General features: G+C 41.0%; 4 protein-coding genes across 5 annotated transcripts; 1 reads left to right on the plus strand and 3 right to left on the minus strand.

Moving 5' to 3' along the window:
• Positions 1–17,875: 17,875 nt before the first annotated feature.
• Positions 17,876–30,345, minus strand: trmt11 (tRNA methyltransferase 11 homolog). The gene is made up of 13 exons (XM_034127202.1): positions 30,238–30,345; positions 29,820–29,885; positions 29,634–29,707; positions 29,395–29,476; positions 29,200–29,292; positions 28,977–29,111; positions 28,731–28,887; positions 28,539–28,619; positions 27,943–28,107; positions 27,722–27,794; positions 27,327–27,461; positions 21,076–21,196; positions 17,876–18,212 (listed from the first exon to the last, which is right to left on the minus strand). The coding sequence occupies exons 1-13, from the start codon at positions 30,313–30,315 to the stop codon at positions 18,072–18,074; spliced, it is 1,401 nt and encodes a 466-aa protein (XP_033983093.1). The 5' UTR covers positions 30,316–30,345; the 3' UTR covers positions 17,876–18,071.
• A 482-nt stretch (positions 30,346–30,827) lies between these two features.
• On the plus strand, positions 30,828–32,841 carry LOC117480449 (actin-binding Rho-activating protein). 2 transcript variants are annotated; one of them, XM_034127777.1, is made up of 3 exons: positions 30,828–30,956; positions 31,171–31,216; positions 31,354–32,841. In XM_034127777.1, the coding sequence occupies exon 3, from the start codon at positions 31,362–31,364 to the stop codon at positions 31,896–31,898; it is 537 nt and encodes a 178-aa protein (XP_033983668.1). In that variant the 5' UTR covers positions 30,828–30,956; positions 31,171–31,216; positions 31,354–31,361; the 3' UTR covers positions 31,899–32,841. The 2 variants fall into 2 exon arrangements, with proteins under 2 accessions (XP_033983668.1, XP_033983669.1); XM_034127778.1 differs by having other exon boundaries at positions 30,839–30,870.
• A 72-nt stretch (positions 32,842–32,913) lies between these two features.
• On the minus strand, positions 32,914–37,118 carry hint3 (histidine triad nucleotide binding protein 3). Its single transcript, XM_034127779.1, has 5 exons — positions 36,144–37,118; positions 35,542–35,659; positions 35,250–35,319; positions 33,874–34,000; positions 32,914–33,784 (listed from the first exon to the last, which is right to left on the minus strand). The coding sequence occupies exons 1-5, from the start codon at positions 36,279–36,281 to the stop codon at positions 33,737–33,739; spliced, it is 501 nt and encodes a 166-aa protein (XP_033983670.1). The 5' UTR covers positions 36,282–37,118; the 3' UTR covers positions 32,914–33,736.
• Positions 37,119–37,180: 62 nt separating this feature from the next.
• Positions 37,181–40,780, minus strand: LOC117480448 (nuclear receptor coactivator 7). Its single transcript, XM_034127776.1, has 6 exons — positions 40,580–40,780; positions 40,056–40,202; positions 39,795–39,947; positions 39,589–39,684; positions 38,587–38,660; positions 37,181–38,436 (listed from the first exon to the last, which is right to left on the minus strand). The coding sequence occupies exons 1-6, from the start codon at positions 40,721–40,723 to the stop codon at positions 38,298–38,300; spliced, it is 753 nt and encodes a 250-aa protein (XP_033983667.1). The 5' UTR covers positions 40,724–40,780; the 3' UTR covers positions 37,181–38,297.
• Between the last annotated feature and the right edge of the window lie 31,309 nt (positions 40,781–72,089).

Here is a 72,089-nt window from a genome sequence, read left to right on the forward strand (position 1 = left end):
AGTTCTAAAATAAAGTGGAATAGTGCAGTACGAGTCTATATACAAGTTATTGGAATGATATATATTAGATAGTAGATATATATTACTAAGTAGCAGATGAATGAACAAGAACAATATCTGCTGGCATAATATTTTAATATATACCAATGCATTTAGCTGCTCTTGTAATGGTAAACTCTATGAACCTGAAGGAAGTGTTCAATCCAAATAAATAATAATTGCAAGGCAAAAAGAACAGTGCTGACCTTAATTTGAAAATGAGCCAAGTAGATGACATTTTATCTTAATGTGATAATTTTTCATGTGCTTCTTTCTGGCCTTTAAAGACAGTAAATCATAACAATGCTTACCGTGCTTGAAAAGGCACAGAGCCTGTGCGCTTTTTAGAGATCAATATGTCAGAGAGATTGAGTGATACAGGTCAGATGTGTTTATGTGCCAATGAAAACAAACCAAGCCTCAGTCCACTTTCCCAAAAGCAGCTCAGAGCTGACATTAGGCTTGTTCTATTTTAGCTTTTTCCGTACTATATTATAAAGTTCAACCCAATGAACTTTTTATAACAGCCATCGTCTTCAAAGTCCTGTACAGAAGGGTACAAATAACCAGCACGAGTTGAATCTATAATCATTGTCAAACATCTGTACAAAAAGGAAATCAAAACTAAATATGCAGCAAATGATCCACACAAATACAGACACAAGCTTAGTTATAGTCTACCCTCCATGTCCTATGTCCCATGTATGGAGCCACTATGAGGACATGGACAAAGAAACATTTATTTTATTTTATTGTGCGCACAAGAAATGTTCAGCACGAAAACAGCACATGAAAAATCTAATAATTTATGTAATAGCGAAGTGTTTGAATGTTAATAAAAATAAAAATAAATGTTCTAACAGCAAGTAAGATTTGAGGCCTTCTACTACTCCTACAAAAAAAGTCTGGTTTGTCTTTTTTAATAAGTATTGCTGCTTGTTATGTTGTGAAACACTGAAAGCTGAGGTAATGTTTTCCACTCGGTCGTAGAGCAGAGACAGAGTTTGGCTCATTCAAGTCAGATCCTCATCTGATCCAACGTCTGCTTTAGATTCAGAGACACTACCTGTGACAGGGTCAGCTCTAAGATATGCATTTACAAAGACAAGAGCCATATTCATTCTGTGGATTCAGCCTGTAGAAGGACAATGTATATTAAAGATAAACAAAGAGCCACTAATAGTACATGTCCTTTTCAGGACTTCCATGATTGTAGCTAGTATACACACTATGCCGCGTTTCCACTACACAGCCTCGCTCGGCCCCGCTCGGCCTCCTTTGGCCGCGCCCGGCCTCGTTAGGACCAGCTCACTTTGTGGCGCGTTTCCATTACAGTTTAGGAACCGGGTCAGTATCTATAGTAACAGTGTAGGCGGAGCGACGCTGCTTAAAACTGCCGTGACGTCATCTTCAATGCGACACAACAATGGAGATGTGAAAGCGATCGTTTGCTTGTTTTTTGCTGTGTGGTTTATTATCACAAGAAATAGACAAGTTGTTTCGAAAGAGGCGACGTATAGCAAGACGAGGTATAGAAGAAGCTGACGCGAGAGTTCGGGCAGTCCTCCTACGCCGCAGACTACAGGACGACTCGAATCACTACTAACTACAATGCTACTTGGTAAGCTAACGTTCGCTAACTAGCAATGTGTTTAGGCTCACTCTCCCTATACGACCAAAGTATTTCAAGTATTTAATTAATTGTAGCTACCACTTTTACGTATTAAAATATGTATGCTTTTGTTTGTGTATTTCAGAAGTTACCGACCGAGCTACCGAGTGGTGGAATGTGATTGTTCCATCTTTCACACACTCAGTGGAGAACTTCAGGATGCCTGAGGAAAACCTACGTGTAATACCTAAATATTCATTGTATTGTATTGAACATAAATACATCTTTTCTTTTTCACATACATGTGTTTGTCAAATTATTTAAACCAAAAAAATGTTATCAGAATTGACTATTTAGTAAATATTTGAATTTCAAGCACAAGTACTGCCCCCATAATAATAATCTAATAAATTAAGCAAATATCAAAGCAAACTATAAACATAAATACAAAAGTGTAAAACACAACAGAACTATATTCATAAATGCAAGTGTAAAAAATTGTTAACATGGATGGAGGCTAAAGTATCCACAGCATAAAATAATATGATTATGATGGTTTTGTCTGAAAGACACAGCCTCAAGGTTCAAGGTTTTTTATTTTGTCATACGAACATAGCTAGTGTAGTTATGACAATGAACATCTTAGGTCACAGGCTCCTCCAACAGTGCAACACAATAACCCAGATCAACAGAAATATAGTGCAAGTAAATATTAAGCGCTGTGCACCGCTCTCTTTGTATAGGTGTTTTCTTTTGTTCTCTTCTCTTTGAAATATGTAAGCAATGTGTTTGAGTCTAGCACAACGAGGGTATTACAATTGAGTAATTTTTCTACATGTATTTATCATGTATTCTTAATACCATTATGTAATGTTATGTTTTAGAGGAGGACCTCAAGCTAGCAAACTCAATTTCAAACAGTATGCAGAGTTGTCCTGCTAAAGAGTTAAAATGTATTATTTAACCAAGTATTTATTCTCTTATTTGCTTTAATTGCAACAGATGATAAAGGTTTCACTGTGATAAGTATTCTCTTAAATCCATAAACCCCTGTACAGTGCTTTGTGGACGATGGTGTTTATGATATTTCTGACTGCAGAGGGACGCCTAGATGATGCCATCTTTCTGTGCGATCGCTGGTGGGTGCAATTATTTATCAACAAGCAATAAGATAAGACATGGCATTGATTCTGCTGGGCCAGTTGCCGTTCCTGCAGGGCCAGATCCTCTCCTCCTCGGTTTGTGCTGTTGATGCAGAGGACGTTGTGTCCTCCTCGCTGTTCCTCCTCGCTAGTCCCAATGTAATCATCTAGAACAGAAACATGACTTGTAAATTCCACAAACTACTGCAGCACAATACTATAAATAGCAACAACAACTATAGAAAAGACAAACTGAACGTAAACAATGGCACATATGGTGTTAGCAAACAATAGCTCTCGCTAATGCTATCTGCCTAGCTAGCCTTCGGGGCTCCATCGGGGTTGTCGAACATAAATGTAAGGATAAAATAGACTTATTTGTTAGAAGTGAGCTTTAAAACAGATAGGGACACAAAGCAGGGACACAAAGCAGGGACACAAAGCTTTCAAGCAAATAACACAGCGTTAGCAAAAACGTACCATGCAGACTCCAGTAACGCCGTTGGAGAGTCCAGTGTCTGTGTAGAGACCTCCTGAAAGACTTTGATATTGCGAGTTGTCCCGTCGAGCACCCGCTGGACCTTATCATCTGCAATATAATGGACGTCGTCACTTCCTCGACCGACCATGGTGTGCTTTTCTTTGCCATTGTTGTAGCTCCTCCGTTAACAAAAATGCTGTTTGTAAAAATGGATTATCTCGCGCGCAGATTGTGACGATTCTCTCCGACCAATCAGCAGCCGAGAGCGTTGACGTCACAAACACAGCCCGGTTGCCTCTGGCCCTGGCCCCACGATTTTATGAGGCCAGAAAAACTGAGAATTAGGACCAGCCGGCCGGTACTAGGCCAAGTGGAAACGCAACCACAAACGGGCCGCTGACGTCACAGCCCTCTTAAACCGGGCTGCGCGCTGTAGTGGAAACGCGGCATTATTTCCACTATCGTGTCCTGCTAGCGCCAAAATACATAGATTTTTAGTAATACATTCCAAATATCTGACATGAGTTGTGCTGTGGGGAAATAAAAACTGATAGTTTTTAATATAAAACACACATGCAAAACACATTTAAGAGAAACGGAAATGTCCGTTGGAAATGTGTTCTGCCATACATCATAAAAGTTGCATGAGTCAACCCTACAGTTATTGTACCCAATACTTAATACCATCAATCCCAATGCTAACACCTCTTATGATGCCACGTAGACTTGCTTTTTCTTGATGTTTCCGAAGGCACATGATGTGCAAATAAATCACAAATCACATCATTGGTGCTGATCACCCACATCTGTGTTTACTTGGCTGTCCTCAGTCTGGTTTAGGTGTAAAGGAGCTCAAGTCCCTCACAAACAAAACAACAATAATTTCTCTATTTATTTTGTATCTTGTTTCTTGGCAAGACACCTCCTTAGCCAAATAAATGATTTCATCTCTGATCTTTTTCCCCATGAAGCGTGTCACACTTAAATAACTTGACGTATATATGCATGTGCAAACACAAATGCAATATGTAGCTCAAACCAGCCCTGAGACTGTTTCACTGCAGCCCGGATCCGTCTCAACTCTCTGGTTCCCCTTAGTGACAGCAGTAGCCAGTCTTGTGGTGAGCTGAGGAAAAAACCAAGGACAGAAGCAGGAAAATATGGTGAGATAAAGTGAGACGGAAACTGACCAGACAACGCAGAGAGCAAATCTGCAATCGTCTACAAGTTGGAACATAAAATTAACAAGGGAAGTTTAGAAGTTACGGATGGATTGTAAACAAAGTGAAGCCTGTGCATATATCAACCATATACAAGCTTAAGTTTAATGGTACACGGCATAAACCACTGTAACAAAAGCTCTTACACTCTTCCAGAGAAGAGTTTGTTGCTTCTCGGATCAACCCACAGGAGCTGAAGAGAAAAAGGCCCTCACAGATTACTTACAGCACACTTCACACTCAACAAGATAAATAGTTGTTTCCAAATAAATCGTCTCTTCTTTTTCCCCCATCACCAGCGATAAAAAAAGCCCTGTCTGAGTTATATACGGTAGGATAGGATAGGATAGGATTCGATACGACATTACAAGATACAATGTTACAAGATACAATGTGATACAATACGATTCAATACGTTACAATTCGATACGATACGATTTGACACAATACGATACAATAAACTATTTTGTCCCCTTAAGGAAATTAGTTCTTGACTCAGTCCAGTGTAAGATAGAAATCATACATTCTAGATGGAAACGATTTAAGACATTAACATATTAACACTTGGCTTACGTACATATAAACAGTTTGCACATACATAAGCACACCTACTGACAATGGCGACCTATTGCAAAACCCAAATGGCCAACTTTTACATCTATAATACATTACATGTGAGTGTTGAGAAGCTTAATGGACAGGAATGAGTTATTGTAGCTGTTCAGCCCGCTCTTGGGAACAGTGAATCTTCCACTAGAAGGTGAGTTCAAGTTGTTACACAGCGATGCTGTGTATGTGGGTGTTTCAAGTGTGACCTCTCGTATAAATCCATGGGTCAGTGCTCTCTGCAGAGATAAGACAGGAATCAATGTGGCAGAATTTGAAAACAGTAAATTCCTTATGCTCGATAAATAATGTAAATGATCAAAAACCTGTCATTACTGTTGGTTAACTGGATGCTAAAATGCAACACTTTTATTGCCAGCACATGTGCTGGATCTGATTCCTTGCTAAAGAGGGTGTCAAGAAGAATTACAGCACAGTAGTCCATTACCTCGTAGCTTCAAAGCTTTTGCTGTATAATAATTGGCACAGTGTAGATTTTAGAGTGTATTTCATGCCAATTACTGAATGTATTTCAGAAAGCCAACTTTATGTATTTGCCAGATGGTTACAGGTGATAATAAGAATTCACAATAATGTTGTTTCTTTCACAGTAGCTGTTTGCGTGAGATGTATTTGATTGAACTAGGTTTATTATTTGTTTCTTCTTAAAGGTAACTCTTTTTTTAAGCGTACTGTCGTTGATCATCTGCATATTCTAGGTATTGATTATTCTGTTAAACCTACTGCTCACCTATTTAGGATTGTTCAAGGTAAAAGACAAAAAAGTACCTGTAGGACAAATAAACTTCTGTATTGCATTGATCATACAACCTAACCTAACCTGCTCTTCCACTACTGTCTACTTCACATTCCCGTCCAGCTCCTCTCAGGTTTTTATTCTCAATTTCACACCTCTTCACTATACAGGTTGTAAGCATAAACTATAATTATATACATGTCTATAATATTACGGATGGAAAATGTGTAATGTATTTTTTTCGTAGTTTTGGTTTATGAATAGATAGATTAATTTTGTGCCAGTTTAATTACCCAAAAAATATGAATATGACTATTGAAACAAAAAAGGTTAACAGTGGCAATTTACTTGAGCCTCAAATGTTTAAATAGGCTTGTGAGTTAGGGTTAGTATGGGTATTTAAAAAATCAATTTGTCCAAATCTGCACCATTTTATATATTTAATGTCTACTGTATCATAATCACAAAAATCTCAGCACAAAAAGTGTTTGCTTGCAGATGTTCCACCACCACCAGTTCAGCCTCTTCTTAACTTTCTTTCCAAAGACATCTGCCTTCTGCTGGGCAACCCTTCTCAACATTTGTTTGGTGACATCTTAACAGTGGAAAAATGTGCCTCAGTTCTGGGAACATGGCAGTTGGTGGTGATGCCGTTGTGCAAGAGCATTCAGCTATTAAGAGCCAACCCAACACTGGTGCGTTTGGTTCTGCTTGCAGCCTCATAAAAGCAGAGAGCATCTAAAGCTCCCTCTCTGCATCCAAGCCTTAATTCATTCCTTATAATGTAACATTTCCCCCGCCACCCCGAGCCCCACACCACCACCTTGGGGAGTGCTGGCAGCAAATGAGACGTCACCTCCTTGCCTCCTACATGGCATGTCTGTTTTTTATTACAGGTTAAACTTTTACTCTTAATTTTTCCTTCTGAGCTTTCATTACACAAATGGTTCTTTTTTAGAAATAAGTATATGATGATAAATGACCATTGGAGGCACACACAGTGTTACACTGCGGGCACATGTACCTTTGATGAGGAGTGGAGGGAGGGAGGGATGAGAGGTATGGGGCTGTTGAGGTGGAAGAGGGATGAAGTCTTAATTTTCTTCCTTAAAAAGTAAAGGTTCCCTCAAGACCATTTCAATTATTAATCGAAAGGTAAATTGGTGTTTTTCAGATAAACTTCAAATATCTGATAACTTGAAAGACAAGAAAGAGCATGGCTCCCATCATCATTAAAATACATGTTGCCTCATCAAAGTACCAACCTTTCAGAAAGCCTTTGTGATGACCGCTCAGATCATGGTATAGCCGCCTTTAAAACAGATGCAGCCGGCCCCCAGTGTGGTGTAGACGATGCTGGGAAACACCACCAGTGGAAACACCCACCAACACCTGCCACTCATGCTCACCGTGGCTGCAGGTTGGCAAGCCTCCAGTCATCCTTACGTTAAAACAACTCTGTCTGGAAAGTTCTGATGAGGTGCTAAGTGTCTCGTAAATGGTGAGATAAAACTCCTTGAATCAGGACATGACTCCTTCCATACTTTAAAACATTTTTTTCATCATTTGCCAGGGAATGTGACAAATTCTGACTGATGGCCCAGATGGTCATTAGACCCGGTTAAATCTATTATAAGGAGTTTTTAACTAGTAAAGAAACCTTCTCAATGTAATATTAATGCCTCTACATGACCTGCATACTGCAAGCAATTGGCACCATCAGCGACAGATTGGCTATTTTATGTTTTAACTGATATTCTATCATTATTGCTAATGAACAATGAATAAGCTAGCTAGAGCGACACACTAGCAAAAACAAGAGTCAACCTTGGTCTGTAATTCAAGAGATTGAGAGATTTGTTAGCCATGTTCTTTCTAAATGGGTATATAATATGTATTATTTATCAAATAAATAAGTTGCAAGATGTGGTGTTAGATCAATATATACATTTAAGTCGAAGGTTAAAACAGAGCTAGCTAATGCTTTGGCTAACGGTAGTTTCATGTAGCTAACAGTTTGCAGGATGTATCAAGCAAAGCATACACCACACAAACAAACAAGTTGGTGGTGCTAAATGGAAATGGAGTTGGAAAAAACACTATCTACTACCAAAAACAAATAATTCATATTAAATTCCCTGTAGTTGCTTTAATTTTCTATTTCTTAAAGCAACAAAATTAACTGGCAAGTTACTACAGAAACTCTTGGAAACATTAAGTTCTGCCTCTCGATGGGTTGGTAAATAAAAAGTATGTAATAAATAGACTTTGTTCAACTGCATCATTAGAATGGTCCACCAAGTTAAACTTTGTTGTTCGCACTACTGGATCCAGTACTTATGGGACTGTATAATGGAATTAAACAACTAAATGGAAAGAATTTATAGAGAGACTTCATACACACACACATGGACGCAAACACACACACAATGAAATTGTTGAAGTTTACAGCTAAATATATATATTTTTTATCACATGATCGCTCCAAGAACCCGTCACAATGACATGCTTTCATCTGAACACCCGTCACTCGTCTTTGGACCTTTATGATATCTCTCTCAACGTCCTGCAGTGTGTTCGTTTTTACAAAATGAACAGCCTGAATTTTATCGAGCATTTATAGCCATATGGGAACATCAGACTGGTGCCTTGCCTGCCATGATTGTGAAATAAAAAAAAGATTAAGAGGAATATTCAAAGCAGATATCGAAACAAAGGCTAATATCCATGTTTCGTTTGGGTCATGTGCGGGAAGAATACATTGCAAGAATAAAGAAATGGACCATGTAATGTCAAAACTGCTTTAACTGTAACGAAAGGCATGACAAAAAAAAAAGAACGAATAATCGTGAAAGACCATATTTGAGCCATGTGCACAAGTTTTTGTTTCTATAAATCTGCTTTGCATGTGGAAAAATCCTGAACCACAAAGAATGACCATGTGACACCTTGATTTAAATCAAATCCAAATAAAACAGAGTGATGGATTTTAGGCCCCAGCCACACGAAGACGAAAACGAAAACGAACCGAGGTCGATATCAAAAAAGTCTTCCGTCCACACGGAATCGGCAAAAGAAACGTGTCCGTCCACACGAGACCGCTCTGTCACTACCCGATCGGTACACCTGCCCGATCTGTACTGCGCATGTGCGAGATGGTCCGCCATATTGGACAACTACATACGGCAACTCTAATAGGACACTTGACACAGTGGCTTTTGGCAAAGCAGAAAAAGAACTGATAGAGATGAGTTATTGTTATTACAACGTGACTTCTGTTAGACAGCTATGATACTGAATAAATATTTAGTGTGAATGTATGCAAAAATGTATGGCATATAGCTGTCTAACAGAAGTTAAATCCATTTCTCACTTATTCTGACAATGTACTTAACCCCAAATAAAAGAACCCAATAAAAAGAGTTGTTAAATAATAGTGAAGTCACGTTGTAATAACAATAACTCATCTCTATCAGTTCTTTTTCTGCTTTGCCAAAAGCCACTCTGTCAAGTGTCCTATTAGAGTTGCCGTATGTAGTTGTCCAATATGGCGGACCATCTCGCACATGCGCAGTACAGATCGGGCAGGTGGACCGATCGGGTAGTGACACGCTCGACCCGCTGGAGACGCTGTAGTACATATGCCGGGCCTGTAAGTGGCGCTGTACTTCCACCACAAAATACACCAAAAGCAGTGAATAAGACCCCCAAGCATGGTTGCCATGGTTGCCTGGTTGCCCTTCTGGTTATTCTCCACGTGGATTTAGCAGAACAACATTTTAGCAACATGTAGTTCATGTAGTTCTCCATGTCCACTTGTTGCTGATGGTTGTGGTAGAGGAGCTGTAGATTTTGCACTAACATCTGTATCATGGTCAGTAGCGTCTGGACCACGAACGCAACCCTGTGATCCGCCATTGTTGTTGTTGTTGTTGGCGAAACGCATCAGCAATGACGCAGGTGACGCTGGGGTGAGCAGGGGCGGGGCTATGATCGTTTAGGGTGTACACACTGTGCCGCAAGCGTTACGTTACCAAACCTTCTCACTTTGGGATGCGTTATCGTTTGAGGGCTCCATTTCCGCGGTTCCGGCCTCGTGATGACGAACCGTCCATACGATAAATAACTATAGCGGATACCACCCGTTTCGTGTCCGTGTGGACGGGGCCTTAGACTACCGGGGCTGGTTGCTGTTTTATGGCAAATGCTGAATCACTGCATGAGTCTGGCAGGTGGGAGGTAAAATGCATCAGAGGGGGAGGATAACAAGAAGAGTGCAGATTTCAATGGGGGCAGCTGGAAGGAAAATTAGCAAGTAAAGAGAGAGATGTCCTGGAAAGTCCCCATGTTACAAATTGTACAGATAGTCCTCCTACACACACACACACACACACACACACACACACACACACACACACACACACACACACACACACACACACACACACACACACACACACACACACACACACACACACACACACACACACACACACACACACACACACACACACACACACACACTAACATGCTTCTGCATGCACACGCAGAAACCTACACAAACACACATATTATTTAGTTAGATTCTTAAAACCTCAAAATGTTCAACAAAAGCTGTGCGAGAATGACATTTAAAATAACAACAGCAACAAACTTTTCAACATGCAATATCCACACAGAAGAAGTAAACAGATGAAACCAATTTCCCACCAGCCTCATGTTACACGCTACACATTGTAACATGCCGCCTTTTGTACATTTACTTAAGCTCACTTTTCGCTTTTCAGGTAGTGGAGTAAGGTTTGCAGTTATTCCCTGTCTTATCCACCCTCATCCACAAAGTGTGTAGAACCAGAATCTAAAGAAAAGCTAAAACAAACACATGCATTTTATGTGCACTGGATTTCCCAGCAACCGGGCAGCCCAAGAAACATGCCCTGAGCCACCAGCAGGGTCTTCTGCGGTCTGCAAATTGTTTATGGTGTTACGGCAGGAAAAGGTAGCATAGCAACATTGTTTAAAAACAGTACGAAAAGAAGAAGTACTAAAATAAACAGCATTTCTTGTGGTTCGCTTGAGAATGCTGTGTTTTTGTGTTAATCTGCCCGTAACAGTTAATTATAACAACTATTTAAAATGCCTCCAGAATCCTTGCCCTCCTGCCCTAAACACATGTTACTAAATACTACAGTTGGATTTTTATATTTAAACTTTAAAGACGATTAGTTTCCCATTATACATCTGTTTGCGAAGACAACTTAAGAGACATTTTAACAGCATTATAATGTATTATTCCTTGCTGCGATGCAATATAAAACAAGGTTGTTACAGCTCCAGGCAGCTCTGACTGCTACATGGATGAAAGTCAGTGTTGGTCCTGGCCTGTGCCAAGCCAAAAAGCTGTAACAACAAGAACAAGCACTAACTCAAATCTACAAGGTTTATTTGGTTTGAGTTCCACACTGTCAGGTACTGGCTAGGTCGTTTCTGGCCGAACAGCACAGCAGAGAGGAAAATGAACTTAGAAAAGTTCTTCATCCAAGCGCTTTTATATGCACCGGTTTATCAGAGCAGAAAGGCTGAATGGAAAAAAAATATGTACAGTATGATAGAGTTTTCCTAATACTGAAGACAAGTTTTTATATATAGATACAACCCAAATTGTTCAATGTTCAATGTTGTTATTATATATTGTGTAGTTGAACTATATGTGCATGCATTCCTTGATGTAAATCGTCTCTGTTGTCAGAAATGTGCTTTCTCTCTAATAGTTTTATTTCTTTAACCACCAGCTCTTAAGTAAATAACACACTCTTTCTTGTTTGTTTAATCTGTCATCACAAAAATAAGTCTTGTTCTAACTCCAGGAAGTCTTTGTCAAAGTAAAAAAGTAAAAAAAAACGTTATTGTCCATTTCTGTGTGTGTCTGATACAAACAGGGCGATGGAAATGCTGTTTTTCACCGTCCCCAAGAATAAGAATATATGAAGACTATATAAGTACATAGTATGTTTATGAAGCTGATATGTGGACCTGGCGATCTCTTTTTGCTGTTTCTAGTTTTTATGCTAAACTTAACTAAAATAATCTAAGCTAAGCATGTGAGCGTTGATCTTCTCATCTAAATCTCCACTTGACACCGCTTAAGCACATTTTCCAAAATGTTGAAATGTTCCTTCAGTGTCAAATTAGATGACATAAACTCTTGTGCAAGATTTTCAATATCACAGGACAGTTCAATGTAATCAGGTTTAAAGCTTAAGGATAAGTGACAGAGAAAGTGCGGTTGGACAGAAACAACACAGTATAGACACAGATAGAAAAACACTGACACAGAAACACAGCCTGCAGGTGATCTGGGCTCCGGAGAGACAGGTGTGAGTGTGTATCCAGGAGGCACCTCACAAACTCAGCCAGCAGCGATGATAGGGGTGTAAAGTCCCCGCGGGTCCCAGAGGGGGAAACATTTGAGCATGATGCGTGTATCCTGGCCCTGACTAACGCACGCCCCCATGGATATCACATTCCATTCAGCTAAACAGCCTTGTGAGCGCTCGGTGTGATCGGCAAAGCACATATCTACGCAACCTCAGACACACAACAGACTCACAGTACCCCTACACCTCAATCAGACCCTCTCCAGAGGCACTGGGGTGCATCGCTGAAACTCAAACCCAGCACACACCAGCACTCTTCACTGCTGAGAGGCAGAGCAGCTCATCCTGAAAGATATCATTTCTCAGGAAGATATGAGGGATGCAGGGACCGTGCAAAGTGGGCTCGAGGTGGGAAAGATAAAGAGGGGACTACAGGAATAAAAAAAAGAAATGGAGGAACGGGCATCTGCTGGTACTCTTGCATATTGTGGTTTTATAATGCAGAAGGGAAGTTCTACTTGCCATGAGTGCATGAAAGAGTCATTTTAAACGGCTGCAAACTAGATATATCATGTAAAGCACAGAGGATATTGATATTTCCTTTCTGTGGTGTTCTTCCTGTGTTCAGATATTTCCTTTGGCAGCTCCCATTTCCTCCCACTTTGCAAATACATAAAGTCTGGTGAGACTGAAGACTCAAATTTGCTCATTAGTGTGGATGTCAGCGTGAGGGGGTGTGTCTGTATTTGCTGGAGGACAGACCTGTCCAGGTTGTTTCCATGCCTTCAGCCCAACGTATGCTGCATTAGGCTCCCAGAATCCCCGAACAGGAAGCTAGGGAAAATGGATGAATGGATGAAAAATGGTCTCATAACAGCTACATCCTCACTGGTGTCTTATAATAAGCCGAGTTAGCGACATTAGGTCTTTATGATCATTTATGAGTAGAAAAGGAAATGTGTCACTACCACCATGTTTGCCATGTTGGATGTGTGTCTATGTTGTGTGTATGTGTGTGTGTGAGAGAGTGTGTGCCCACTTGGCATTTAAGTGTCATTAAAAAAGGGCGTAAGGGAGCCATCCAGCAGTATTTTTCATTAATGAAGAACAGCACTGCCAACCGCAAGAACTCACACACACAAACACTATAAACACTAAAATAACACACACATCCAAATACAACCATTGACTGTTTGTCTTTCGCTCCCTGCTGCTCTCTGCCACAAACACTTTTTTCCCCCTTCTTTCCGCTCGTATTAAGTGTGATGACCCTATAAATGCGTGCACACACACACAAGCATGTAATTTTACAGAATCAACAATGCATGTGTGAAGTGCTCCAGAGGACTCTGGGTTCATGAGCTAGAAACATAACAGGAAAACAAGAAGCTGCACAAACCACAAAGTGGGACCTCTGGGGATCTATTTATTCTAAGCATGAGAGGCACTAGCTTAGTTTCTTCAGGCTTTTTTACTCAGTGATAAAACCTTGCATGATGAGACAGCAGTCAAATATGGTCATAGTGTATGGGCCGTGGATAGGTGAAAGAAGGATGAGGAAGTTGTGTGACAAGCCGTTCAGTCACCCCATTTACTTCCTGGGTCAACAACCTTCACCACTTCCAGGCAAGTATCTCCAAAGAGGATGTTGTGCATCCGGAGCTGCTCTGCACTTTCTCAACCGCAGCTCTATCACTTCAAAAGCCTAACTGTTTGTTTACAAGCTGTACAGCATTGATTGTATGGCAAACAGTCTGAAGGCCCGAGTGCAGCGCACACAGGATCTCTGGGGGAATCACTTAGGGGGGATACTTTGAGCGCTTTCTCTACTCAAGTCTGTCATCTAGTGGCACTGAATTTAATACTGCTGGGGAAAAGATGCACCAAAGTTGTATCCATGATTGTAAAACAAGAGCAAACCCTATAATCTCCTCTCTTCTCTGACTGCTCCCTCTCCATTCCTCATCCTGCTCTTCTACTTACCCCTGAGCATGGTTTGAGTTTCACACAGCTGTGTGAGATGGGACTCCTGCAGTGATTTGTGGCACTATAATGGCTCTAGGTCTGCTGAGCTGCTCCTCCCAGACATTGAGATAACAGCTCTCACCTTACCTCGATCAACAACTGAGGGGCTGCAGAGGGTTTCCCGGGGTGGATGAGGGCAGCAGTGTGACCTGAGGGCGGGGGCGGCAAGGCGAGAAGGGGTGGGGGAGTTGCAGGTGTCCAAACTCCCCTCTCTGCTTAGGACAGGTGCACTGCACCTGTGCCTCATGTGTGTGTGTGTGTGTGTGTGTGTGTGTGTGTGTGTGTGTGTGTGTGTAGAAACACCTGAATACCATCTGTGCACTATGAGTCTCTCTCTCTGGACTTCACACACCACCGCCTCCTAAAAACACACACAGTCTTAACAAAAGATACAATCTCCCTGTGACAGACTCCATCAGGTGCCACACATGTGTTTCAGGTCAAGAATCACATCTTGATAAATGCTAGATACACCTCTTCCTCTGATTGCAAGTCTTTCGTGTTTTGTGCATGTGATGTCAACTTCTGCTAGTTGTTAAAGGTATAAACTGTTGAACAACCTCTTTTCAACTCTCTGCATGAGAGTTAGTTGAGAAGATGGATACAGCTTTTATGAAGCTACAGCTAGTTAGCTTAGCATTAAAGACTGCAAACAGCCTGGCTCTTTGCGAAGGTCACAAAATCCTCCTACACTCACTCAATGTGCATGTTATGGCAAATTGCGGATGAAGTCTAAAAATTATAGTTTTTGTACGTCCCTGTTGCCCCGTTGGTCTTTGTTATGCTAAGTTATGTACGCTAATTGGCTGTTGCCTTGTTTCATATCAAGCATACAGACTTCTATCTTCGATCTTCTCATCTCATTTACGGTCTCAAAGCAAATAATCTAATTACCAACTTGTTGTACTATTTCATTTTCTATTGATACCAGGTGTGGTGCGGTTTTGTATTTGTTTTTTGTTCTCATGCATGTGCATGTGTGCAATAAATAAAATCACAACAGGGAGAAATAAATAAATCGGCTGTGTGTATGTGTTGAGATTCTCGTAGTGAAGCAGCTGATACAGCATTCTGAAGGGAGTTTAATCAGGAACCATTGTTCCAAAACAGCGGCCCTCTCCTCCTACAGGGAGTTCCCCTTTGAGCAAGAGAGGTCTGTAGGTGGCAGGAGAGAGGAGGAGAGGGCAGAGGTGAGGCGGGTGAGGCGAGGAAGAGGAGGGCGGGAGAACTGGTGGAGGTAAGGTGGACAATTATTAAGGATTCGGTGTAAAGTAAGGAAGCTTAATAAATTGAGCCTCTGTTGCTAAAAACATTACTTAGTAAATGTTAAAATATGTTAACGATATTACAGTGAGTATTAAAGAAAGAGGCTATTATTTTATTTCTACCGAATTACACTGGGAAACTGCAAACATAAAACCAAGACAATTAGACCAGAACACACACACAATTTTCGCGACGTCTGGACGGCATTACATCTTGTAGAGAGGAACCCCCCCACCCCTCTCTAATTATAGTCTACTTCGCTTGACATCGAGAGCTTTAAAAATATGGGTTATCACCATATTGTTGCAGAGTGAATGCACACACGCAACACTCCTTAAACAGTAATAGAGAGACTGTGTTCAAACGACTATCCTCAACACAGAGAGGGTCTTCTGTCGCGTTACTCATTTACATGCTATGAAAATGCTAAAGGGTGAGAGGAGAGCAGTGGTGAGTAAAGAGGGGCCACGTTTCTAAATGTCTTGCTTGATGATGTTAGACAACAAAAGGGCACTGTGGGAACTGTAAACAACGCGCACCGCAAACGATGGTGAGCGGGGTATCATGTGATGGTGCCTGGAACTCACTGTCGGTGAAACAGGGTGAACGGGGAAGTGTGGTGGAAAGGCAGGGGCCCAACTGATAAACAAAGCAAAGGGGTAATGTACATAAAGGCCGGCTGCGTCGCTCTCATGAGATGAATAATGAGCCGGGCTGCATGTAAACTGTGGTCGGAAAACAACAAAAGCTGCTGACTAACTGTAGTGGTGTGTGGTGAGGGGGGGGACGCCCTGTAGTTTGGGGTCCTGCCTGAGCAGGGAGGCCTCACTCGCCTACACATGCTGCCTTTGTCTGAATAAAGCAAGACTGTGGCTCTAAATGCCGCTTTACATTCTGTTTTAGGGTATTAAAGCACTGCTACGGGGTTAGCAACCTTTGGTTTAGTTTTCAGTAATTTAAAGAAATCATTATTCGTATTACATTTTTTAGGGTGAAAGAAAATAATATTGGTCTCAGTCTCTTTGAGTATAAAATTAGATAGAACCCTTATATGGCCCCGCAAAATAAATGTTGAATACATTTTATTCAAAATGTTTCCTTAAAGGGGACCTATCATGCTAAATACACTTTTGTACGTCTTTTATACATGAATATGTGTCCCCGGTGTGTCAGGGAACTCACCAAGTGTCAGAAAACACAACCCTCTCTCTTTTCCTCCATACCCAAATCTCTAAAAACGGGGCTGCAACGGAGCTGATACAGACGTTAATTTTTCTGACGTCAGAAAAGGGGTGCTCCGCCTATATGGGCAACTCTCCACCTATCAGGGGAATGAGAGGTTGGGTCACGGCCACGGCCATTGTCGCTCGAAAGCGCTGGAGACGATGTAGTACATATGCCAGGCCTGTAAGTGGCGCTGTAGTCCTGCCACAAACGCAGCGAAGAAGACTTCCCGCGCATGGTTGCCATGGTTGCCCTTTTGTTTATTCTCCGCTGTGGACGCTCTGGCTCTTTTTCTCCCTCCCCGAGGCAAGCGTTTGCTCCTGCTGCTGTAATTCTCTCCGGTTAGTCCACCAGCAGATGACAAACACCCACCTCTCCGCCTCTTCCAAGGAATGAGGGGACCATGCGGCAGAGTTTCAGTTAGATTTTTTTTTCGCCGGTCAACATGTCCGTTAAAGTTTAAATCTTCCGGACAAAATTAGAAAAGTGCCGGTCAAAGGTATTCTTTGTTATTTATTGAGCTTTAAAACAAATGAATAACGACTCTATATAATAATAATATAAGAATAATACATGGAGGACGGAGCTTCTCTTTTCCTCCCCCTCTTCTGAGAGCCCAGCAGCTGATCAGAGCACGCTCCCCTCTCCTGCAGGGGGGCGTGGTCAGCTGCAGCTCATTTGCATTAACGGGCTACATCACAGAATCAGCCCTTTCAAAAACAGGGCTGGAAACAGCAAATAGAGCGAAATGAGGCATGGCTAAAATGCATGATCTGTTTGGTATTTTGAAAAAAAAACTTCACAGACATGTTTTATATAGGTATGGCCCTACAATATATTATTCAAATATAGCATGATAGGTCCACTTTCAATTTCCATAATAAAAAAATGGGGAGAACGACTCAGACAGAGAAAACTATGTCAGCCACGTGTTGCAGGCACAGAGGGAGTAATGATAGCCACCCTTTAGTTGCATTATGGGAAGTTTAGGATCCATTGTTTTTGTAGTTTAACCTTTATATTAGAAACGTAAAGGCACTTTATGGAAGTGCACTTCTTAACCTTAAATGTGTACCCCATATTTACAAATGAACAAGGGCTGCATTCAGGCAGTCAAATGACACTAGTATTTTAACAATTTATTTGGAAAGCAATAAGTACAGGCATAAAACATTACCATAATTAAAATCGTGAAAAAGGTTTTTAAAAATTATAAGAAATAAGCGAGGAGTTTGTTCCCATCTTTGAGTCCACTGGTGTTGACTTGTTTTCTCTAATCTATAAAAAGACACTCACACTTCATGTTGAGGAAATAGCTTCATTCACTCTCCATTGACAGCAGCTTTGTTGTCCTCCTTGCCAGACCTCTTGTTTACTCCGCTAAAATACTTCTCTCTGAAGGCGTTGTGTCCCTGGTAAGGGCTGAAGCGTGGGTCTGCGAGATAAGCCAGGCTGTCAAGTTCCTGTAAAGAGACAGACAAATGCAGGTTATTGAACCAAACTGCCCTCGTTATTAGAAAGGAAACAGAGAACTTCTCACAGAGCCACATAATATTAAGTGTGGAATACATGTATTTATTCTCATCTACAAATATATATATATTCTATTGAGATTGACAGCTTGTTAAATACTGTGATGAAAAAAAAAACGTTATATAAAAAAAAAAGGTTTTTACATTATACTATTACAAAGGTTATTTAGGGGTCAAGTTAAAAAACGTAACTTTAATGAAGCAACTTACACGAGCTCAGTATCATATTGGCATCACATGGTTTCCATACATTTCCACTGTTTGTATATGGGAACAAGACTGTGCTGGTGAATATGAACCATGTACTGTATATGAACTGTTATGAATCCCTTCAGAGAGACAGTTTGTCTTGGCTGTAAGGTAGCCGCTGGTCAGCGGAGGGATGAAGGGAGGAAGAGAGATGCTGGGAAGAGGAATAATGAGGTGAGTTGAGTTGGACGTGACGACTCCGATGCTGGGCCTGTAATTTGTCAGCAACACCTCTCTTTTGCTTGCTGATGCTGCCAAGCAACCTGGAAACAATTTCCATGACCACTCTGCGGGAAAACTCGTGGGTAACGAAACTGACAACGCAACCGTGACCCCAAATGAATAAGGACAGAGGGACAAAAGTACAAACAACTGCTAACAGTCGGAATAACCAATTAACCATACAGGTGTAGGATTACACACATTTAGTATTAAAATGGGCAAATGAGTAATTTATGGCCACCAAACACATTTTGTCACACCCTATAAATAAGGAAATGTGAGGTTTCTGAGATGTTTTTCTGCACTAGTTTAACAGGAAATGTCTTACAGCAATTAGGCGTGCCCCGCTATAGTCAAGAAACAGTGCAGACACATGCACGTTCATCGTAGGCATTCAAACACATTTAGGTGTTCACACACACCAAGCTGTGAACCCTGGTGATTGAGTGCAGAGAGGTGCAGAATGCGGATTGAAAGGGAAAACTGTGCAACCTGAGAGAGACAGCAGTCAGATAAGATCAAACAGCTGTGTGTTTGTGTGTGTGTCATACAGGGCCCTTTATGGGAGCAATTTGGGGTTTTGAAGTGGAATGGATGTCAGATCCAAAGATGGATTGTTTTCCATACGATGTGTGATTAAACCATTTAGGGTTCCAGTATAAAAGAAATGAGTCAATTACAGACAGATGGCGAGGATTTACCCCAGACAGACATAGAGACACCATCACTTCCATCGAGATGATAAAAAACACACAGATGTGCGTACTGCATACATGCACATGACACATACTTTCATGGTTGCGTATACAAATAATTATATAAAGTGCACATGAAAAAAAAACATGCATGAACTGGCCGGTTCACATGCTAGCATTTTACAGAAACTGAATCATATCTGTTCATGCTCACACAAACAAACACACAGGGTGGTACTGTGTAGATCTCCAATATTATGGAACCTCAACTTATAACAGTATAGTACATTTAAAAGCTGTGCTTCCAATTTGATGTACGAATAAAATGAGATACGAGTCAATTTTACAGCTTTAGACACATACAAATGAAAAGCACAAAATGTTTGTAATTTGGTACATTTGTGCCTTTTTTTTTACTGTAACTAAAAAAGGCTACTTTTGTGCCACTGTGCTGCCAAAAAAAAAGACAATTCCTTTAGGAAGAGTTATTAAACATATATGTTACAGTGTATGTAACTTAATCTAACAAAGTCAAACACTAGCATTCATGGAAACGGTAACACTTTACAATAAGGTACACAAAATGTGCTTAGTTACTGAGTAGTGAATAAGGAACGACTAGATAGTTAATGGTTAGTTAATGAGGAGTTCCTGAGTGACTGCGATTGAAGAACTGATGGTTAGTTACTGGTAAACAGACTGGGGGGTACTGTATTAATGAATAATTCGTTAATGGTTAGTTAATGAGGAGTTCCTGGGTGACTTTGACTGAAGCAATGGTCCGCTGCAGCAGGGCACTTTTAAACCGGCCATCTTCGGCTGGCTTGGGTCCCACACTGGATCGACTGGTGGATGTGGATCCGACTCACGTGTTACTGCTTGAGTCATCATTACTTACCTTACCATTACTTAGGCAGTTTGGGTACCGTAAACTCAAGTAACGCATACAAAAAGAGTAGTTACCCATTACCTTACCGTTCCTTAAGCAGTTTGTGTCCCCTCAAGTAAAGTAATGCATCAAAAAGAGTAGTTACCCATTACCTAATGATTACCATACCATTACTTAAGCAGTTTGTGTCCCCTCAAGTAAAGTAATGCATCAAAAAGAGTAACTCATTAACTAACCCTTAACGATCATTCATTAATACAGTACCCCCCAGTCTGTTTACCAGTAACTAACCATCAGTTCTTAAATCAGTCACTGAGGAACTCCTCATTAACTATCTAGTCGTTCCTTATTCACTACTCAGTAACTAAGCACATTTTGTGTACCTTATTGTAAAGTGTTACCATGAAAACTTGGTTGGAAATGTATGATGACCTTAATTTTGTATTATTTATTCATGATTACCAGTTATTTTTTCTATTAATTATTATGACTCAATATGTTAGGATAGTAATAATTGTATATTGTACAACAGTCCCGGCTTATTGAAAGTGCTTGTTTTTCTCTGTTGCAGGATAATCAGTTTATTGCGAAACAAAGAAAAGTAACAAATGCCTGTATAAGAGAAACTGGAACTTTCACGTTTTTTTCTTGAAAAAATAAGCAATATAGAAACTTGATTATCAAAATAGTTGCCAACTCATTGATCAACTGTTTCAGCTCAAACGCAAAAGGTACACACCTCAGGGTTCTTGATCTTCTCCATGGTGATCAGGCGGCGTGATGTATGGCTGGAGAGCGTCTGCTCACAGTTGCTGATGATCCGGAGACATGGGTTCAGAGGCACCATCTCAACACAGTACCTGGACAGGGGAAAACATACACACTCACAGTTAAACACAAGTGTCCAAAAACAAAGGACCAGAAAAAAAAATCTATTTCAATAACACCTAAAAGCTAAATGAGAGGAATGTTTAATGTGAAAACAATGAACTTCCTTTCTGTCTGGAGGCTGCTTGGATACAGACAGACTAATCCTGTCAAAATTACTACCTAACTTTGCCAACTGTCTTTGCCACCCATTCCAAGGGCTCTCCTTTCCCCCTCCGTGTCTAATTCCGTTTCTCTCCCAACAATCAAATCGCTCATTTATTGCGAAGATGAAGGTGGAAAAAGTGACTCTGGGCTGACAGGTTGACTGCTGGCTCTGTCATCACTAGCTAGGCCAGGTTAGGGCCTATTAACAGCGGATGATGTATGTGTTTGCATATTTGTGTCAGTAGCACTTTCTCCTAGCCGCCATCACAGTAGCAGCAGAGCAACTCACGGCCAGATTTGCCAGTCACTGTTTGTCTGCCCTGTTGCCATGGCCACATGTGGGCCTCTGCGGCGACGGGATGTTTGGTCGCCAGGGTGACCACCGGCAATGCAGTCAGGTGATAATTCTCCCCTGTCAATCAGGAGTCATTAGTGAAGAGCCCGACATGTTGAGCTAGTGTTAACATATAGCCGAGGCCAGGTTGTCTTTCACCTTCAGATCTTCCTTTGGAGCTGCGTGTTGGTCGCCAAATATTCCCCACCTTTTTGCAGACAGTTTGTACCCTTGGAGGCTCACATTTAGCATGGTAGGAATTTTTATTTCCGTTTGTTGTCGGAACAATACTGACCAATCAGTCTTGAGCAGACTTGAACAGGAAGCGAAAGAGGCAGAACACACTAGGTACCAATTATGTTACTTATAAGCTGAACATTAGCTTGATACCTGGCTACTTGTGAAAGAATCCAGGCATAGACATACATTATTGAACCTCTACATTCTAGAGGTTCAAGTTGCTAATCTGACTGTAAACAACAGTGGTGAACCGTCAGGGCCTTCAACGTATTCAGAGAATACCATGGAACACTCAGATAAATCATCAAACTAATTATATAAATAAAATGTAAATAAAAGGAATAAATGAGAATCGTATCTGTGTTGTTGATCTGTAATATTACAGTGTTACGTTGATTTGTTTGTCCTTCTCAGTCCATGCACTACGCATTTCAGTGGTTTTGTGTTAGAAAAAAAAGCAACCAATCAGATATTGTTCTGGGTCTCTGGGAAGAATTGTTGTTAGTACCCTTTTCAAGACGATCATTCAGTGAAAAGATGGACATTATAAAAAAAAGGCCGTCCAACACAAAGTGACTGCCTCCGTGACGTCCGTCTGACTAGAACACCCGCATTTTCGAATCCGGTTGGGTGTGTCTACAGAAGGTCCAGCTGTGATAGACACGGTTCGCCACTGGTAAACATGAACAGCGAAAAAAAGACAAGGTGCAGATGCATGCACAGCTGTGGTCGCAACTACTGTGAATTCCAGCATTACCGTTATTGTCCAGAACTCAGCTCACAGCTTTATTTGTCACACTTAATCAAACCGTATTTAACTTTTTGGCCTTGCAACTGCCTATGCTTTGTCCAATAATTTAGAGGCTATTATCCCACAGGACACATTTAAATAGTTATAGGATGTATACTGTATTTACACAACACAGATTGTTTAACATTTATCAAATTAATGTTAAATTGATATCATTTGTCCCATAGTATTTCAAAATCAAGCACATTTATGCTCTCAATTTTAACACATGCATATTCTGATAAAAAAGCAGTGGCATGCAGCCTCTATGTCCAGTATCATTAGATGAATTCAAAAACAATTCAAAAACGTCCAGACATTTATACTAAGGTGAAAAATGATGACCTAAAAATAAAAAACATGGCTCATTTAGACTCATTCACACATATCCCCTTACTCCTGACAATACAAGCACTTCATTTCTTCTCTTCACTTGTTTATGTTGTAATTAGGTCATTTTATGGCTGCGATGACTGATTTAACATCATCTGTCTTGATACTTTTTCCTCTTTCATTTATTTTTTAAAAAAGGGAGAAAGGGAAGAGAGTTTAAGGGGCCTGGCCTGGTCTAGACGACGTCGTTTGCTGACAGGACTTTGTGTCACCTGTCATCACGCACACACACAAACCTCCCCATTCTCTTGAATCAGACAGACACACACAAACCCCACTGTTTCTACCACAGCGATGGACGCAGATACACACAAATGTGGGGGTGACAGAAACACGATATCTCCCCCGTAGAGCCCCAGATTAGGCCCAGGAGACAGGCTACGTCTGGGCTTACACACTCACTCACACACAACTATACGAGAACACACACATGTGATTGTGCACAGAAACACACACACACACAGGCCAGACTGCAGAGACAGATAGTTCACATATCTGACTTGCCTGACCTCAGACGTTTATTTTGGCACGGCGCTCTGACAGGCACTGGTAGATGAGTAGCAAAGACAAATGTGTGAACATGATGACACAAATGTATGCATGGGCTCATACGCAACACCACACACACACATGTGTTCCGATGCTCACTTACAGAGACAAAGGGAAAAATATCTGCAAGGTGTGAGTAGATACAGTCTGCTTGCTTTTCCTCTCACATACTATAAAACTAGAGTATGAATGGTTATCTCATCTCCTCCTGGTCTTATAATCAGCGACCAGAAATAACTCAAGCCCAGCAGGGATTATTTTTCCTTCCCCAAACATCCGCTGTGTGTTGTGGTTTACACCTTTACAGTCAAACACCTGTACTCCGAGTCAGCACTTCACTTTGTGCTATAGTGCACAGAACATTTAACAATGCACAACTTTGTTTCAGAAGAGCCGTCTCATGGAGCCCACATACAAAGGAGCCGACAGTTGTGGTTTACTGGGAAGCAGCTGTACGAGCGGGGAAACCTCAACACACCTGTATACTTCTCTGTATAAACACCGTCATTCACACAGGTGGACGAGGTTTTATAGAAGCGGGAATGGAATATTTCTACAGCTAGAGGGGAAATGCTGGAGGGTAGAAAGTGGATAAGTGGGGTGGAAAAGTCCTTGTGTGCCAGTCTGCTGGACTGAAACTGAAACATCTACACAGCGCCAGGTCTTTAAAAGCACTAAGCAGCTCATTAACTAGTTTCTCATTATTCAACTAATTCATACATAGACATCCGTTACTGTATATGTTTAATTTACACTACCCTATAAATTAATCGTCTTTCAACTAACCATGTTTACATTATAATAAGTCTTTGTTCAAAATTGTGGGAATTAATCCGGCCAAAAAAAAGATTTTCAATGTTGTATGTTGCCCTTTCTAGAAGCCTGTTTCGTGCAGTTCTGGTTTATGCCTGCCCCCTATTGATGCAAATTAATATTTTGAGAGAGGCACCAGCAGGAGGAGTTCTCAATATAAACCAATAAGGACACAATAAACGTCCAATTTAGTAATGAAATATACAGCTACATGCACTAAAGCATTGATTTGAACAATCAACAATACATTCGTCAAAGACCCAGTTTGACTTTACTAACAGAAATGAGTACGCTTTAAAAAGTGCTGGATGGCACTGTGATAGCCAATGACAGCAAACAATAAAAAGGGCCTTATTATGCGTATTTTCACGATCATATTTGTATGTTGTGCCTCTACATGCTTTAATATTCAAAAGGTCTTTATTTTTCTCATACTGCCTGTGCTGCAGCACCTCGTTTCAACCTCTGTCTGAAATCAGAGCCCAGTCTGCTCTGATTGGTTAGCTGGCCGGCTCTGTTGTGATTGATCAACCACTTAGAGATGTCCCGCCCCTTACTCTATAACAGGGGTTTTCAAAGTGTGGGAAGGTGAGCCTCCCCTCAGAGAACATAACAGCCGCGCCCCCCCTCCCAATTATTATTGCTATTATTATTATTATTATTATTATTGTTGTTGTTGCTATAATGCAGGGGTATTCAATTGCATTTCAAAGAGGTCCAGTAAGAGAAAATGTCACTCTGTTTTCGCTGTCTACCTTCCACCATTTGAAATTACTCCGACTGTTTCTCTCCACTTGTCTCGTCTCTTTGTGTGTGTTTGAATCTATCGTGCTGACTCACTGACTGCACCGATTTGATTGGCTGAGTAGCGTCACCTCCTTAATTAAACAATAACTTTTTTAAACCTTTTTATCTTTATGTTTTAAACATATTGTATAAAACTCCCCCACTACTTGGACTATTCCTTGCACCCCTCTAGAATAAGCCCGAATGGTCTCAACCATATTGCATCAGTAACGTGCACTTGTTAGAACAAGATCGCAAGGACACTGGTAGCGATCAGACAATTGAGTGTTGTTCAGTTTGTGTATTGTGGAACATGCGTGTGCGTGCATGAAAATATACCACACACCCAATTACAATAGCATGTTCAATTCACTACCCTGGAAGTTAATAAAGTTGGAACAGCCTGTGGACAGCCGTTCTTCCTTGCATGTCAGTCGCCGACACCTTCTTACAGAGGACAGGCAAATCTAGCTGCAGCACGACCCGTATATTTTCGCACGCCGTGTTCTCAACACATATTTTTTTTAACATTTTTAACATTTTTTACATTTTCAACATCGTGGATACATCCTTATATGCTCCCGGCAACACACTGAACGTCAACTTTGCCTCCTTATTACACTCACCCCTACTTTAGTGGGAACAATGAGTCTGCGTCTTTGATGCGCACAGGAATAAACGCAGACCATCCTCTGGCTGCAGCCTCGACCGGCACTTGCTTTTGCTTTAGGTGGAGGTGAAGGGAATGAGCACTTTTACAGCCTTTTTGGCGAGGTGGGGGAACTCGGTCTCCACAGACAGCCAAAAGTGTGCAAGTGTCACTTTATTCATCCTTTTCTCTTCTTTTTTTTCTCACGCTGCGCCTCCCCTGAAGCTCTCTGGCGCCCCCCAGGGGAAAACCGCTGCTCTATAACATACGATGTGTTGGAGAGCTAGCCAATAGAAGTGCAAGTGCTACTTAGTGATGTCACTGGCTGCATCTCACTTCTCTTATTTTTCATTTCCTCACTCCTCTGTCCCACCGGAAGTTGATTTTTCTGCGCCATCTTGAGTAGCGTCCCATTGCCCTTATTTGTGCCGGAGGATCGAGGAGCGATAACGGAGGAGCAATAATCGAGGAACCACCAGACCATCCTCCGGTGAAATCCTCAGCCACTCGCCCCGCCCCCTTACTGTGTATCGCTCACTGATTGGACGATGCAGCGCATGCACTGATCTGTTGCTTCTTGACTTGAGAGCAGTTTAACAGCGGAGTGAAGAAAACACATGAAACTCACAGGACTCACTCCTCAGTTTATACTGTGTTTTGTTTCAATTAATGTATCATTTAGTTACAAATATGTGATATATCTGAACAACAAAGTGGACAATCCAATGAATGTTAATCCAACTGGTTTTGATAGATAACATATCTCTTTTTCTTCTCTCAATAATTGTCATTCTTTTGTGCACTCAAATCAATATTAATCAAACTATTGTTCGTTTATACATTTTAAGAATGGCGTTTATCTTTTTTGAGAATTAGTTGAGATCCTTGAGATCATAGATCTCTTTTTCAAGGGAGACCTGCAAATTTGGGTCTACAACAGATGATACAAATGTTTATGTCAGTAAATGTGTACTAACAGAGGCGGGGGTGTTTGAAAAAAACGGGGACAGAGCTGGCTGCTGTCAGACGATCAGCTGTGCGGCGTCATCACAAACGGATGTCGCTTCACGTGACGCTCCGGAGGAAAGGACGTCCCATTGCTCTTAAAACTAATTTCCCTGCTTCTTCTCCCTTCTCGTGGTTTTCCCAAGGAAAAGACGCAAGTGAGGGACGCAAGGATTGAAGTTAAGAGAAGTGAGATGCAGCCACTATGTCGCCGAAATCAAAGGAGTCCAATCAAGGCGTTTCAGGCGGGAGGGATGGGGTGTGTGGGAGAGAAACATCCTCTGGCGTGAACTTTGGGATTTTAGCCTTTGCAGACCATTTACATGCACAAAAACACACTACAGGAAAGGGAAACCCAATAAAGCTAAATAAGGTATTTTAAGTCTGCGTACTCACTCTGGTCTGTAGACAGGTAGCCAATAGACCAGCCTCCCGCCCAAAACCAGGTGGTGGGCGGAGAAGTTCAACAGATCTGTGAAGATGTCACTCAGGTGGTACGCCTGAGTAACAGAGACGTGAGACTCTTCATAGCTGGGCAGAAGAATCAAAGAAACACAAACAAGTTTGGACCAGGGCAAAAAAAAACACAACATCAACAAAAGATACAAAACATTTCAAAGTGTTTCCTATTTTGAAGTCCACCTAATTAGGTAATTTTACTCAGAACAAACAATAAAACCTGTCAAGGCTACCCCTGCTCTAGATTACAACAAAGTCTAACTAGAGTAAATAAGTGATACTTAATGCAGAGGAACAAATGTTGGTATGTTTTGAGCATCAAGTGAACTTACATGGCATCTTGGGGTTTGGTCACGTCTTTGTGAGAGCCCGTTCTCCTTGTGGACTCACGGATACCATACGGAGCTGAGGTCAGAAAAAAATAGTTTATCCCATTATGATACCCAATTTAATATTTTGCACTTGTGTAGCTAGAGTACATGCTTGCTGCAACTCTGCTTCAGTGAAAAAAAAGCTATTGATTTATCACAAGTTTTTAATACTAAAGACCTACGATCAGTGATGATGGCATCAAACAGAGCCGCCTCCCTCCACACATGCTTGGACGCATCAGACACCATGACGTCTACATACATGTCCTCTGTTCCATACTGCCGCAGGTTGGCTCTGATGTTCTCGTCAGGTCCTCGCCACGTCTTGTTTTTACGGCTTGACCGACCTGAAAGAGGAAGGCACTTTGAGAAATGTTGGATAGCATCAGAAATTCAGAGCAGGTTCCGGCCACTGTTGGTTGTGAACGGAGAAATGACCTGATACAATATCTCAGAATGAGAACACTTTATTTAAATATGTAATCTATAAATAAAACAGAATAATAATATTTGTATTTTATACAAACATAACAAGTTAAATTTAAATGTGGAAAAAGAAGGTAAAGGAAGCTAAGTAAAATGGTGCACATTGTACTACAACAATAAAAATGTAAAAATGTGTATAACAATAGATACAGTGGTATATTAGTCTTATAAAGATATGAATGATGAAACCCAACTATTGCGTGAATAATTGCACAGGTTTTATCTGCAAGCTTGAATTAAAACATAACCTAAGATAAAGCCAGAAAAGAAAATAAGCTCGGAGTAGATTTACCTCTACCATGAATAGTGTTGTAATCTATATCCGTTCCACAGACGTAGGCTCTAAAATGAGAACATGCTACCAACAGGCTCCCTGAAACAAAAGAAAGACAAAAGAAATATTAATTTGCAAAGATTTCTCTTAATAAGTGATTATTTATATATCTATTTATTTGAGTGAGAGTCATTGACAGGATCATCTCACCTGTGCCAACAAACGGGTCAAAGACAAGGTCATTCTTATTGACCTTGGCGTGGTTGGCCATGATGAATGATAGTCCAGCATCCATACTGGTGTTTCCTATGAAGTGTCTGTTCTTCACGCTGTGGGAGCGAATCAATTCCCGCTGTCCATCCGCTATCTGTCGCAGCAGGGTGTAAAGATGAACAGTGGTTAGTTGCAGATCACCTCTTATCAGTTGAATGCAAACAAATGTCAAATGTATCTCACCCATCGACCAAAATAGATGTAGTTAGGATGCTCGGGGATGTCGTTGGGGTCTGTGCCGTAATCTTCCAACAAACAGAAGATGTGCTGAGGGCTCTTCAGGTTCACTGTCCCTTCAAACGGAAGATAGTCCATGGACTGGCGGAAAAATACAAAACATGACATCCTGCACACACATATAAATACATGAAGGCAATCAAAGATACTAGGACATCTAAATACTCACATCAATCCTTTTGATTCTGTGCTCAAACTCCAGAGTCTTGTTGAAAGTGTACACATTGATTCTGTAAGTTGAGTCTTTGCGCATGAATGGTGACTATAAGGAGAAGAGCACAGATAGAAAATAAACATATTAGCTTACAACATGTTTGTTTTTATATCAACAGCAGGGTCTGTCCAATACCATAGCATCACAAACCATGTTCTCTGTTGGGTACTTCATGAGGGATGTTTTGAGCTCAATGTGCGTTTTTCCGTGGCCCCAAAGTTCAAAGGCAGACCTGAAAGCAAGGATAATGCACGAATTACAGCTAAATCTTGACTACTGTGGCACATGTTCAGATGGATGCCATTATATGCTGCATGTTTAGGCTGTTGCATTACTACGGGTGCAAGACCATAAAGCAAAAATAAACTAACTTAACAACTAAAACGTACTTTGCACAAACAGATCTGGCCATGACGCCGCGGACATCCTCCTCGGACAACCCATCCAGACACCAGAAAGGAGTCTTGAGAGAAGAGACAAGAAGAAACCTTCATCATAAATCATCAAAGCCAATAAATGTATCAGTTGGGTTTTGGAAAATAAAGATTTGTAATAGGTGCTTTTGATCTGCAAACCTTTTCTTGGAAGTTTCCACTAGAATGGAACGGTTTTCCTCTGAGAGCCAGCAAGGACTTAATCTCCTGCAAGATCACAAATCACAATCAATTCAATATAATCTTCATGAGTAATTATATTACTTCATGAGTAATATCAGTGGGGATTCCTGTAGAATTAACCAAATAACACAGGCGCACATATGTAGTTCCAGCTGGAAAAACAGAGTGTAAGTGTGTTATTCTTGCGTGACATCAAAGCTTAAACGTTATCACACTGATTTGACAGTTATCATCTATATACAGTGATATATGGTTAGCATGTAGCTAACGCAGCAAACCACGTGAGGAGGGACTCTTCTCTGACCGATTTTACAAACAAAGAACTATAAACATTCGTAATAGTCAGACAGAAACTGAGAGTAATTATATAAATTACCGGCAACCTGAAGTCCAGATTATCTTGGGCAAGATGTAACAAATACTTGAGGCATGATTGACGGGTGGAGGTCGCCATATTTGTTGCGGATTCAAAATACGTCCGGCTTGAAACCAGGGCTGCGAAAGAATAGTACCGATTGGGGACCAAATTACCATAAATGGAAAGGCATGTTAATTTATTTCAGTGTAACTACGTTGTATGACATTATATTGTGGAATGTGTGTGTTTTATGTGCGTATAGTATACTGTCTACAGGCGGTTAAACCAATCGTTTTACTATTGCTGCTGTACATTTGAGCTGTTTAATGAAATTGAGTAGACTGGTCGAAAATGTTACTGTAAAAAAGTTGGTTGGTTGGCGTGATTTACCAAAAGAGTAACCGTCGCGCCTATAATCATTTGTTTGTCGACATTCACTCAGTCGTATGCGCTTTATCATCTATTCCTTCCTAGGATAAACTCCCCTCAGGATGTAATCTGCTTTACTTGACACATTGTCGTTGCCGCCCTATCTGGCCAGTGATTGGCTGTTCGGAGCTTCTCAAACACGCCATTGGTTGAGACAGATGTTCATCAGAGCGGTTTTTGCCTCAAGAGAGAAAAGTATCGGCATTCTTGCTTCTGTCAGCGGTGAGTACTGCAGTATTAATACATGTGTGTTGTTTGCACTTTGGATACAATAAAACCTCATTGCAGATGAAGTGAGGATCGAGGCAGTGAGTGACATTTGAGTTGAATTATGTTTTATAATTGTTTACTCCAAACCTCTGATGGGTTGTGAAGACATAGGTTATGTAAAGCAGGTTGTATAATTCTTGATCTTAATTTTCTTTAGTTTAAATGAATTGTATCGTTGTTGTTGTTGTTGTTGTTGTTGTTGTTGTTGTTGTGGGTTAAATCTGTCAATACTTACCATAAATTGATATGCAGATCTCTACAGCTGAATCCCAGCAAACAGGACAACGTCAATAATTAGGTAAATAATTTAAGGAAGTTGATTTTTAAATAACAATTGAATGAAAACAGCAATTGGCTAATATGCATTGAGTGATAACATTGCAGTAATGTGTGTATACCATACCAGTTAAAGCTTTGTAATATTCTCTTCATTAGAGACAGTGATGGGGACGAGCAGCCAGAGCACCACCATCATAGAAACTGAAGATGACGTCCCCAATTCCAATCAGTTTTGCGATGAAGCTGCAATGTGCATTGTTTCTGTGAAAGGCTTGAAAGAGAACTGGCAGAAGTGGTCCGATGAGCACCGGGAGTATCAGAAGCTCAACCCCTTCAGTCACGGCATCAGGCCCAGTGTGATGGCCCCTCAGAGAGGCCAGGACGACTACGGGAAACCCCTGCAGGGCTCCATGACAGAGCAGAGGGGGAAGGATGCTCACACACATATAAGCAGAGAAGTTGAGGAACTGTGTGAGGTGATCAGGAACATTGGGGAGCCAGGAGACAAAGATGGGGATGGAGGAGGCGATGGAAAGGTGGTGACCGTAGAATTTAGGAAACTGTTCGAGCATTATGTGACCATCTCTAATAAACTGGTGGGGGTTCTTCTACGAGCGAGGAAGCAGAGGCTGGTTGACTTTGAGGGGGAGATGCTTTGGCAGGGGAAGGATGACCATGCAGTTATCACTCTGTTGCCGTGATCAGAACATTTATGCCTTCATTCGACTTTCATGCAGTATATTGAGTGGCAAGTATAGAGCTACTTCATGGCAGCACTCACTGTGGTATTCAGATATCAGAAAGATTGCAATATTTGTATTTAAGTTATGTAATGATGCTCCTATTAAGACAGAAATGTTTGATTTTAGTTTCTCACACAAGGAAAACACCTACATTAGTATATGAGACATATTTTCTCCTCGTGCTACAAACAATCTTCTAACAATGTAAAAAGTGCAGAAAAAGAAAACATGAAATTCTCTGGAACAAGAGTTATTCAAAATTATAAAATACAAATATAAAAAACACAAATAAAGAGAAACAGAGTGACGATGAAACAGCTAAGATATTGTTACCAAATCAACCTAATATGTATTCTAGAGTGGCTTCAAAATGTTTACGATTTTCATGTTTACACTATTTCACTTACTACATTTCTCTGTGTTGCTTTATCAAATCTTTGCCAAACAAATACCTTTCACTATATTCCCTTTGCTAGGTTTCTAATGTGGTTGATGAGCCTGAACTAAAGCCAAAGAGAACATGAGGCTGCCTGTGACAGACAATATGGTGCTATAGGATGAACTTGATCCCAGCGTGCTTGAGAGCATGAATTTATTACAAGTGTGCTTTGTAATTTAACCCTTTACAGTTTGAAACTTCGTACACCTGCACCACACTGAGATAGATGTACAATAAACTACAAATGCTGCTAAAATGAAATACACTATAAGCTATGCATTGACTGATAAATGCCATATTAAATGCTGCTTGTAAAAGTTATTTCTTAGGATAAGGCAGTAGTAGATTGTTAAATTTGCAATAACTGCTTTCGGTATTATAATAAAGAAATAAACTGAGTAGTGCCCTGTCTGTTATGCTGTTACTGTGGGTGCTTTGTGAACTGTAAGCACTGGCTGCTGTAGTTAAACTAATGACTGAAGAGAGGATTAAACGGATACCAAGGACTCACTGCATTAGGAACACACTGAGAGCTGGCAATTTATTATTTATTCTTAGTTAAATTAATTCTTAAAGTGCATACAATTTCATACAGTATATACAGTATGATGTTTATTCTTTACATTCCCTAGTATACAGCAGTTTCGTCATAGCATAAATATTCACTTCATTCACCAACAGGTTAGTTCAAATCATGTCATTTTTAAACAAACGCCTCGTTTTTTTGTTAAGCTCATTAATACTTAGCTGCTTTTGCTGTAAAGGAGCCCTACAGTACATAGTTAATGAAGATGTTACTCTGTATATCATTAAATAAATACATTAACATAGCTGAGGAACTCACAGCTGTCCAAAATGTTATATCAATATATGAATAACACTAATTAATTTTCCTTACTTATACTTTTTCTCAGTTATACATGCATCACATCTGATTTCCAAATCATTAAGCATATCAAGGTATCAAAAAAGCTTGTTATTCATATGGGCTTTATATTCTTGTACTTAACACACATTCAGTAAAAAAAAAAGAATGCTTCCTTTGGTGTTAATAGTTGAAACAGGTGAATATCACCGTTTGCTCCTTGGTCCATACAATAAATGCATTTTTATTACGTCCGATAATAAGAAAGGTTGAATGATCTTCTTCTGTAAAAACATTTGAAAAAAAAATGTGTGTCATATCTAACACATCTCAAGAAACACGATTTGGCTTCCATTACTAATATGTCACCAGTTTAAAAATACTGTCATTACAAGCCAGCAGCTAATAAATGTTAGTGTCTATCATCAAACATGGCATCTTCAAGAAGGCAGAAGTTCAAAGTCAAGAACTGTAAGTATTGAAGGTGTGTGATCAGTTTGTGTCTCCTTTAGAGTTGAGAAGCTCAATCAGCTGGTCCGCCTGCAAAATATTAAAATGTCTGATTTAATAAAAGTCTGAACTGCTGATTCCAATATTTGCAGATTCAGGTTTTTGAAGGTGGAACTTACTGTGATGAACCAATAGGAGTTGAGTCTGTAGAAGAGGCGGGACATGAAGCCCATCTGACTGGCAGGCGCCAGGACATGAAGGTGTAGGTGTGTGACAGAACAGAAGGGGGGCCAGTGGAAACCAAACCTGCAGACAAAGGAAAGAGCTGTATTGCACACATGCTCACTAGCTTAAGATATGACAAGTTTTAAAAGTTTACACAGTTTAAGTGCCCCTTTAAGATATGTTATCTATTTATTTTAGAAGATTATCCATTTCCATTGGGATACTGTTAGGGTGTACTGATAGTATAATGTTTGTTATCTTTGAGCTGTATCACTGTTGATTGTTTGCTTGTTCATTTGACAGTCACAGTGATGATTATTGTGGTGGTTGGTTGTAAAGGGAAAATAAACCTTAAAGGGGAGGTGTCATGGCCATTTCCACTGATCATAATTCCATTGTTGAGGTATACTAAAATAGATTTATACTGTGCATTTTTCCAAACTCACATTGGTTTCTCATACAGCATCTCTGTAAACTACTTTTATTCACTGAATTTCACTCTCTGCCTTTAACGGCTCGTTGTAGCTCCAAAAGCTCCAGCCCCCACCCTCCCTGTGAGCACAGTGTGCTCTGATTGGTCGGGACGTTGTGAATCGCGCTGAGCTCCGTGGAGGTGTTGTTTCCTTGTTTAGGATACACAGCGAAACACAGCCAAACTCATCCTGAGCACACACAAACTCACAGCCGAAGTAAAAACAATAAGTGTGGCTTGATATTGAGTAAGAAAAAGTTTGATAAACGCTGTGAGAATGGGTCTGCAGAGAGAATTTCGCCGCGATCCCAACTGTCTGTTATCAGCCTGCAGCCAGGGAGGAGAAATCAGCTGAGCTGCCTGCTCCCTGCACACAGATGTGTGTGTGAGGAAGTCCGTGGATTGGTCAATTTGGACCAATCAGCGGGGGCTTAACGTAACGGCTCCGCGGACGTAACGTAACGGCTCCACGGATTGGTCCATTTCGTTCGCGGTACGGGTTGACATCATGCCGTACCCGGAAGAATCAAATGGACAATGACGTATCTCCAACGAGGCGTTTTGGGGAGGTATTTTCTGTGTTAGAGTTTTACTCGCTATAGGGTGTACTTTGAGGGTTTTGACTCTGCACACCGTTTTACATGCATAAAAACCTTCATAACACACAAGGGGACGGGTAATAACCGGAAAAGCACGACACCTCTCCTTTAAATAATGCGTCAGTCACTATTTGATAACAGACATACTGACCTGGACCATGACCTGCTGATCAAGTGACAAAAGCTACATCACTGACATTTAAGGAATGTTTTCCCATAGTCCCATTGTAGCAACTAAGTACCACTGAGTCTAGCTTACCTGACATCATTGAGGTCTGTTATGTTGTTTTTCTGGAGGATCTCCTTCCCTGTCTCGACCATGCGCTTCACTGGGTATGACAACCAAAGCTTGTGTTACTTTTTGAACATAATACACTTTCCCATTAAAAATACAGCACGGCAACATATTTAATTTAGTGGCAAACACAAGTTAAAAGTTCCACTTCACATTATTAGTTAGCTATAAAGTGCAGCAGTCTGTAAATAGTTCCAAGAGCAACCCTTACACAGGCATAAGCAATAGTAGCAGTAGTAGTGTAGCTAAACCTTACCCAAAGGCACGTTTTCATTGCTGAGTGATTTACAGTTTCCTACATGTTTGGTTGGTACGATCAGATAATGGTGAGGAGCTCCAGGTTTGATGTCTCTGAAACATGAGATCTCCTCATCCTGCAGCAGAGAGAAAGAATCAAGTCATCAAATACAGATGAATGGATCAGCTTCAGGAATAGAAGGAGCGTAGTAGGGTGAAACTAAAGTGTTTACTGAAGAACCAACCTTAGTTTTTGACTACATGTCAGTTACCCGGGTAAATGTGATAACCTAATTACAGGCTCTCGTTTAAGCTTTATCTCTCCTACAGCTGTGGTTTTAAAAAAGCTCCACTGTGAGTAGACACAATTAATACATACGTTAACAATAACCGTAGGGGAAACACAAGCAGACAACTATAATCAATAGCATTAATTATATAAAATAATTGCTCAGTAACCTAAGATGGTCTCAGAGAAAATCACACTTCAACTCTAGCTATATATTCACAAAGTCACTATTTGTCACAGGCTGCTTATTAACACAAGTGTTTTGCAAAGGCAGCAGGCTAAAGCTAGCGAGCTTGACACTCAACATTATTTAATCATTGCCATATTCTCACACAGTGAAGAAGCTCCGTTCCCATTTCTTTGTTTACAATCTTGCAGAAAATACATTTCTTCTCATATCCTTCAGCTGGGCCGTTGCTACTTTTGGAAACATCAACCTGAGCCGGTTGTGCTGCTTCGATTTCTGCCATTGTTGTGAACTGTCAACAGAAAGTCCTGCACAGTCTATCCCAGAGCTCATCGAGCTCACAAGGGGAAACTAAAAGAGTGTCGATACAGATTGCAATTGTAAGGGACGAATGCTGCCACCAGAGAGCGACGTGGTTCAATATATAACGTATGGTGACTTATTTTACAGTTCTTTCTAACTTTTCGCTCCCCCTTTTTTGGAATGATGGTCCTTTTGTTTGACCTAGCATTAGCCTTTTGCTAATTATCTGAACAAATACACGCTTTTCCCCTCAGGGACAGCTCCCGTTGTCCCAGGTATGGCACATTGCTGGCCAACAGTTGTTATGTTTTATTTTTAAGGTACGGTTTTTGTTTTAAATGCTGTGCAATTGTTGTTAAATTGGCTTGTGTTGTGTTTATTTGCATGTGTTTTCTTAGTGAGCAGTGTGTGAAGCTTCCAGGGCTACCAAGGCCCCAATGAACAGTGACATTTAAGGCAGAGAACCACCTCTTTTCTTCTGAATTGTACTGTATTAATATCTTAATTTAGGTTGTTCTGTTTGTGTGCAGGTCATTGAACGGGATCATTTCCATGCAGGGTGTCCTGTAAGCTTGTGGCATTGCAGCTTTGATGGGTGAGTAGGCTTTCAGCTGCCTGAACATTTACAGCAAACATTTTGTTTGCAAGTACACACAATTGTTCCATTTATTTCTACATCTACAGTCTACCACATCCCCTTTTTAGGTTTTGTGTGATTATTTATCAGGAAAAGGCCTCTGTGGTTGTTCTCTTTATCGCAGCATCAGTTTGTGATGAGAGTCACAAAACTATGACAATTCAAATACAGTATAGTCTAATCCTGTTTTTTTGTTTTTTTTTGCATTAAAAACAGCGTAGGCTACTCAGTGGAAAAAATGATGTTGTTTTAAAGATTTATTTATAATGAACTATGAAAGCTATGAAAACATTGTTTGTTGCAAGGATAGCCAACATTGTTATGTGGTTCCACAAAATGACACATGCAGTACCAGCACCTTCTGGTTTACATACAAACAATTTAAAAACAAACAAACAAACAGCCCAAAAATGTAGCTTCCTTTTTAGATTTGACTTAAATAACATTCATATAAAAGCATGTAAAAAACGTAATATTGTCTATTTATGCAAATAGGCAGACAGGTGAGACTTTCCAAAAACGGAAGTGACAGTTAACAGTTGAGGTCTCTTCCTTTACTAACCACACACCTCACAGAAAGTAAAGAAGTTTGTCGGGCAGCTCTATCATTAACTTTTCTTAACCTGAGTGGTTCGATCTGCAGCAGTATAGTTTTCAAAAATGACAACATTAAAACAAGACCTTTTAAGATAGAAAAAAACTATTACAAACATATTCCAGAGTGCATCTGTTGAAGTGTTTTACCAGAATGTGAAAAATGTGCCCTTTAGTTTAGTTTTTTGTCTCTTTCTGTCTTCAAGTTTGTTTGTCATAATAATAAAATATGTGTACACTTATTCTTACACCAACTTTCACGCAGATAAATACTTTAAACATGCTTTTTGAAATGTCTCAAACACACATGGCTGAAAGAAAATTGGAATAGTTTTCCCTAAAATTCTGAATGTGCTTGCAGTAGTTAGACACTTTTTGTTCAACAGTGTTACTGTGAACTTTGTATTATAATGCTCCCAAAGCAAAAGGATGGCATGTAGCGCCAGTTGCTGACTGGTCTAAGCAGCAGCCAGAATAGCCTGCAGTTTAAGACAGCAGCACCCTGGATTGCAGGATTGCCTCTTGTCTTTAACAGGCACAGGTCGAGCCAGCGGAAACAGACAGCCCGAGAAGCGCTAGAACAGGCTTCTACTGTATGTGGGCTGATCTGAGCCGGCTACACCGATGATAGCAGCTACTCTAGCAGGTTTTTTACAGCAGTGGCTTAAACCACACATGCTCCTTGAAGTCTTGGCATGTTCTAACTCCAAACAGGACAGTGGCTTCTGCTTTTGTTTTAAGCTCATCTTCTAAGATGTTCTACCATCATCTCTGCACAGTCCAGACTTCGAGGTCTTGTACGATAAAGTCTTCCTTGGTGGAGAGAGACTCGTTGTTGAAGGTGGGACAGGAGAAGCTTGAGCCGTGGTACAAATCTGAATCCAGCCACAGGCCAAATCCACCCCTACAGAAGAGGAAATAATACAACTTTAATTTCAAAACCTTTTAAAGCAGATCATGTTTTATGCTCTTAGATGCTACAGTCTCAGATATCCGATAGGTAGCACTTAAAGTTACTATTATATATATTATGGTCAATAACCGCATTACTTACCCTCCTCCGCCAATCTGCAGAGATTCCAAGTTGCCGCCCACAAAGTAGGAATTCTCACCGCTCCATTTGTATGCCTGAACAAAATGAAAATACATTACACTTACATTCAATCTTGTTAAAATGTTTCAAAAGTAAAATGTAATTCTTGCTCCTCAAAAATGTTTTTTTCTGACAGATAATATTTCCTGAGAATTTGTTAAGCACCTATTATAGAGAATTACCTTACATGGTTGCAAACTTTACTGGTAATAATAATACACCAATAATCAGGCTTGCTGATAGATAAGATTCTTTAACCACACTAAGGCCCCGGCTCCACGAGGACGAAAACGGGTTGAATCCGCATATTTCTCATGCGTATAGCCCTCTAAGCTCGACGACGCCGTAAGGGAAACGTAGAAACAGACCCCGCAAACGACAACGGGTCCAAAGGTGGATAGATCTGGGAACGGAGCGCTCTGGGGGGTCCAACGGGGCCGTGGAGTCGCCTATACGGTCATTCGTTTTCATAGCCCCGCCTCTCCCCGCCTCTCCCCCGCAGGGTTGCTATCATGCTCCAGTCGCTACTGACCATGCTACAGTTCTTTGTGCAACATCTACAGGAGCTCCTCCTTGAATTCAGATTATTTATCTTTATCTCGATATGGACATAAACGCGAGTGAAGTCTAATCTGACAGGACGGAGACACGCAGCTCCTGCCGCTGTGATGCAGCGGGAGCAAAACACACACAAGTCAGATCATCACCCTTGGCTATTTTAATTACCTCTCAAACTACCTAAACTAGTTATAAATATGTTCATTTTTACTGTCGGGTCACTCATTACAGGATCAGCTGCTGCATGAGACAGACACTGACGCTGTCAGAAGAGAGGAAAAAGAGGAATCCGGTGTATATTGCGTGGGGACGGAAGGTTTTTTGCGGTTGCATTTGCGTTACTCCGATGCGTTTTGCCGTATTTATCCTCGTGGAGCCGGGGCCTAAGTGGAAGTCCACTCTTACCTGGAAGTCAGGATTGAAGCTGAACAGGAAGGTTTCTCCTGTGCCGTAGCAGTATTTACTGACTTTAAATGGATCGGAAGAAAAAGCCCCAAACACCTGCAAGGACCAAGACATCGGGTCATTAAGGAGTACTCACATATTTACTAATCAGTTTGACTACATTTATTTGAAGAACAGCCTTGTCGAGTAAAGATTAAGGTGCAAACCTTTTTGTGTGTGTCTTTGATGACCAGCAGCACAGGGCTTTCTAGACCCGCCATATTCCTGTACAGAGTTTTTAGACTGCTCCCGTGGATGGCCGTGCTGTAGACCAGCTGCCAGGGATGGACCTGGGTCCTCACTGGCATGTGAGCAGTAAGCTGTAGGAAAAATTAGATTTTAATGAAAAGGTCTCCTATGTAATTGGCGGGAATCGTTGTTAAATTGTGTACTTAGATCATTTCTAAATGAGGCCGGATATAACGTACTTTCTCCAGGTGGTGGTCTTCAAACAGCTGGCTGTCGTCGCTCAGGACAGGAAGAGCAACTTCAACTTCCTCCTGGTAATCCGGCTCCTCCGAGTACCCTGAGCTGCAAAGACTCAGGCGCCGCTTGGGGTCCTTTACTGTGATAATCTGGAGGAGGACACAAAATGAAACTAAATGAAAGCTTCCTTCACACCACATACAGAAACTTGTGAGTGATTCATTACAGACTTGAAAAGCTGAAGGGTCAACATGTTATTGCACCGGTAGTGGCACCTTAACAAACTTCATCACAAAATCATTCATAACTGGATAGCTGGATCACAACTTGTGTAAAGATGCATGGAAAAATATCTATTTACAGACATTGGCGATAACCGTGATATATAAAACATAATAATACCATTCACAAAATACATGTAGTATCAATTATGCAATAATATCAGGAACTACAAACATTTATTTTCCACCCAAAGTAAAGAAACATTTTACATTATAAATCCAGTACATCTAACAAGATTACATACCTCAACATACGGCTCCACATAGTCACTGGCAAAATAAAGCACCTTGATATTATCTGGCAGCAGCTTCATAGTTTCTGCTTTCTCTTTCAATCTCTGTGCTCTGCAAATCCACATGTCTGCTCTAAAAAAACTGCCAGTGTTCATCACTTATGTTTCCTTCGGTCTACTTTCACCCTTTGTGTCAGAAACCCTATTGGTTTGACACTGTGGTGGTGGGGCCTCTCATTGGTTGTCTCTTACATGTAACAGTTTCTTTTCTTTGGAACTGGAAAGTTAAGCAGGGTTCTGGGATTGTAGGAGGGTACTAGAGATAGGATGTCCATATATAGAGAAAGTGGATTTGCGCACAACCTCTGGGATAACGGCCAAGCACTTTAGGGCCTCACTTACTGTAAGTCAGAGATACTACACGGGAAGTTATAAACTTGTGGAGTTTATTGTCTGCCGTCAGAGAGCCACAGAGGGCTTTTGTGACATATTAACAGCATGTGTGCATTTTTGCAAATCTTACCTCCCAGTTGTTAGCAGTGGGGTCCACAGGGTCACTGAGGAGCTTGTTGATCACAGCAGCCTTCTCATTCTCCACTACAAGAAAGCCTTTCTGGTGTTTCTCTCTGAACAGGAAGCAGGGTTTGCGATGCCTCTTGTTGCCCTTAGTGTAGATTTGTGGGGACAACTGCACAAAGAAAGCATATAAATGGTCCACCCTGTAGAAGCAAAAGAAGAAAGTACAATTTTATATTGTACCTCAACAGATTAGAGTGTAGTATGCAGCCTGCTTTCGCTAAAAGCATTAGTGTTCAACTTGAAAAGCAAAGGCCTTTTATCATGAAATATTGGAGGTTACAATTACCTACTGTATCAGAAAATAAATAAACAGATAACTGTATTACATTATCTTATCTGCTATCCAGTAAGTACATCTATAGCATATTCAGATCAGTATGGTCAGATCAATCATACAGTATGTTGCTGCTTTAACTTTTGAGCAATAATGACAGTTGGCCCAACCTCTCTATTTCTCATGAGAAATAAAAGTTTAAGAATGGCACTCTTAAACCTCTATTATCTTATGAGTCATGCCTGGACATGAATAGCAGGAACGTCAAGCATGCTTTGAATGTTTTCCGGCATTAATCATGCTGGGCTGACGAAAGCTGATTACAGGAATAGGAAGGAGGAGCCCCTGTTTTGGAAAATAGAGGTTGAATTCTGTTGCCTTCTCCACAAGAGAGCAACTTCAGAGCAAAATTAGGCTGAAATCCATCCCATTGCTATTAGCAGTTACAGTACTCATTTCAGAGTAAACCTCTTCCTACCTTGGAATTACTTATTTAACTCCTGCTTTCTCTGCACATTTGTAGCAATTGCCAAAACACCAAGAACACTGATCACTACAATTAGAAGATTGGATTACAAACTTTCTTGTGATTAAAAGGTCTTTGCAGTTCTAAGCTTACTGTACATGTTCTTGCTTGAATGTGTTGAAACAAGTGAACCAAAGTACCGTTTGATTGAACTCCAGATTACGCAACTATATTCAGGAGCTGGCATAACAATGTTCACCGCTATCTTGATGATTCGATTCACTTACTCTACGACGCTGTAGGCAACACCCATGGCTGATGAAGATGATGCTAAACTGTTGGGAGAAATGGTTTGGAGGCTCAGTGATCAAGCAGCATGTCCACACTGATTCTTTGCGACCGGCAGCATTTTATACCAGAGGGTCAATCGCTAAGATTAGACTGTAAACCCTACCCTTTCTGCTATAACAGCTTAACGTGGCCTGCACTTTTTCACATGAGGATTTCACAATGGGGCCTGAAAGCAAAAGTTGGTGACACATTAACCTGACCTGCCCATTGTCCCTGTCCTTAAACCTGGCTGGAGGTCACACAGGGGATGAGGTGACAGAAAGTTAAAGGCCTCTATTTACTTCTGTCTGTCTCAACCTGCTTTACAGATTAGGTTTTTCAAAACATATACTAGGTGTAAATGATAAAACGCATTGCTATACAGTACATGCGATATATAAATTAGGTATAACTTCCCCAACCTACACGATTGAGGCGCCGTTTACACGAGGAGAAAACGGCTTGTATCTGCATAGTTTCGCGTGCGTATAGCCCTATTATTTACACGAGGCCGATAGAAACTGACCCCACAAACAATAACGGGTCCCAAGGTGGATAGATTTGCAAACGAAACGCTCTGGGGGGTCAACCGAGTCCGTGTAATCACCTCTATACGAATATTTCCTGAAAAAATAGCGATAGCCCCACCTCTCCTGCTCACTGCTGTAGCAACTATCAAAAATAGCTGTGTTAATTAAACGCACAAGGGGTTCTTGAATGAAATAATATTATAAAAGGCAAACCAGAATTGTTAACGCCCAATATACTCCTTAAACAAAATAAACAGAGTCAGATTTCATGCATTGATCCATTATATTGACAAAGGAGGATCTCACCCGGTGTTTGGAGAGAATATCTCTCTTTCTGAGCGCGTCCTCTCCACGGAGACGTGCTTCTTGGTCGGTCGATGCAATATCCACAGATTCGGTTTCTTTCAGTTAACTTCCCCGTTGCATTTATCCATATGCTGAGGAAATTACTATATCCCGCTGAATACCAGCAATCGCCACACACACTTCCTCCTGTCAGTAGCTACTGCTAGTGCTACTGCTACTGACCATGCTACAGATATTAGTGCAAAAATATACAGCTCCTCTACCACAACCATCAGCAACAAGTGGACATGGAGAATTACATGAACTACATGTTGCTAAATACACCGCGGGGCTTGAACAGAAGGGTAGCCATGGCAACATTGCGGCGGGGCTGCTGGGCTGCTCTTCTTCGCTGCTTTTGGTGTATTTTGGCGGAAGTTACAGCGCCACTTACAGTCCCGGCATATGTACTACAGCGTTTCCAGCGGCCTCGTTTGAACAGACACGTTAAATGAAACGAATGCATGTGAACGGAAGACTTTTTTGAATACGCATACTGTGCATAAACGCAAACGTTCCCGTGTGAGCGGGGCCTAAAAAAGCTGCTAATGCATCAGTAAAAACATTCAAATATATAAAAATCTAAAGTATACATACTTTTACTTTTGATAATGTAATTACATGTTGTTTCTATGGTTCAGGTTATACTTAAATAGTGGTACATTGTGAGCCTTAGATGTGCCTGTTAGTGCTTGCCTGAGGACAGAGCCAGGCTGTATGTTCTCTGCTGTTTGCAGGCTTTGAGCTGAGCTTGTCCCTTCATATTTATAGTGCAGACTGGAAAGGGGTATTGATCGTCTCCTTTAGAAAAATGCATGTTTCCCCACACCTCAAACTTTCCCTTATATATTATTTTGAAGGCAATATATTTAATTATAATTGAGTATGTTGCACTTACTTGTAAAGGAGAGGGAGCATTTATTTTTTTGTCACTCTGCTTGCTTCTCAGGTTTCCTTCCAACAATACAAAAAAGGAAGTGAGTAACGGTTTGTTTTAGCAGCTTAACATTTCAGGACAATAAAACCTAAATAAAGGATTGGTTGTGCTCCGTATTAAAGAGACACCTGGTGCAGGCTGTTTTTTGGCAGTTAATTGTAATTATGCAACATCAGAAATGTTGTGAACAATGACGGGGGTGCGTTGGTTTAACTCACTGGCAGGAAACTGCTGTTTATGTTCACAGTGTGTATGTGTGTCGGTGTTTGGTTGGCTCTTTTCCACATATTGAGTTTGACTGCACGCAATGACATGGATGACTACATAAACTCAGATGTAATCTTTCTCTCTGCGGCCATCACTTCAGGCCTCAATCTTAACATTCTCTGCTCTATCGGGCTCAAGCCTTCCAATCAAGATTTAATCAAAGCAGCGTACCCGATTGTAGTGCTTACTGTTTACAAATGATTGATGTTCAATACGAGTCATTCAGACTTGATCAGTTTCTAGTGTTGCCTGTTATCTCTCTACACTAATGCTCAAACAGAATCACAGAGTTGTCTATGTCTTCTATCAGTGGTTAGGATTAACTAGGTACACACAAATAAAGTCAATGGAGCAGATGATTTGAACGTGCTGAGCTGTTGCATAAGTCATCCTACTTGTGAGAGCTTCTATGTGTTTATTATTTCAGAATATCTTCATCTTTTATTCAAACCTTCTACAATCTTCTCTATTCATTCATATATGTAGGGTAAAAGTACAACATATTAATTCATAAGTTTAATTCATAAAAATGACAGAACTGTATTTTGCCAAGTTACAAACTGACTTCTTAAACACAGGTTTGTTTATGTTCAGGTATCAGGGCAGGAGATTACAACAGGGATACTGGGTCAACAATCAGTCATGATGCTCTTACACAAGCCAAGTAGGATGGAGGAGATCAATTTCAGACGGTGTCCAGTCTGACAACCAGACAAGATCCATAAGTGAACACACGTATACACGACAAAACGATATATAAATCCATCTGTGCAAACATGTGCATAAGCACGACCCTTTGCATGTAATCTTCAGTCTTTTACCAGTGCGCACACACACGTGCAGAACTCCAAGGAGTTACCAATTTCAGTTTTTCAGGATGTATTTATGATGTAATTCCTTATTTGTTATTTTGAGTCCTTGTCGAAGAATATATATAAAGATGGAGGATGCGTCCCCACTTTCTCCCATTTCCCAAAAGCAGAGGAAAATATCTTGCCATCTTGAGATTTTGGCATTATTTTGAGCCAGAATCTGAACAGTAGTGATCAGGTGGGAGGGGCTTAAGCCACAGTATCGAAGCCCCACCCACACAAGAATGAGCCAATCGCAAGCCGAGCATGACACAAGCTTGCTAGCAATTACCACTTAGACGTTAACGCCATGGTAGAGATTGGTTTAGAAAAACACAGCAACTTTACATAATATCTCTATAACTGGATTTATAACCGAATTGAAAGATGTTCTATCACACAGACTCTGTGAAGGTTATGGAAAGTTTAGGTTACATCTCGCAAGACACTACTTTATTTAGATGCATTCGAGATTTGGCTTGGCCCATGTCCCATAAGCTAACGTAGTCAGATTCCTGTTCTATAATGCAGCCATATCAAGATATTCTGCTTCACTGTTGGGGAGCTGTTCAAGTCCCATGGAAGTGTTAAAGCAAATGTCCAAAGTGGCCAAACGGTGGTACTACCACTTCTGTGTCAGTCTGTGAAATCATTGGGACCAAGAAGTTCTTAAATCAACTGCACAAGACCAACACTAGGCCTTATTTAAATCATTAGGGTCTAATAGTTGTAAAATGCGCTTAAAGTTGGAAACGTAAAACGTTACCTTTCCATTCATTTGACTGAGCCGAGACCGGCCGTGACTCTGCGGATTGGAGGCAGAACTTAAGCAAATCCCAATTGGGTACGCTGAGCTGTATCCAGTTCTCTTTATACATCCATAGAGCTGTCTTGTCTTCCATCTTTATTTTCGTCTATGGTTCCTCTGCATTGCTGCTCTTTGTCCTCTGATTGAGTCAGTCCGGTGCCATTTTTTAGATGGAAGACTTTTGGATTTCCATGTATAAAATTGAGATGTTACCAGCAGAGACTGAAATTGGACAAAAAGGATTTTTCTCAGCATTTTGTATTTCTACCACGGTCTTCCATCTTATGCAAAATCAACCCACTGCTTTCCATTACAGCAAAGCAAGCAGGTAAATGTTAACCGTCAAAACCTGAAATTGAACTTAAAGAAAATGAATAAGAATGGAGAAGTTAATTCATGTATTGCTGAACATTTAGTATCAATCTGTCTTTTTTAGAGTGTGTCATTATATGGTGCAATATCTGTAAATCACTAGGGGAATGTATATATATATATAATCAGGGGTGCACATAACTGGTACGCAGGTACGCAGGTACGCATGCGCGGCAACAATCTGAAATGCGTACCGTCACAAAGCGCATTTGCGTACCGACGTACTTGTGAAGCTTTTCCAGAAGGCGGTTAGATCACCGGACGACAGAGTCGGTCTCCGTGTGCACAGACAGGGCTGCTGTTTACATTGCTGTGCAGGTTTCTTATTTGATAAATGATTTGTTGTTGAAAAAATACATTAGACATTTCACATTTTGATGCACATGGATCCAGGCTAAACAGTCTGTGTGAGTATAACACAAATGTTTTTTATATTTTGTCTTGTTGAGGCACGACAGTGAGACAAAGTGATTGGGAGTAAACATAATTAATGAATGTGCGTAAACCATGAGATACTGTGAAGGTGTTTTTCTCAGAGTGAGGGACTCAGTTCATGAAGTGTACACACCCTCATACACAACATGCCTCCATGATTTTCTTGGCAGTAGGCTCTGGCAGTTGTTGCAGAGCCGCTGTTTCTTCACCTCTCCTCCATTTCCCGTAAATCCTCTCTGCCCCTGCATGCTCCAACCATACATGGGAAAAGCTTCTATGAGCCAGCATTCTCATTTCTCTGCGTTCAGTATGATAAACAAAACTGTAATGAGGCGTACAGGTACACACAAACAAGCATCACTCTGCAGGCTGTGATATTAGGTCTTAGTTACTCGTGCAAGTATTTGGCACTTAGAATATAATTGCACTTTATGATTTGTCAGATGCGAGCAGGAGCACACTGGAGTTGCAAGCAACAGTTGTACATGAGTAAGCTGAAAAAGTTTGTGGTATCTATCACTGGGAGATAAATTGTTTGTTGAGGGCATTGTTTTGTTTTAGAGCCATTGAGGTTGCCTCATGAGGCCATACGGTATGTGCTTTTGAAACACTGTCTCTCGATTGAAACAATTCCGGTCCCCAACTTTTGGTTCTGCTTAATCGCCCCCGGTTCTTTCAGAGGGTAAAAATGAGTCTAAAATGTATATTCATTTGTATTAATCCCTGGGGCATGGTCTCTGTCCTCCCAGAAGAGATTAATCCTGCCATAGTGCAGAGACAAAATGTCTCCCTTTTCTAAACACCAGCCAGTCCAGAGAGAGCAATTTCATGTTAAGGAACTGATGAGCACTGAAATTCATTGTCTTTCTTTTGGCACTCTGTGCTGGGAATTGGTATCGGTTTTTACTCTGAGTCTGAACTGAATTTTGGTTCTCAACCTCACTTAACATGAATGTTGTTTTGGTCTGACCAATATCACACCTATTTATAAGATAACCATTGACATGTTTTCACGGTTAAGATGTGTCCTCTCCCATTGGCAACATATAGGGTCTGCATAAAAGTAAAATTAAAACAGGTTCCTGTGGTGCAATGAAGTCCACCAAGCAGTTACTTTAATTTATTCTGTAATTGTAGAGAATAACACAATGGCCTTAGTTATGTTAAACAAAAATGGAACTGTTTACCTCACTGATTCAAAGTGTTATTGTCAGGGTACTGGTATGAGGACCCAAACGCAGTAGAAAAGGGAAACAAGAAGTATTAATAAAAGGCGAGCTATATTCAAAAAGCTGGTTACAAACAAAGGAAAACAAAAAAACACTAATCGGGTGAAACAAGGAACAAGAACAAACTCACGGACAGGCAGGGAACAAACTCACAGACAGGTAGGAAACATTGACGACGATCGGACAGGGAGCAAAAGGGAAGACAAGACTAAATACACAGAAGGGTAATCACAGGACAAGACACAGCTGGGCAGGGGAGGCAGAAACACAACAGGTGAACACAATGAGACAATCAGACACAGGAGGGCAAACACAGGAAGGAAGACAAGACACAGGGGGTGTTTCTCAATCGTGAGTAAAGCTGCTGCAGAGCCACTATTTCAAGCATACTACGTCATCGAGTGCCGCCGAAGTACTGTTCCAATCTCCAGCATACTTGGAAATCTACCGAGCCCGGCGTACTCCGTTTGGAGAAATATCGAGGCTGCACATGAGTAGACTCCGCGGTCTTAAAATCACTATTTCAAGGATGCTACGTCATGGAGTCCCGCCGACGGACTGTTCCAATGTCCAGGATGCTTGGAATTCTACCGAGGCCGGCATCCTTCGTTGCGGGAAATTTCGAGGCTGCACATGTGTATCCTCCGCGGTCTTAAAATCCCCACAATTCCAAATCTTTGGCGGAAATCGCGCTCCATTTAAGGCGGGGCCTTGCATATGATGCACACCTGCACACCTGTTAGCCTGTTCCACAATCCTTCATTTTCCGAGGCTAGGAAGGATTCTTGCCTTGCTTCTAAAGGACCTGACTCGGAGGGACATGTCCTACCAAGGAAGCGTCCTCGACATTGAGAAACACCCAGGGGTTGCGGTCGAATAGTCCGTTTTGCTTAGGAACCTTCCTAACGGAGTGAAATGACCCGGAAGTACCTCAGTGGCAGACATGATAAGAGCCGTTCGAATTCTCTAGATCAGGAGTTTTCAAGGTGTAGGAAGGTGAGCCTCCCCTCAGAGAACATAAGAACAGCCGTGCCCCCCCTCCCAATTATTATTGCTATTATTATTATTATTATTGTTGTTGTTGCTATAATGCAGGGGTATTATTATCCAGTGGAATGCCCTTACCTACTGGCCTAGTTAAATCAAAGTGGTTACTTTTTTTTGGCTGGGCAGTGTAGTTTTACACACCGTCTTATTTGACTTTCTCAGGACTTAAAACTGTTATTTGGGGGCTGACCCCCACAAAGAAAAAAATATATTTACACACGTAAGGTCATCATCTTAACAGTTTTTTATGCTCATTGGGTTATCTGTGAGCAGAGCATCAAGTTGGCATGTCTATTACAGCTGAATGCGGTGATTACCATCTTGTTCAGCAAAACGCCTCACAAACGTATTAAGATCTAAAGCTTTAGTGCGTTTTGATTCAATGCTGAGTACAGCCAAACTTGACAGTCTCTTTGTCATTGTAGACCGCAAATACCTCATTCCTTCCGTCTACTTTGGTCCGAATGCTTCTCGTTTTGCGCCGTCCCGTTCAAATGAAATCGCCGCCAATCACATATTCGTGCCAGGGCCGGGGGAGGGGTTACAAGGCTCGCGTCTTGTGCTGCATTCACTTGCACTCGGACATTAGGGATTTTCTCTGATAAATGTCCGATGAGCCATAACTTTTATTTCAAAACAAAGCTGCCAACTGGGGTGGCAGCTGGGGTGGCAAGGCTATTTTTAGGGTGGCAGTTGCCACCCCATGCCACCCCGGTAGATCCGCCCCTGCTTGACCGGTACTTGCTTTTGATCAAAGTCAATGCGGAAAACCCGCACTCACACAGGTAGGCGGAGGTGAAGGGAATGAGCACTTTTACAGCCTTTTTGGCGAGGTGGGGGAACTCGGTCTCCACAGACAGCCAAAAGTGACGTTTTCTGCCAGACGCTGTCTCCTCTCTCACTTTAGGTAACTTCATTAAAAATCGATCCATGTTGCTGCTCTCATAAAGTTAGCTGAAGTTAACTAGATGAAATTCTAGGCTGCGCCTCCCCTGAAGCTCTCTGGCGCCCCCCCGGGGAGGCGCGCCTCACACTTTGAAAACCGCTGCTCTAGATGATAGGAAAGGAGGTTTCAAACTTCCTTTATAACCTCCTTTAGCTTATGAACCACTGGGCCTTCCTTTACGAAAGAAAAGGAGAAAATGCTGCCCCACAATGCCTTGCGGCCGCAGCATTTGCCATCACATGACAGTCGGCCGTTCACGGAAACAACCGATTATGAAACGTATGTGGTAACTTGCCAAAGTGCTTTGTTTTGAACGTTCATCAGTATTATAATCAAAAAGAGAAATATGAATGTTAGTTTTGACTGAAATGATCAAATAAAGTCAACATTTCACAGTCTTTACTGAGCTGTGTGGGGTTTGTTAAAGTTTTAAAAGATGTTTGAATGGTGATATACACAGTGATAGATGTGAAGGACTAACGTTTATAATAAATACATTTGTATTTATTTTAAGATCTTTTCATACAATAATACGTATTGGGATCATTTGTATTAATGTGGACCGGAGGGAGAGGGTGACGAGCATGAGTTTCACTTTCCTTTTTTATTTCAATTCCAACTTTGGTCATGAAGAATATGTTTCTCTGTTGTCCACGTTCATAAAGCATAAAACAACATCATCAGAGCACGGTGCAGAGTCTCTAGATGAGTTTACAGTAGTCCCTCGTTCTTATTATACATCCATGTTGTAGTCCGCTGTATAGAAAACTGTAGTTTCCATAGTTTCCCCACAGCAGCAGACGTCCGCTGGCGCATCATAAACACGTCGGATAGTGAAAGTGCAGTCGGATTCTCTAAAGCACCGCAGTCTCTTCTCATAAATCCTTTTGAATTCTCCTATCCACTATCCCTTAACCCTGTGACGTTTCACACAGAGGTCAAGGAATAGACGATAGGGATAGACGATAGGAGCTAATTTTTGGACTATTTGACCGCAACCAGGGAGAACAGAATTTCAAAAATAAAACCGGAAACTAAACACACAATACTAAGAATCGTGACAGTTTTACAAGCATGTAACTTTATTGCTGTGTAAACGTCCTTCAAACCTATAATACATTAGATCAGTATCTGCAGCTGATTGCATCAAAAGTGTAATTAGATTGTCAAATCAAGCTTAAAGGGCCCATGTCATGCTTTTCCGGTTATTACCCGTCCCCTTGTGTGTTATGAAGGTTTTTATGCATGTAAACGGTGTGCAGAGTCACAAACCCTCAAAGTACACCCTGTAGCGAGTAAAACTCTAACACAGAAAATACCTCCCCAAAACGCCTCGTTGGAGATACGTCATTGTCCATTTGATTCTTCCATTTCGTTCCGGGTACGGCATGATGTCAACCCGTACCCGGAACGAAATGGACCAATCCGTGGAGCCGTTACGTTACGTCCGCGGAGCCGTTACGTTAAGCCCCCGCTGATTGGTCCAAATTGACCAATCCACGGACTTCCTCACACACACATCTGTGTGCAGGGAGCAGGCAACTCAGCTGATTTCTCCTCCCTGGCTGCAGGCTGATAACAGACAGTTGGGATCGCGGCAAAATTCTCTCTGCAGACCCATTCTCACAGCGTTTATCAACCTTTTTCTTACTCGATATCAAGCCACACTTATTGTTTTTACTTCGGCTGTGACTTTGTGTGTGCTCAGGATGAGTTTGGCTGTGTTTGGCTGTGTATCGCTAACAAGGAAACAACACCTCCACGGAGCTCAGCACGATTCACAACGTCCCGACCAATCAGAGCACACTGTGCTCACAGGGAGGGTGGGGCTATTGGAGCTACAACGAGCCGTTAAAGGCAGAGAGTGAAATTCAGTGAATACACGTAGTTTACAGAGATGCTGTATGAGAAACCAATGTGAGTTTGGAAAATTGCACAATATAAATCAATTCTAGTAGACCTCAACAATGGAATTATGATCAGTGGAAATGGCCATGACATGGGCCCTTTAACATCCACCGGCTGCAGCTTAAATGGGTTCGTACTGTAATAACAGACACCAATCTGCTAAATATGGTCATAAGATTTCCCTTAACGGGTAGGCAAGATGTTAACCCCCTTTGTGGTTTGGTTTAAAGGCTACAGTTGCAGAGGTGCAGCATAAACGCAAAGAGCAGGGTGCTGTTTGTTTGCGCTAATGCCTTCTCTCACTGCTGATGTCACATTACCAAAGGCATGACTACATTTGTTTTTTCAATCAATTGTTTAGAATCAGTCAATGATTAAAAAAAACGAATTCTAACTAAATGAAATAGCAAAAGTAAATAAAACCCAAAATGTGTTATTTTCTGTGCGCTTATCATATTTGATTATCAATCTTCACTGCAAAGTTTATCTTGTGTGTTTGTCTCTAAAGTCTGCATACAAATTTAAATGAAGCATTGAGGATAGTAAAAGTGACATGACCTCCATCCGAACCCTGCGGGGGCATGGTTTCTTTCTGTAAATCCAAAAGTCCCTTGGGGTTTTTTGCTAAAACGTACAAAGTGAATGCATGGTGGTAAATTCAGCATGTGGGACTTCCTGTACGTTTGTTTTTGTGTGCATTTTGGCTTCTTGCCTGCGTAGATTTGATCTGTTTATGAGTGTGTATTAATACGTAAGACACCCTCCTCTGTTTATGTGTGGGGAGTCTCAATTGCATGCAAGTAAACATCGTACGTGTTTGAATAGTGATAAACAGGACTGAATATTTGTCAATCAATTTGTAGAGCATGTCCACAGCAGAGTTCACTCTGAGGTTACGTGTCAACTTGTGTGTCCTGCAGTTGTACATGTAACATTGACAAAACATTTTTTTCACAGATTGTTGGACATCTTATGCAAAATAATGAGTTTTAATTGGTCTCTAAGAAATTCATTATATTGCTGTGGTTATAGATGCTGTTCTTTTTCTGTGGCTTTCAGATGCATCCTAGTGTATTTACATTAGCTGGCGTTCTGGAGGGTTTTAAATAAATGTTCACCTGTGGCTGTGCAACTTTCAATGACGAGAAAATACACCATCAATACAAAGTGTTAGCATACAGAAGTCAACCAATAACGGACTTACAAAATATATATGACTATAGTTGGCATTCAAATAATTTTTCTCCCATTATGTTTTATTCTCTTTCACTGACAACTTCTCTGGAGGTATAATGCTTACCTCGCACATGCCATTTAGTGACCCTTATGCAACTTATGCAGGCAGTTAAGGACAGACACGGGTTAAAGACACTGTAATGGCTCTGACTCTGCTGTGTCAATCAGGGTTAATCAGTGTTGTTTGTGAGAAATTGTGAGAAACGTCTCTTATGACCCACTTAAACAACAAGTGGCATGTGGGACATAGAGGAAGTGAGCACTTCCTTGAGTGTGTTAAATAGTAAACCACAATGGGACTTTCTCTGCAACTGGGGTCTTGATTTAAGGGAAATGTAAGTGGGTTAATGATGATATGAAATGTGGTTAATTTCTCAATGCATCTGCTGCTAGTAGAGACATAATAAAACATGGTTTCAGGTTTCCAAAGATGTCCACAGCTGATGTTCATTTTCAGGTTTATATTTGTATTTTTTGCCGCTTCTGGGACATGTTTACATGCTTTAATGTTCGAAAAGGTCTTTGTTTTTCTCATACTGCCAGTGCTGCAGCACCTCTTTTCATCCTCTGTCTGAAACCAGAGCCCAGTCTGCTCTGATTGGTTAGCTGGCCGGCTCTGTTGTGATTGTTCAACAGCTTAGAGATATCCTGCCCTTTTGCCTATTATGTGTTGGAGCGCTAGCCCATAGAATCGCATGTGATGTGATGTCACTATGTTACTGAAGTAATAAAGAAATTACAATCGAGGCGTTTCAGGCAGGGGGGGAGTGTGTGGGAAAGAAACTCCCAATGGAGGACGCAAGTTAAAACTGGCATTTGTTCATCATCCGTTAGGGATGCATACCGGTTCCCGGTATTACCGAAATACCGGTTACTGGTGGCTACGGTATACCGTACCGAAATCAGATCCGGTTTTCGATACTTTTTTTTTTTTTTTTTTTTTTTTTTTTTTTTTTTTTTTTTTTTATAAAAGTGATGCATAATATCCTTAAACTTGTGCCCAAACCGTCGGAATTACGATGTCAATTTCGCAGTGAAACTCCGCAACCAAGTCACTTTTGAAAATCTAAAGTGTGGCTGCATATGACTGCCAGTCTGAATGGTGGGGTCTGTAACCACTGCCAGTCTGAATGGTGGGGTCTGTAACCACTGCCAGTCTGAATGGTGGGGTCTGTAACCACTGCAAGAAGTTTATTTATGGGAAAGGTGGCAACACATCCAATCTCCAACCAATGCTGTCTCGTATGGCAACCAAGTACCTTTGTGTTCAGGGAAGCAGCGTGCCAAGCGAGAGTGTTCAGTTTAGCAGGTGATATCCTACGCTGTGAAAGGGCCCGTTTGGATCCAGAGAGCAGATATGCTCATCTTCTTGAAGATGAATGCACAAAACTGAACTGTGATGGGATTTGTTTTCTTTCATCAGGCAAATGTTGATTTTAAGGATGCTATTTGTTTTATGTGCAATGCCGAGATCTCATGATCCTTTATGTGTTCTCTGGTCAGTCGAATCTCAGATTGAATATTAATTACACTGGTGCTATTTTTTTTTTTCATTGACAAGATGTACTATTCCCGCCTGATGGTTGTTATAAATGATATTGCAGAATCAGTTTTCTTCATAGATAATGTGTTTTTCATTGTTTGTTCAGTACTAAAAGGTCCAAGTCCCACAATTGAATTTAATATTCATTTGACATGTTAACTATATAATAAAGCGCTTCATGGGAGTAATTGCGGGGTGATAAAATGTTTCCCTTATGCAACATGAAAGTATCACGATATGTATCGGTTGAGTATCGGTATCGTTCAGTGGTATCGGTATCGGTATCGTAAAAAAGTCAACGATATGCATCCCTATCATCCGTATTATATACTGTAAATTAGGATTGGATTTTTGCCGTTATTTTTCAGTTAATATTTTTTTCTTTCCACCCAATATCAGTAAAAACGAAGTCTCTCCTTTAGCGGAATTAGCATATAATAATAATAATAACCGATGTTATCGTGATGGCCCACTTGCAGAAGCAGACAAAAAAAGACATTGGCCTCAGGTGGTAAGCAGGATAAGAGAACACTTTTACTTTTATTTTATTTTTACCTTGTCCTTATTTTGTTTGTACCTATTGTTTTTGGAGGTTCCTCAATTTCTTCTTACTTCTCTCAGATATACATTACATGTACGAGAAGTCTGAAGCACTTTTACCAATAAGAACAAATATTTTGTTTTCACAGTTCGCAAATTGTTTGTCCAATGCAAGGAAAGATACGTTTAACATTTCAGGAACTTAAAAAAAACATGAATATCAAATATTGAAAGTTAGATTATTATACAGTATGTTTGGCCATAACGAAGATGATTGGATTAGTACAACTAAAACTATGGGTCTATTGACCCCAATTTGAACTTTAAAAACCCTTGGAGGACGATATTGCGTGCATTCAGCTTCTGAAGGGCTACTTACTGTTATCTCTTTATGACTTTCCCGCTACTCAAGTACCCTCTGGAAGTTCCCATGTTTATCTTGTTTGAGTGTTTGTAAAAATACGTACATTTCCTATTGCTGAAGATCACTCTCAGACCAATTCTTGGGACAATAAAAGTGTGGAGGCGGGCCGCAGCTTTAACTCCTGAAATCACAGCTGACTGCAGGAGAGAGGAGAACAATTTTAAAGTTTGACTGCAGCACAATGATTGTCTGTTGGAGATTGTAGTAAAATGTAATTGGTTAAAATTGGACGCCTATAATGAGCAAATGAATTAATTAATCTATAGACAGTCTTCCCGATCGAACTTAATGCTTCATTTAAATACGTTTGGTGCAGTAAGAGTTGACATTCTCTTATTAGAACTTTTAGCTAAATATAGGAGAAAATGTATGCATTAAATGGGCAAATTAAGAAAACTTTTTCAATTGAAGTCATATGAAAGAGATATTCATTTTATATTTTACTTTAAAGCATTTACCTGCTATCACATTAGGTGTTGATATAATTTTGCATCAATACTGTAAATATTACCATGACAAACATCAAATACACCAACGCATATTTGCAAAATACATAACATAATTAGCCTTTTTTTCAAAACTTTACTTTTTTTTCCAAATTTCACTTATTCTTTTCAAAATTGTATTTCTTTTTTTGGATTTTGACTTTTTTTTCCATAATCTGGCTTTTCTTTTTAAATCATTTTGTGACATTCTCACTGAAGAGACTTGCAATTGTTTGCCCTAGACTTCTGCTTTCAGACGTAGTTAATTATGAAGTTATTACCCTATCCGATAATAATCCAATGCAGAGGCAATAATGTAATAATACATTATATGTATTGAATATTTATATATTTATTCTTATATAGTCTTATATATAAAACTGGCCCTTTGAGTGCAACCATGATGCTAATGTGGCCCGAGTTGAAATTGACACCCCTGATTTAGGGAAACTCTTAGGAATTCATCAGCCTGTGAAAACAGTTGTATGACATCCTGTGGCTCTAGAGACACTGTGCCCAAAATTCGTTGTGTCCAAACGGCAGTACTGTCACTTCCGTATCAGTCCGTGACGTCTCTGGGCCCAGAAATACTTTTTCCCATTGACTAACATGCGGAAAGAGACGTCTGTAAATCGGTGGATAATTTTTAACTAAATAAACTACCCAGTATGAACTATTGTATAGCCCTTATTAGAATCATTCGGTCCTTAAAGTTGTAAAATGCACTAAAAGCCGAATCTAGATTTATTTTCTCTCTCCATTCATTCTAGTGAGCCGAGAGTGGGAGCTCGGGGGGCGGGGGTTAAGGGGCAACTCAACTGTGCATGCTCTATGAGCGCACATACGGGTACTTCTGCTCTGACAGCCAGGCATGACGGGTAATCTGTGACGTTTCGCTCTCTCAAAAGTTGGGCCATTTTGCCTTCATGCGCCAATGAGCAGCTCTCATAGGAAATAACGAGACCCCGCCTCCGACACTGTATCCAGTTCTTATCATACATCCATGTCATAAACGGACGCAAAGAGCTTTCAACTGATTGCAATGTATTCCCATCGGCGGCGGTATTTGACGCTCAGGGAAGCACCGCATCCGTCCATGTCGGCGGCAGTTAACCTCCTGAGACCCAGAAAGAAAAAGGTTTCAAATTTCCTTTTTTTTTTGTGCTAATAATGACTAACACAAACAAAAACAAGATATTTTTGTTTTATTGTGTGTCCTTTGTAGAGGACATCGGGTGTTAGTTATGCGAAGCATAGTATACAAACAACATTAACATACAAGTACATTTAGACAACATTAGAGCACAACAATTCAATGTAACAAATACTGAGCCCTCATTTGTAGTATTCCATCCTTTTGTGAAATGCAGAGATACATCTGACACTTGAGGCACTTGATGTATGTTTTCCCACTGCATCCGTCTACCATGAACCCTACAGAAACCTACGTGTTAGTTTTGGCCCATAGTGGACTCCATTTGTGTTGTGTAAAATGGGGGAAATAAAAAGTTAGCAAATCCCCATGTCCTCCTCAGAGGACATTCATAAAAACATTTAGTTTTAGGTCAAATAATTATTACACTGCTCTGAAACTCACTACACTAACTCCTAAGATGTTCCCATACTATAATTAATTACAATATTGACCTCACAATACTGGTAATTACAAAATTACAAACTTACCATTTCTCTTTCTATAAATAGTGCTTGTGTTGATGGACGCCATTTTGAAATACAATGAAATTATCTTTTTCAAAGCCACACCCCCACATATGTCATATGTTTGAAAAGCCCAGGATGTCCTCTGTAGAGTACAATAGGAGTTAATGCTGTGGCATGTATAACCTCAAAGTAATGGACCAAAAACCAATGTGCACCACAGAGGACAAAAATGAATGGGTGGGTCTCTGGAGGCAATGTGAGCGTCCATTCCCATTGGATAACGGAGAATTTTAAACCCGGAAGTAAGTATTCTCCTTACTGTCGATTGATTTTACAGTGATATCTGCACTACTCATCAACTAAACAGCAGATTATCCTTGTTAATTACACAACAGTAATTGGTTTAAATAGTGTGCAATGCTTTTGTATTTTTCCCCTTCGATTCTGAGAAACAAATAGTTGTATCGGAGTTTAGGATGGCCGAAGATACTACACTACCCATAATCCTCCGCTATCGTTTGGGACGAGCCAGTCCGCTTTGCTCGACAAAGCCCGTGATTAGTCCTCAAGCTCTGTGATTGGTTGACCATTCCATATGAAAAAAACGTTTCGTAAAAAAAGATAAAATCATACTTTATTCAGTTAGTGCTTGCTTTACTCTTTGAAAGTCATCACATAAATGCATTGTAATAAATGGTTCGGCTGCATTAAATATTACACATCTGGCTTAGTTCTTTATTTATCTACAAAACTGCAGTAATTAAACCGCTCCTAAAAAAGCATAACTTAGACACAACCGTAATGAATAATTACAGGCCAATATCAAACCTTCCTTTTTTAAGCAAATTGATTGAAAAAGTTGTCTTTCAGCAGTTGAGTCATTTCATGTTTTTAAATGACGGTTTTGATGTGTTTCAGTCGGGCTTTCGACCAAACCACAGCACTGAAACTGCACTTGTAAAGGTCTTAAATGACATTCATTTAAACACAGACAGTGGCAGAATATCAGTTTTAGTATTATTAGATCTCAGCGCTGCATTTGACACTGTTGACCACAACATATTGCTAGACCGTCTAGAAAACTGGGTGGGAGTTTCTAACAGCTCTAAATTGGTTTAGTACCTACTTAAAGGACAGAAAAAACGTTGTCTCATTAGGCAACTACACATCAACTTTGACAAATATGTCATGCAGGGTTCCTCAAGGCTCCATCTTAGGACCTTTGCTTTTTAATATTTATATGCTACCTCTGGCTGAAATTATTAAAAAGAGCGATCTAAGCTATCACATCTATGCAGACGACACCCAGATTTATTTTAAAATCACACCAGGAGACTATTCTCCGATTAGAACACTGAGCAAGTGCATTGAGCACATCACTGACTGGATAACTTTCTCCAACTGAACAAACAAAAAACTGAGATCATTGTTTTTGGAGCAAAGACGGACCGATTAAAAGTAATCGCAGAGCTTCAGTCGGCAGACTACAAAACCACTAATAAAGCCAGAAATCTAGGTGTAGTGATGGACTCAGACCTGAATTTCAACAGCCACATTACAACAGTCATTAGGTCTGCATACTATCACCTGAAGAATATATCGAGGATTAAAAAACTAATGTCACAGCAGGACTTGGAAAAGCTTGTCCATGCTTTTATTTTCAGTAGACTCGACTACTGCAATAGTGTATTCACAGGGCTGACAAAAAAATCCATCAGAAAGCTGCAGCTGATTCAGAACGCTGCTGCACGTGTCCTCACTAACACTAAAAGAGTGGATCACATCAGTCCGGTTCTGAAATCTTTACATTGGCTTCCAGTCGGCCAAATAATTGATTTTAAAGTACTATTGCTAGTTTTTAAATCATTACATGGTTTAGGACCAAAGTATATTGTTGAACTCCTACACAATTACGAGCCATCAAGGTGCCTCAGGTCTTCTGGGACGGGTCTGCTATCGGTTCCGAGAGTAACAACAAAACATGGAGAGGCAGCATTTAGCTATTATGCCCCGACACTCTGGAACAAACTACCCAAGTCATGCACGTCCGCAGAAACGCTTACCATTTTTAAATCGAGACTAAAAACATATCTCTTTGCAGCTGCTTTTAATTGAGCTGCTCGTATTCATATTTGTTGTAAAATGCCATTATATAATGTGTTTTTACTGTATTTATTCATTAAAAGTATTTTAATTTGTTTTGTAAAGCACTTTGAATTGTCGCGTACAGAAAAGTGCTATATAAATAAACTTGCCTTGCCTTGCCTTGCCTTGCCTTGCCTTGCCTTGCCTTGCCTTGCCGAGATTGGGCCTCAGAATAGACCGGAAACTATTCTTTTACCATTCTGTTTTAATTTAAGTTAAAAGTAATATTTTGTTTGATATTATTATTTTTTATTAACTAGGCAGCTGGGTCATGTTAAGACCATCTTTTCTGTGTTGCTGTGGGTTTTTCCATCGCTTTTGTGTTACAAATATCAAAACAATATATGTGTGGATAACAAAATATATCCGTCGTAAACTAAACCGGAAACCGCAGTATAACTTATTGTGTTAACACTGTTAACCATATAAGCCATTATATGAGGGTGGGACAAGTCCCCCCCACCTTTTAAAATTATTAGTTTAGACCCCCCCACTTTTACCATGTGGAAAGTATGCATCGGTCTGTCCACTCGCCTCTCTTTGTAGAGCGCTTTGTCAGTGCTACATTATCAAATCCATTCCACTTGCTTATTGTGAGAATGCCCAAATCAATGAAATACTGTACCATGTTTTCACTGCTACTTTGTACCAAGGCAGATTCTCAGAGCCGTACACATGAGCTGTACACATGCTGCGTGTTTTGCGTAGCTGTGTCTTTAGTTGTAAGCCCAGTGGCGATCTGTGCATCTGTCATATTATCATACAATAAAGCAATCGAAAAGAATAGGATACAGCATTAAAAGTTATTTTGGGTCTTTGTGTGTCATTCAAGCTCGGCTGTGTGTGTGGCACGAGCGCATTTTGTGTGAGCGAGCGAGTGAGAGAGAGAGCGCACGAGAGAGCGCTAACGTATATAAGGGAGTTGTTTCTACGAGCTGAAAAGAGCTCTGCCCCGCTGCCGCGTGACAGGGCGGCTGCAAATAAACACGGGTGTGTGGGCATCTTGCTCATTGCTAGAGATGCCCCCGCCTCACCAGACCAGAGCGATTATTTGGCCGCAAGCAGAGTTGGGTGTAACGCGTTACTGTAATAATATTACTTTTGTCGGTAACGGAGTAGTGTAACGCGTTACTTTTATAATTCAGTAATCACACTACAGTTACTAACATTGCCCCGACACGCGTTACTTCGTTACTTTTATAAAATCAGTCATAATCACACTGACAGACAAGAGGGGTTTCCGCCGCAGGTTTATATGTACGTAATCTGCGCGACTTGCACGTCCACATCTCCGCGTGCAGTGCTGCATAAACATGGCTGAGTCAGCGATAACTTTCGAGGGGTGGAGGTATGCCCATTATTTTGAGTTCGTCCGAAGAATAGACAGGAATGTGACGGTGAGGTGCAAACTGTGTCCAGGCCAGAAGCTGTTATCCACTGCTGTAAACACCACGTCAAACCTCAACAAACACCTGCAAAGAACACATCCTAAGGTGAAGCTAATAGCTAAGGACCCCCGAACCCAGAGTGAGGATGTTGTGAGTGCGCCGCCGCAAGAATTTGGAGGACCGGTAACCAAAGCAGAGATGGACAGGCTTGTAGCATCCTTCATAGTAGAGGTAATGTTGCCCATTTGCACAGTGGAATCACCATCGCATCGTTCAGAGATATACTGCGCAAAATACAGATAGCAGGAGACAGAGGACAGCCATGGTCAGAGCTATCTGAATCAGTCTTATGCGACAATGGAAACTGAACTAAAGAGAACATTTGAAACTTTAGCAGTCTGCGTGATCTGCCTGCAGGGAGGGGCTGGCCGGCCCTGCGAGTAAAGTAACGACTAAAGTAACGAGTTACTTTATGTAGAGAGTAACGAAGTAGTGTAATATATTACTTTTTTTTAAAGTAATATGTAATATATTACTTTTCTTTAGTAACTACTCCATCTCTGGCCGCAAGGCCGAATTAGTAGCTTGGTCTACGGTGTGGCTGCCTGCCGTGTGATGTCCCTGGGGATTCATTTCTCCCTGACTCGGCAGGACAATCCACCTTTGGGGGTGAACACGTTTGCCCACGAGCCATGGCCAAGAAAGCTGCTCTATGCCTTTCCACCGCTGCGTCTCATTCTCCCTCTCCTGGAGAGGGTGGGATGAGAACGTCTGTCAGTCATCCTATGGCGCGTTTCCACTACAGCGCGGAGCACGGTTTAAGAGGGCTGTGACGTCAGCGGCCCGTCTTTGGTTGCGTTTCCACTTGGCCTAGTACCGGCCGGCGGGTCCTAATTCACAGTTTTTCTGGCCTCATAAAATCGTGGGTCTAGGGCCAGAGACAACGAGGCTGAGTCGGGCTGAGTATGCTAAACTAGAGAGAGCATCGCTGGCAAGGGGGCTACAACTACAACAAGATGGACATATTTGACCGTGATTTAATTGTAATACACGTTTCTAAATGATGCCGAAGTAACAACATACTGATACCGGTTAGTAAAAACCATGAATTAATGCTTTGTCAAGTCTGCAGACAGACGGCAGGCGAAAAACCTTTTAAAATGCGTGTTTTTCTAAATGGAGATTGGCTAAGCTAACGCAGTATATGCTCCGACCGTCCACACTCACAACAACGGCCTATACAGACATAAATAAAGCAGCGACTGTATTCACCATGACACAGGCAGTCTGTGGTTTGTACTTGTTTAACTTTTGTCTAGTTTCTGAACATATATGAGGAGCTGTGAGCTCTGAGTGCTAACAGCTAACGGCTGTGTTGTTTTTCTGGGGATCTCTGAAGATCACGTCACGGCTCCGCCTACACTGCGTTACTATAGATACTACCCCAGTTCCTAAACTGTAATGGAAATGCGCCATAAAGTGAGCCAGTCCTAACGAGGCCCAGCCATACCGAGCGGGGCCGAGCGAGGCCGTGTAGTGGAAACGCGCCACTAGTGGCCCCAGGTCGCAGCTTGGCACCGTGGTTCGCAGAGGTGACACAGATGATGGTGGACCAGCCCTGGGCGATTCCTCAGTTCTGGGGGGCGATGTCTCAGGAGGCAGGTGCAATAGGGGCGTTACCCACTCTGGGCCAACCTCTCCAGGCTTGGCTCCTGAGAGGGACAGGCTGAGACAGGGGTACTGTCTGACAAAGTTATTCAGACTATCCAGGCAGCAAGAGCAGGATCCACCACAGCCTGTTACAGGCCAAAGTGGTTGGGATTCCAGCGATGGTGTGAAGAGGGGAGTCTAGAGCCCCTATCTTGTACGATGGGCTCTATTCTGTCCTACTTACAGTTACTGGTGGACAGGGGGCTTGCTCATTCCACAATCAAAGTGTATGCAGCAGCCATCTCGTCCTGCCATGAGGGATTTGGCAGCAGGTCAGCCTTCAGTTAGCCGCTTATGTCGCGGTTTTTACAGGGGGTCAGGAGGCAGCGCCCAGTAGTGCACACCTCCGCCCCGCAGTGGGACCTGCCGTTGGTGCTCGAGGCTCTGGTCACAGAACCATTTGGCGGCTGCCACTAGGCGCACTGAACAACTGTTTGTGTGCTTTGGGGGTGGCGTGGCCGGTAAAGCTCTGTCCAAGAAACGCCTGGCAGGATGGCTCTGCGAGTGCATCTCACATGCGTACGGACAGGCGGGGAGAGCCTTCCCCACGGGGGTCCGTGCACACTCTACATGGGGTATGGGTGTGTCAACAGCCTTATTTAACGGAGTGAGTGTGGAGGACATATGTACGGCGGCGTCTTGGTCCACGCCAGGCCCCTTCATAAGGTTTTATCTCTTGGACATGTCTGGCTCCTTCTCGTCATTTGTGCTTGCTGAGGCAACACAGGACTGGTGAGGGGGGGGGGGGCTGTGGGTCAGCAGGTATCTGACCCCCCCCTGGACATAGTGCACTTATGTTTTCCCGTGCTCCTTGGGGACCCGGGAAACAGGGTGCGCAGTAAGCCCCATACAGGGCTGGGAGACTGAGCCTTCCTCACTATTTTCCATGCACACTCTTCACGGGGTAAGCGTGTCTGAGTGTGCCTATACCAGTCAGGTAAACTGCGGCCCCCACTTCTCCACGGTCACAACCGGAGGAGAGGAGGTTGCGGTGCAGTGGCTGTTAACCAAAAGCCGGTCAGGGGCAGTGTGGTGACTCGATGTTGTTGGACGACAGGGCGTTTAGGCATCAGTGCTCCACCCACTGTACCCATAGAGTCCAGTAGAGGGCTCCGCCTGTGCTTATATAACTAGGGTTACAATACGTAACCCACCGTTTTGGGACTTGACAATCAACTTTCCTGCAATGTTAACTATGTTGAAGCACTTATTTTAACCGATATTATACATATTTATTAAACTCTTATAAGATGTATGTAGATAGAATAAGAAATGTGCAGAATATGACAGTTTAATGGTGGAGGTACACACATATTGATAGATGTCTTTTAATGCACTGTTGAGGAACCTGCGACCCAAGTTTTTCATTCATTGCATAACTACACCGTAGTTGTGTATATGACAGAGGTGGGACCAAGTCATTGTTTTGCAAGTCCGAGTCAAGTCTCAAGTCTTTGTGCTCAAGTCCGAGTCAAGTCTTTGCGCTCAAGTCCAAGTCAAGTCTCAAGTCAGGATGGGCAAGTTCAAGTCAAGTCCAAGTCCTTTACTTTGACAAAACGAGTCTTAAACAAGTCATTATGTGCTTTTCAACAAATGTAATGACATCGATCAACAGAATAATACTTAATAATCAAACTGCTCTTTATTAGTCACATTAATCATTTAATAATCCATTTTCTCTCTGCTGGTAAAGTAACGTGTTTTTCTTCTATTTTAAGAGGGATCAGTAAGGTAAGGCTACCGTGACGGTTTGATTCAGAAGGAGTTTAATGTATAAGATCCCTGATGTTGAGGTGACCAGAATGTTTATTTCCACTGTGTACAACATGTTATAAGGGACCCACGATCTATCTTTATGCAAGGGATAATGTGCATTGAGGCGGTCTTTATGCGGAAAAAAACCTGAATCTACATCCCTCTGCAGGTGGTACTTTAAGTATATTTTGATGATAATACTTTTCTACTTTTACTTGAGTAACATTTTGAATGCAGGACTTTTTATTGTAACCGAGTATTCCTACACTCTGGTACTTCTACTCAAGTACAAGATCTGAACTTCTCCCACCTCTGACAATAAATCCTGAGTGGTTACCAAATAAAAACCCTGCTCTGAAGGTTATTTTCATTTGACAAATCCTGCACTCAGCTTTGCTTTCTCCAATATCATTGAAATGCAGTCAGATGGGTCAGTGTATGTTTTGGTCATTGGATTTTCTTTTCACAAATGGAAATTCAAAAACAAAAAACGACTGGATATTTGATTTTCGTTTTCAAATTGAAAAACCAAAATTGAAATACAAGGCGTTTTTCTTTATCACGGTCAAAAAGGGATTTACTAAACTTAAAAAACGGGATGATTTTCATTTTCTACTTCTCAAAACAAAAAATAAAATCACTAGAAAACCGAAACAAAAAAACCCCCCGTTTTTTCATATTCTGCTACCAGAAGTTGTCTTTCAAAATAAGAGCGCAGATGAGGACGGTCAATCCGTGTATCTACGGTCCATTTGTTTTCACAACGAAAACAGCCAAGACACATATTGAGCCCAGAAAATGAATGTTATTAAGGGCTGTAAATATAATAGGCCTATGTCTAAAATGGACAACATTGTTAGGAGATTTAAACTATACAGCGATTCTGCACTGCGGTCAGCTCAGCCGTCTCTCGAGTTTGTTATAATTTTTTCTGCCATTAGTTCTTCGTGAGATCGATCCTGTTGGACTCAGTAGGCTAGTAGTGAAACTACTCCCACAAGTACTATGAAGTACTTACTGTGTACTTTTTGAGTAATCCTCTGTCAATGTCCCCTCCTGAGAACAAGAATGCATGTTTCTCTGCTATTTTGAATCAGCGTTAAAACACCTTTCTTCATGAGACTGATATTGTTGGACAGAGTATTTTAAGAGGATATGGTAGACATGATATCAGCAATACTTCCAGTCAGTAGTCCGGCAGCAGCATTTTTACCCCATGGAAAGTCTTGCCCGCTATTTAAATTGACTTTGATTGAAGTTAATAACAATATTGATATTATATAGATATATAGATATAGCATATTTGATGCAGTCTTTCTGAACACTTTTAAAATAAAATACTGCAAATTAAGAATATTTGTAATGTTCTGCACAGATAGTGCCTTAACTTGAATTTGAAAACACGTGGCAGTTTATTAATACAGCAGATGAAAAGATTTGTGGAAGGATACATTCTTCATGGGCTTCAATGGCTCTCTAGATAAAGGGCGTTTTATGGTTGCTTGTATTATCCTCAGATAGGGGTTTGTTTAAATAACTAGTGACATTTTAATAAATATTGCAAAAAAGGGCTCCAAAAAAGGCATATATCCTGGCCGGCTTAGCCAGTGTGTATTTTTTCAAGCACCACAAGATTCATAGTTTATAAAGTACAATTCTGGGCCATTGATTGTGTCATTTCTCCAAACTCATACAGTAAAAATGGCTGTTTTTGAAGCCTTAAAATGGTGCAGGAAAAGGACTTTACATTGTATTATACTTAAAGACAGGACTATTCAGTTAAGAGAAGAGAACCTCTGTGAACCTCTGTGCGTAACTTACATGATGCCGTTTAAAACCATAGACTGTATATATAAAGTTTAAAACATATAATAATAAAGGGCGGTACCGAACCGAGCCGGCCTTTCTCCGCATCTGATTCATGTCATAAATCAGATTTTAGAAAAGCGTTTTAGCCAATCAAAATGAAAAATGCGGGACATCGTCTCAATTTGCGGGACGCACCAAAAGTCGTGAAAATGCTGTGCAATACCGCACAAAGCGGGACATCTGGTCACCCAGACGGTTGAGTTGACCGCAGTGCAGAATCGCTGTATAGTTGAAATCTCCTAACAATGTTGTCCATTTTAGAAATAGGCCTATTATATTTACAGCCCTTTATAACATTCATTTTCTGGGCTCAAAGTGTGTCTTGGCCGTTTTATTGTGATCGCTAAATTCCCCTTGTTTTTAATAATCACAGTTCCTTCAACAGGATACTGTAGTGATTCAAAGTGTGATTTTAGCATAGCCTTCGAGTGCTTTTGTTCTGCTCTCACTTCCGTGAGTTTCGTCTGCGCTCTTATTTTGTAAGGTAACTTCCGGTAGCAGAATATGAAAAAACTGGGTTTTTTTTGTTTCTGTTTTCTAGTGATTTTATTTTTTGTTTTGAGAAGTAGAAAATGAAAATCATCCCGTTTTTTAAGTTGAGTAAATCCCTTTTTGACCGTGATAAAGAAAAACGCCTTGTATTTCAATTTTGGTTTTTCAATTTGAAAACGAAAATCAAATATCCAGTCGTTTTTTGTTTTTGAATTTCCATTTGTGAAAAGAAAATCCAATGACCAAAACATACACTGACCCAGATGCTGCTTCTTTTTTCGGTTTTCGCACATTTCTTGACTTTTTCCGACGCGCTTGCATTTAAATCCGGCTCCCCGTCTCCCCGTCGCTCTGTGTATCTGGCCTGTACCACTACACCTGCTGTCTTTGGAGCGTCTGCCCCCCACCCTTCTTTCACATAATGGTATGATCCTAGTGTGTCCTCGCATATGATTGGCCGCATGGTGGCTCAGCAAAATAAAGTCCCGCCCCTGCCTGCATGGATTCTCAGCAAGAGTAGGTGCGGCTGAAGATTCTGCTCTCTCCGACGCGAGTCTGCTCTTCTAACGGCAGCTCGCGATCGGCGTGTTGGAGACCCCTGAATTAAATGATCAAGTCACCTCAAGTCAGAAGGCTCAAGTCCAAGTCAAGTCCCGAGTCATTGGTGTTCAAGTCCAAGTCGAGTCGCAAGTGTTTTGTGATTTTGTCAAGTCGAGTCCAAAGTCATCAAATTGGTAACTCGAGTCTGACTCGAGTCCAAGTCATGTGACTCGAGTCCACACCTCTGGTATATGATATGTCAATAAACCTTGAAAGGGATGTGCAAAATAGCCATTATATACAGTTTGTAATGAACGATTAGAGAATAACGAGTAATGAATATGCTTTATAGGGTAGATACATTTTTAGTATTTTCAAGCACCCACTATCAAATATCTCGCCTGATTGTTGGCACTTGACAATCACCTTCACTGAATTTTACTCAGGTATAACTAAAGTCTGATTTAAGGGTTGTTTATATTTCACATCATTAATCCAAATCTGTAAAGTAACTCAAATAAATGTAGTGGAGTAAAAATACCAGGTTAACCTTAAAGAAAGCCCTCAGGATTACAAAAGACCCTCATCACCCCAGCCACAAACTGTTCTGTCTGCTGCCGTCTGGCAGGTGGTACCGCAGCATCAGGACTAAAACCACCAGACTCAGGGACAGCTTCATCCCACAGGCCATAAGACTATTAAACACCTGAACTTTTGAAACAACATCCATAACATTAATCTGGCTGCGACTTAGAAATTATTTATCTAATATATCATATTCCAATCACTTGTACTGTATATAGACTCTTATTGCACTATTTCACTATTTTACTATTTTTCTTTTTGTATTTACTTGCACTATTCTTTCTGTGTATCTGTTTTATTGTGCACTGTTGGAGGAGCCTGTGACCTAAGATTTTCATCGTCATAACTACACTGTAGCTATGTACGCATGACCAATAAAAGTAGAATTACAAAGTAACAATAAATTGCATGTTTTAAATGCTGCTGTAACAAAAACATTTCCCAGCTTGGGATCAATAAAGTATATCTTATCTTATCTTATCTTATCTTAAGATGATCGATGGCTACTGCCATATTTGCTAAATTAGCCTCTGAACCTTGACAAGTGCATGTTTCAAGGCTTATCAATAGGAGGGGTCACAGACATAAGACCAGCTATTAAATAAAACTCTTAAATAAATTGCTCTTATTGTCATTTCACAGTACAGGTACTATGTAACAAAATTGTTCCTCTGCATTTGACCCATCCTAGTGTTAGGAGCAGTGTGCTGCCGTGTCCGGCGCCCGGGGAGCAGTGTAGGGAACGGTGCCTTGCTCAGGGACACCTCGGTAGCACTTGGTCTTGCCGGGACTCGAACTGGTGGCCTTCCAGTTGCCAAGCCAAGTCCCTATCGACTTTGCCACCACCGCCCTTCTGACCTGAGCTGTCATGTTAATGCTGCCCATTATAGACACAAGCAATTTTCACCCATTTATAGATGATATTTTTAAAATGTGATAACACCAATATGTTTCCCATCCCCTAAACCTCCAGGGGTGTAAACGGTTTAATACTGGCAACTTCTAATTATGGGAAATACGAAAACGTCTTTTAAAACTACAATTCCCAGTAGAGACGTGCCATAGAACATGTTGTGAAACGCACAAATAGCCAGCATGTGTAGTTCTGGGGGGTTGGGGGTGGTCTAGTTCGAATCCTGTTTTGGATAGTGTGCCGTGGATGGGCTTCATTCCGTTTCAAAGTGCTGTTTGACGCTCGGCGTAACCTTGGCGCACTGCCACTCTAACATCCAATCACAGAGCTTGAGGACTAAGCACGGGGTTTGTCAAGCAAAGCGGCTGGTGTAGTCCCAAACGATAGCTGAGGATTATGGGTAGTGTAGTGTCTTCTGCCATCCTAAACTCAGAAAAAATATTTTAACTTAAAGATATCAGCTACAAAATTCTCCAGTTAATTACTTACATTAAGACAATTGTTTTTTGTGTTACAAGTTTTCTGAAATAGCATGTTTAAATATGCAAATGAACCATAATCTCATTAAATATGCGCATATTTTAATACATTTCAGGAACACAAATCTGAACATTGGATAAAGCCAGGTTCAACATTCTTGTTTCATTTTGTAGTCATATTGGAATCTAAAGTTTTTACAGAAGGGATTTTCGATATCTCTTTTTATCACTCCATAAATCAGAAAATACTGTCAACAGCCCTAAAATATCAATTTACGCCATGTTTTTAGGTATAAATGTTATATAATTCAGGCTATGAATGATATATGAACAACCCTTCTGTAAAAACCTTCAGAATATTGATAGGAATATAACTGGAAGGTTTGGTGTATGTAATTGTAAGTGCTACTGAAGTGGACATTTCTCACTCAGAATAGGAGAAAAAACTCATTTTGAGAAAACGACCTTTAAAGATTGCTGTGTGGCGCTACCTAAACCCTCCTGTTCTTTGGACGATAGCTTGCGCATCGACGCACTCCGTGACGGTATTTCATAGTCAGGGTCATTTGTTTTCTCTGTGAATGTTTTTTGCGCTGTTCTTTTGCCATTTTGAGATTTTAATTTCCAGCGGAAAGCTAAACCAGGAAGTGTTTTAGCACACCACATGACGCATCTGAAAGAAATCACTTCCATTGTTATTATACATCCATGATCCGCATCCCTACCCAATCCGCATTACAGTATGCATGTGCGAGATGGTCCGCCATTGTCACTACCCGATCCGCATCCCTTCCCGACCCGCATTGCGCATGTGCGAAATGGTCCGCCATATTGGACAACTCCATACGGCAACTCAGAAAATTGTGCATGCGCGAGTCGTAAACATCTCAAATATCTATACAAAAATCTTTTATGTTATTTTATTTAATTTGAAATAAAATGAAGGACATTCACAGTTAATGTAATTAGATATAAATTATTAATGCCATACATTTTTGCATACATTCACAGTCAATATTTCTTCAGTATGATAGCTCTCTAACAGAAGTTAAATCCATTTCCCACTTATTCTGACAATGTACTTAACCCAATAAAAGAACCCAATAAAAGGAGTTGTTAAATAATAGTGAAGTCACGTTGTAATCACAATAACTAATCTCTCTTGTTCAGATTAATATTGTCGTTTTTTTTTGTTTTCTTTTTCTGCTTTGCCAAACGCCACTGTGTCAATTGCCTATTTGAATTGCCGTATGTAGTTGTCAAATATGGCGGACCATCTCGCATATGCGCAATGCGGATCGGGTAGGGATGCGGATCGGGTAGTGACAACCGTTCTTATTATACATCCATGGTAGTGACACTGGCCGTTTCTCAATGTCGAGTATAGCTGCTGCAGAGCCACTATTTCAAGTATACTACGTCATGGAGTGGCGCCGAATGCTGGGCATTTAACATGCATTTAAACAGTCCTTCGGCGCCAGTCGATGACGTAGTATACTTGAAATAGTGGCTCTGCAGCAGGTTTACTCGACATTGAGAAACGGCCACAGTGTTGTGAGAAGTGACATCATGTTTTAAGTCACATCCTTTTGAGCTTAGAGATGACAAAATCTGTCTCTCAAAATTAGGACATTCATTTTGAAAAACATGAACACAGGGTCAATATATATATACAATTTAATGTCAACCAGCATTCCCACAAAATAAAAGGCGGACAAATAGCTCAACTCCGCTGGAATAGATTTAGGTGAGAGGCAGACAATTTTGGAAATAAAAAGACTGTTTACTTTTATTACATTACATTACATGTTACTTGTTAGACGCTTTATCCAAAGCGACTTACATACTCAATACTGTGGACAATTCCCACAGGAGCAATTTAGGGTGAAGTGTCTTGCCCAGGGACACAACCAGTGACGTGCAGTCAGGGGAGGCAGGGGAGGCAGAGCCTCACCTGTCATACTCCAATGTAACGGAAAAACAACTAAAGAAAAACTAAATAGTAATAATAATAAAATGTCTCCACTGATCTGTGTTGTAAGTGTGATTTATGTATGATTCCAATCGCTTTTTATAGTCAAAATCAGCAAATTTGCCGAGCTCCGCTACGGGAGCAATGAGAAGTGAGGCAGGGACGAGCCCACAGTAACTTGCTGGAGCACGGGCACTAATTTAGCGCGGGCACTTATTTTGTGAGCGCGCTCAAGCCAGTTGCTGTGGGGTAAGGTGAGGCACAGATGAGATCTGCCTCACCTCAGAATGCGTCACCCCACAGAAACTGGCTGGAAAGCGGGCCCTAAGCGCATGCCTGTTACCATCTCACTGTAGGTCACCAATGTAATGTTTGTAGATCCCTTTATTACATTTATCCTCGCCATCCATAGTCTCTAAATAACTTATTTCACGTATATATGATATTTAGGCCCGCTGGT

Source organism: Trematomus bernacchii, unplaced genomic scaffold (genome assembly GCF_902827165.1).
Source record: "Trematomus bernacchii unplaced genomic scaffold, fTreBer1.1, whole genome shotgun sequence".
Taxonomy (NCBI): domain Eukaryota; kingdom Metazoa; phylum Chordata; class Actinopteri; order Perciformes; family Nototheniidae; genus Trematomus; species Trematomus bernacchii.

Bases quoted from the DNA above. Each gene is read 5' to 3' on its own strand.
- trmt11 (XM_034127202.1), bottom strand. From the start codon at position 30,315: ATGGCGACCTCCACCCGTCAATCATGCCTCAAGTATTTGTTACATCTT. The intron at 29,886-30,237 runs GTAATTTATATA...GTGATCTTGCAG, and splicing joins ATCTGGACTTCAGGTTGCCG to GAGATTAAGTCCTTGCTGGC. The intron at 28,108-28,538 runs GTAAATCTACTC...TTCCTCTTTCAG, and splicing joins CAACACTATTCATGGTAGAG to GTCGGTCAAGCCGTAAAAAC.
- LOC117480449 (XM_034127777.1), top strand. From the start codon at position 31,362: ATGGGGACGAGCAGCCAGAGCACCACCATCATAGAAACTGAAGATGAC.
- hint3 (XM_034127779.1), bottom strand. From the start codon at position 36,281: ATGGCAGAAATCGAAGCAGCACAACCGGCTCAGGTTGATGTTTCCAAA. The intron at 34,001-35,249 runs GTAAGCTAGACT...CTTTGTCTGCAG, and splicing joins ACAGACCTCAATGATGTCAG to GTTTGGTTTCCACTGGCCCC. The intron at 33,785-33,873 runs GTAAGTTCCACC...AATATTTTGCAG, and splicing joins ACTCCTATTGGTTCATCACA to GCGGACCAGCTGATTGAGCT.
- LOC117480448 (XM_034127776.1), bottom strand. From the start codon at position 40,723: ATGAACACTGGCAGTTTTTTTAGAGCAGACATGTGGATTTGCAGAGCA. The intron at 40,203-40,579 runs GTATGTAATCTT...GTCCTCCTCCAG, and splicing joins ATGTGGAGCCGTATGTTGAG to ATTATCACAGTAAAGGACCC. The intron at 38,661-39,588 runs GTAAGAGTGGAC...CATTTTGTTCAG, and splicing joins GCTTCAATCCTGACTTCCAG to GCATACAAATGGAGCGGTGA.